The sequence below is a fragment of the Cygnus atratus genome, chromosome 5 (genome assembly GCF_013377495.2).
Source record: "Cygnus atratus isolate AKBS03 ecotype Queensland, Australia chromosome 5, CAtr_DNAZoo_HiC_assembly, whole genome shotgun sequence".
Taxonomy (NCBI): domain Eukaryota; kingdom Metazoa; phylum Chordata; class Aves; order Anseriformes; family Anatidae; genus Cygnus; species Cygnus atratus.
This window is the reverse complement of record NC_066366.1, coordinates 50,090,720-50,151,667: the sequence shown is the minus strand read 5'-3', so window position 1 is coordinate 50,151,667 and position 60,948 is coordinate 50,090,720. Positions and strand designations below refer to the sequence as shown.

Genomic DNA, 60,948 nt, shown 5'->3' with positions numbered 1-60,948 from the left:
GCTTGTGTAATGGTTCAATTCATGAAAAAATGGCTCTTGTTACCTGTTTGTGCATAGACCTGGAGTAGGACTTTTTTATAAGCCATGTGGTGTTGGCCTGCCTTCTTCCTACATAGTTGAAAGTAGCAATCAGAACAAAGCTTAATCTATGCTGTATCTATTCAAAATAAAATTGAGACCTGTTTACTTTCTGTGTTTGTTACTTGGTAGACTCTTGGTTTTGTCCCTGTATTTCCAGCTAAGCTGTTACGTATGAATAGAGAGACTGACAGGGAGTAATAAGCAAGGCAAATTGCCTCCGTGGTTTGCAAGACCACTTTCTGGGACCTTTCTTTGAACTTTAGCCAAAATCCATATTATGTGCTTAGGCAGCTGTGCTTCTGAGTCACACAATAATGTCATTACAGTTTACTTCAATCTACTTTGATCAGCCATACTTGATCAGCTGCATGGCTAAACGTAGGCACTTGATTTGGTATTGCTCAGAGGTACAGAGGAGGTATAGGAAGCAGTTCAGCTGAGATGGTCCCAGATAGTAGGGTCAGTAGAACAAATGGGAAGATGAAGAAGAACTTTTTAATGAAGGCTTTCAAAATTTTAAGTTGCTTAAGCCTTGAATTACTCATTGGGATGGTTCTTGTTAACTGTATTTTCATGTTGTATAGACACACATTTATTACAATTTTAAGTACTATATTACTGTTTGAAACCCATAATTAATTGATTAATTTCTTTCTTTCTTTAACGCAAGAACATTATTAAGAAAGAAGGATGGGCCAGTGGTTACAGCATTGGGCTGGGACTTTGAAATTTCTGCTTCCCTTCCCAGCTCTGCCACTGATTCAGTTCATATAAACTTAGCTTCCTGTCTGCATATAGCTATCAGCAGAGGGTGGCAGTCCTTTCATTCTTTGTTTAAACAGTCAGCAGAGGATTCCAATGCCTAAACACAGATAAATAATATGATTTTAAAAGCACAAAACCTACACGAGACTGGCAGTAGATGAAGAGGTTCACGTGAAATGATCCCAGCTGTCAAGGTCTTTGTGTCAAACTGGAAGGTGAAAAATAACTTTTTAGTGAACACAACAGTCATATCCATCTTTATTTTCTCATATAAGATACTTGTGCTTTATGAACTGGCAACATATATTTAACATTTTCTGGTCATGAAAGAAAAATATCTGGTAAAAGCATTGGCTCAGGCAGTGTTGTGTGATGCATACAAATTATTAATACGTGCAATTTATATGTGCTTATTCTCCTATTCTCATGCTATAATGTAGCTAGCACCTCTTGGATGCAGGTACTAAGCACATCAGAATATTCCCCTTTCTGTTCAGAGCAATATTTATGGAAATTTGCAACTCAAGAGCATTTCTAGCTTCACTTTGAGTCTATATAAATGAAGCTGTAGTCCTGCAGACCACAGATTTTCAAACTATGTATCATTGCTACCAAGGGAGGTGCCATGGTCTGAAACAGATTAAAAGATAAACCTGTCTTCATTAAACTCAGTAGTAAAGAACTAAAATGGTGCTCAAGTCCATTGAGGGTAACATTGTATTTTCACATTGTATTTCATCTTATATCAATGAGGAAACTAATGTGCTGTTTTTATTTTACAGATGAAAAAAACTGAAGTCCAACAGACAATGTTAGTGATGTTCCCAAGGTCCAAGCTGAGCTGCTCAACAGAGCTGGCAACATATCTCAAATTTTCAAACCAGTTCTTCATGCATCAGGCAGTCCATTCCATTCTGAAGTCATTCCAGTATTCTCAACAATATTTGGGCAAAGGAAACAGTTCCTGGAGCTCCTTATACTCAGTAAGATTTCAGCATATTTATGATTTCAGCATGTTTATTTTGTCAACTGTTTTTGTTGTTGTTGTTTTATTTTGTTTTTTGTTTCTCCCTGTCTTGGAAATCATTTGAATATGAAAATCTCAGAAGGCTATTTTGTTACTAATATTCGTTTGTTACTAAACTCTCGAGTCTGAAAAGAATCTCCACAGTGAAGCTGTTACATGCAGAAATAATGAAAAACTGGCCATCTTTTGAAATAACCTGGAGTCTAAATAAAGGTTTCTAATGTTAGAACATATTGCCTAGTCTTCTGCTCTTTTTTCAGGAGGGCTCCTGTTGTCTGTAATTCCTGTGTCATATCTGCCAACCTGCATAATTGAAGCAGCAGTAGGAGGTATAGTTGTTACTCGTATACCACACATGTAAAACACCTGTTATATTTAAGTAGGCAATTTGTAACTAGTATTGGTCTTGTAACTTAAAAATGAGGATTACTGTAAATATTGATCATCATTGGTATAGTATATGAATATATTAAATTCTAGTCCCTGCTGTCTACATAGTTCTTACAAATAATTAGTGATACCAATTCAAATGAAATGAAGCTCTCTGAGCAGAACTTTGCTTTTCCAGTGAACAGCCTTGTCACTGTATACAGACTGTATTTCGTCCCCATTTCCCATTGCCCCAGATGCCCATTTTGCCTTCCTGGCAGGACAGTGGAGGAAGTTCTCCAGGAAGTACTAAGGATATGCTATGGTCACTGAGTGAAGATTGAGTCTTTCTTCTTCATTACGTATGTTATCCAGGCTAGAAGAACCATAGTTTACCAAACATGCATACATCTTTGGTCTTAATTTTCCCACAACTTTGACTGCCTGATCCTTCCCAGAGACTAGTATAACTCAAAACTATCAGGGGAAAAGAAGGGGAAATGCATGTTCATTTCCCTTCCTAATTCTACTCTCAGTTTCCTTCACTTTGCTGCTATGTCAAAATATTTGTGGGCTATGCACTTTACATTTACGAAACCGTGTGTTACTTATGATGTAATAGACCCATAGTGAAAAAGACTTTTTGATAGTGGAAGTAACTTGTCTGTCTGCGAGTCATAATCCCAGAACAGTTATTATTGTTGCTAAATTAATGTCAGAACTGTAATTTTCTGACCTACCATGCAGAAACATAACAAAAACACTAGACAAAGTGCATGATTCTGTTGTTGTTGAACAAGCTTTTATACCAGCCTTTGTTTAAGATTTCTTTAAACTTGCTTTGGAATGATTTCTTCAAAAAAAATTTACTAGCAAGAAGCTGTCTGCAAAATGTTGGTAAATACATGAAATATTATGTGATTAAATTTCTTGTAAAGAAGTAAAGTGTGAGATGAACTATGGAATATACACTGATCTACATGAAGTACCCAGCAATAACATAGACTTGGGTTATGTAGAGTTCATGACTGGTAGATTATCATCTTAATCAACAGAAGTAATAAACCACATTTGATTGGTTGTTTCAGTATTCTGGGCTTTAATTCCTGTTAAAAATAATTATTAGAGAAGCAAGATCTAGTTCAGTAGATGAATGACCAGTATGAATGTGGTTAATATGGTTTCATGACATAATTTGAGAGCTGAAACTGTGATCAGAAGAAAGATGGGACTGTATTTGGCTCATGGCAGTGTGTGGCACATCTGTCACCCATGCATATGTTCATCATTTTAGTTTAAAGCTGGTATTGCACCTTATTTCTGCTGCCATAATGAAATGTTAGGGAAATGCCTTGTTGAAGTGTAGCCTAACATCATTATAAACAAAACAGTAATTACAAAGACTTACAAACAAATAGAAAACGAGAGGCATATAACCACTTTGTAACACAGTTTGTCCTTGACCACCATGACCTTTCATTTATCTAGGCTTTGATGAGTAAAATAATCTCTGTGCTTGTGACCTTTTACAGACAGAATTAGAAGGAACAAGTACATTAAAAAAAGGGGGGGGGGGGGGGGGGGAGGGGAGGAAAAAGAGAAACAAAGAAGGGACGTGTCAAGGCAAGGTTTATCTATGTCCTGTCTCTATGTTTATCTATGTTTATAATGACAAAATTACACGTCAGTAAACAAGTATAAGAGAAAAATACTCATCACAAATGGGGAAACATGTTTCATGTCACTGCTCAATCAAGGTCTTTCTTGTTAGCTGGAAAAATGTTGTCTGCTTAATCCACTAGCATTTTATTCTTATTGGAAAAAAAAATAAAAGTTAATAGTAACAAGCATGACTTTTTTCCATTCCAGTAATTTCAGTTTGTGCAAGAGGGGCAAGAAGTGGGTGTGCACATACTGCATGTGCAGGAGCAAAGGTAACAGTTTGCTACTTGTATTCCCACCATCTTCCTAGAGCAGTAACTCAGAAGTACACAGAACAGAGATATGCAGGGCCCACCTCAGCCAGAGAAAGAAATCCATCAAGGAAACTTATTTAACATACATCCTCTCAATAGCATACAGCTGGAGTCAGATTGAGAAGGTACAGCCAATTTGGAGTCTATGTTCAGGTTGAGGATCAGGAGGAAAATTTGGCTCTGGTCAGACTTTGGAAGAGTGCCAAGCTGCCATGATGTGTGGCTGACAGCTCTGTGTGTGCTCTGGCACAAGACAGGCTTTTGCTGCCTGTTGGCACCAAGTGTTAACATCCGTTTCCAGTGGTTCCAGGCTCAAACTCATGGTTTCCAGTAGGGTCCTAATTACACAATATTTGCACTAAGCTCCCCCACATGGTCAGAAGCAACAGACAGAAAGGCACAGCTACAATTCAGAAAGTCAAATTTTGTCAGCTCCATTGGCTGACATTATCTTCAGAAAACCTATTTAATCTATGTTTGCTCTACCCTCCCCTCCTGCCTCACCTCCCCCCCTTTATTTCCCCTGTATTTTTTTTCTTGGTTTGGCTCTATGCTTTATCAGGTCTGTTTAATATTTAACAGTGGAAATTAAGCAGAAGATGATTTAGCCTTATAAGTAACAGTGTGGAGAACAGCATCGTCAGTTGAACACTGAAGGGCTTCTGATTTTGTAAGTAATGCAGAGGCACTTTTCTTAGAGACTTGAAAGTGATGCTTTCTGTGCTCTGTGGAATTGTCGTGTTAAGTTTATTTCACTTGTGCACTTGTAAATTTGTTGTGTGGGGATGTTGATGTGAAATATTAATTAATATGCAAGGACCAGTGAGATATGCTGTTCTGGGGGAATATGGTTAGTCTCAAATTGGAATCAAACAACCATTGAAGTCATGGGGACTTTTAAAGATGTTTGTAAAGAAGAATACTGATGAAATCACCTTTCACGTTGAAAATAGCCTTCGATGTGACTCAAAATTAACATAATCCCAGTAGTGACTGAACAACCACATCCAATTTATAAACTCTTCTGGTGACTTAATGTATAAAACAACTATTGAATTGCTAAGGCCAAGCTCTCTAATTAGGCCTGGTGTGAGTGTAGGGGGTGGATGGATTTAAATTTAATTGCACCTATTATTCTCATAGACAATCTGATCTGTGGTTTGGCACAGAATTAATTTCTGAATTTCAAATTTGCCTATACATATACCTCAGATATAATAAAGCTTTTATGGTTACTTTGGCTTTGACATATTAACCAAAAAAATTTGGTGGCTGGAATTTTCTAATTTTAAAATATTAAAGTTAATGTGGTTAACATCTCTAAAGAGAAAAGTGTGCAGGGAAAACTTGATGACAATATTTCAGTGTTGTCCAATTTATCGTAGAAGTACTTCTCTTATATTTCTATAGAGAGCTGTAATGCTAAGAGAAGGTTTTGAACTGATCTGTTACTAGTAGAAGTTAAGAACAGAGCCATGCCTAACATAAGCTTATTTCAGGAAAACCATATTCTTTGCTTCAAAAACTCTTTAAAATTTAGGTAAAGTTCTGTTTGGACACAGGAACTGGTCATGGACAGAGAAAAATCATTCTGTTTTTCACTTAAGAGTGTAATATCTTAAATAGCTAAAGAAGAATAGTCTATGAGACGTTAAACAACAAATACTTTTGCAACACCCTCTGCACTACTTTGTTGTTTCATTTATCTGGAGTACATAAGGATTTATTATTATTGTTATTATTTTCTGGAAGGCAGAGGGAGAGTTCTGCTTAAAATAAATTCAAGTAGTTGATTCATATTTCCATCTAGGGCCGGACTCCATCTTTTATTTTAGGGACATTAAGATTTAGTATTTCCTCTTCTTACTAAGGTCACAACAGTTACTGTCTGCTCCCACACATACTCAGCATACTCAGATCATGTCAAACATGAGATCACAGGGCTAGTATATTCATAACAAACAAACAAACAAAATGAGAGACAACTATACAGATAAAGGAATAAATCAGCTGGTTTATGACCAAGAATCCTGGAATTTGGGCTAAAGCAGAAACTCTACTTAGATTTTATTTAGATAGTAGGTGCAATGACCTTTCATATCCGGGAATGAACAAGTGACAAAAAGAACTTCACCTTATCAAGACTTGTGAAAATACATTCCCAGAAGAGAAGAATGCAGACAGGCTGTGTTTGCTGGAAAAGGGAAGAATAACCATATACCAGTAGAAAAAAATCTAGAAAAGTTTTTACGTAGAAGCTCTGAGGGCAAAAATCTCATTTTCCTGGTATGTTCACTTGTGAAGCAGGTTTATGTGAGATGTCTCCACAGGGAACTAAATTCAACAGAGACTTGTTCCAGCTCCTATTGAGGGCAGGAGGCTTGTGTGAAGCATACACTATCAGTATTAGAAGAAGAAGCCCCCATAGGGGATTAATCTAGAGCATCCTTTGATTGCCAAATGGGATCTGTGCTCCTCTTTTCCTTTTGGACCCAGGTCCTTTCTCCTGCTCTAGAGGGAGCCACACATTCCATCCACCTGTGGCTGTATTAGCAGGTTAACCCATGGTGAAGGGCATTGCACCATGTAACACACTACAAGCATTTGGTGCAGCTCACAAAATGGGGGCTCTCTTTGTTCCAAACAAGCCCCTCATCATCTGGTGCAAACCTTCTGGTTCCCACACCTTTATGCCCACTTCTGAGTGCCACGCTGCCATGGCACAGGTTGCTTCCTGGTCTTTGCCTTGAATTTTGTCTTGAAGCTTATGTAAATGGCTTTCATCCATCACTTATCAGCTGTGGTTATCGGATGGCCACATGAGTAGTAAACCACGAAGTAAACAGAACTGTAAATGTCAGGTGCGCTGGTGTAGTGGGTTTACATGGCAAGGTTTTGGTAGTGGGGGGCTGCAGAGGTGGCTCCCTGTGGTGGAACTCACCTGCCCAGCTGAGTAAAACCACCACTACTGGATAGTCCATGACAGCTGTTTGTCTGTGTGTGCTACCACTATTGAAGTGAGTGAATTTATACCACTTTCAGTGAGAAGTGAGCTGCCTTGAGATTCCTCACATTTTCCAAACTTCACTTGGGCAGGTACCATGGAGTATTCAATATCTTTGACACCCCCACCCTTTCTTACCTTATGGTAAATTTTTGGTTTAGCTGTAGCCTATATGATCCAAGGAAGCAAATGTCATTATTAATAAAGATTATTATGGACTCTGACTTTATATTTTCTTTGTCAAAGAAGAAGAGAATTGCCTTTTCATGGAAGTTACAGTGGAATATTATAATTTGATTGTCTGATGTTTTAATTAATAATTTGGTTGAATTTATTGGAGACATGACATTGTTTGCATGGCTACTTTAAATGTTCTATGTATATTAGTTATTTACAGTTGCCATACATACTATTTATCATAACAAACTATTCATTATTTCTTACTGCCAAGCTCATCATTACCTTCTGTTCAACTAATGATTGTTTATTTTGTGACAGAATAATTTGAAAAGAGGATGAAGTGTCTCCTGTACCTGTGTTTACTCCTTGCTGATCTTTGTGCCATAACACAATGCCACCACAGAGATGTTTGCCATGAAGTCAAGAACACAAATCTACATGATGGAACAGAGAATTTATTAAAGTACAACTGTCAAGACCAAGGCTCCAGCTATGCAGATTTTGTATTTAAATTTTACAAGCAGGCTATATCAGAAGAAATTGATAAAAACATTTTCTTTTCTCCTATAAGTATCTCCACTGCCTTTGCCATGTTGGCTCTTGGTGCTAAGTCCAGCACCCTGACTCAGATTTTTGAAGGACTGGGCTTTGACAGTCTGACTGAGACACGCGTAAATGATATACATGAAAGTTTTCATAAAGTTTTAGCAGTACTGAACTGTACTGATGTTAACATCACTTTAAATATAGGAAATGCCCTTTTCACTGCTCTTGGGTATGAACCTCAGCAGACATTTTTACAAAATACCAAACAGTTTTATGATGCAGAATTTATTACTAGTAATTTCCATGAACCAACAGAAGCTAAGACACAAATCAATAATTATGTAAAGGAGAAAACCCAGGGGAAAATACCTGAATTAATTGGTCATCTTGATCCAAATACTATACTGGTTCTTGTAAACTACATTTATTTTAAAGGTAAGACACATAACATAATATCTCAGTGGATAATTTTGATGCAAAACAAAGAAATTGTAGCAAACTCGTGATGCTTTATTAGCACTGTGACAACTTAAGAAAGAGCTAATCTGTGGAGGACTTTCAAGATAAAGATTAGATGTGGCCAGAAGCAAAGTATCTGATTGTTAAGAATTACTGATTGCTTGATTGTGGCCTAATTTGCCCAAAAGTTACGGACAGAGAAGTCCCAGTCTGGTAGGTTGCCTAATAGACAGGAATGTTTCATAGCATGAAGACTCAGTAGTCTGGGACATAACGACTAAAGATGTTTCAGAAATCTCTATGCTATGCCAGTGAAACTTGTGGAGGAATTACATGCTTGCACTTCCAGGGTCCCCAGTATTAAGGTATATCTACTAGATATGCTGTGTAAAAACTTAAGACCTAGCATTTTGAGGGTCTGTGCATCTGGAGCCCTGCTTGGATGCTAGGATCTTTTATTCTGTTGAAGAATTCCTCATTGGACTGAGGGCAGTCAGTCTGCATCTGGTATGGGGCATCCCCTAACACGGGAAAATAGAAGGGCAGGAAAGGCATAGCAAGATCCTGTGGCAAAATCAAAGTAGATTAATTTAGATAACATAAAAGGCACAAGAGAGTGATGGGAACATATGGCTACAACAGAAGCATGACTCTCTCTCAGTTAGTCCTCATCAAACTTTGGTTGCTTTTCAGCAAGACATGACTTAGTCAAAATAACTTTGCTAAACTCACCACACAGCTAAAATGCTTCATTGTGTGTTATGCAGGAAGTGGAAGTGATCTAGTAATCCTTTCCCATAAACAGTGCTCCAGCATCCTAACATTTAAGTTGGTCTGATTTGTATCAGCCATTTTTATGATCTTCATATATTCAAATGAAACTTTGTCTCCTTCCCCTCACTAGCTGCCTGGGAAAAGTCTTTTGATCCTACACATACATATGAGGATGATTTTTTTGTGAACACAAATACACCCGTTAAAGTCAACATGATGCAGCGTGATAGCGACTATAACAGTTATTATGACCAGGATCTCTCTTGTGAGGTGGTAGAGCTGCCTTACCAGGGCACTGCACGAGCATTGCTCATTCTGCCTGATGATGGGAAGATGAAACAAGTGGAAAATGCTCTCTCCAAGGAAGTTGTTTGTAAATGGGATAGCAAACTTGAAACCAGGTAAATCTACATAGATGAATTACTATAATTTCAGAAACAAAATTATTTTTAAGAGAAAGCATTAATTTCAGATATCCTTCTCCTGGATTTCATGTACTGATTTCGTAAAGCAGGGTTTTAAATGATTCCCAAGATAAGCTAAAGAAAAACATTATTGATAAGCAACTACAGGCTCTCTGACCTGACAGAAGTAGACACGACATTGCAAGAACTACCTCAAGACTTGGTTGGCTACCTTTTGGGTACCATACCTCTTTTTTTCACGTTGCTAACCTAATTCATTTGCTTCACTGTATCGTAAATTTTATCTTCCTTTACCCTTCTTTTATGCTTTCCACAACTGGTCTGTTTATTCTCTGTAACCTTCTCGCTACAAAATCCTGCTGGGTATGCATGTCTTGACACTGGGATAAAAGAGTAGCAATGAAGATTTTTGTTTGTTTGTTTGTTTTTTCAAGGGTAAATAAATCTATTGAAAGAGTGTATGTACAAGAAGATGGATTTGGGCATCTCTCTGGATGGCCAAATACAAATGCTGCCAATAAGCAGATTAGCAATCAGAAGGATACAGACAAATATCCTTGAATTGCATACTATCCAGCCTGCTGGCTGAAACAAGACTGCCTTTTTTCACTGCTGTTTTGTTTTCTCTGTTCAACAGAAGAGCACATTTACACTTGCCAAAGATTTCTATTAGTGGGTCTTATGATGTGAAAAGTTTGTTCAAGGAAATGGGCATTACTGATGTATTCTCTAGTAATGCTGATCTGTCTGGAATTAGCGGCAGCCGGGATCTTCAAGTTTCACAAGTAAGTGGATGGACAGAGCTAGTGATGGGGTGGTTGTTAGTTTTTCTGATCAATTATATTTGGGATTTTTAATGACTTGGTTTCCCTCCTTGTCTTACTGAAGTTATAAACAAAACTTGTGACGGTGTCCACAGGCTTACTTAATAATTGTGTTTTTCTACAGAGAGGGTCTGATGTCCCACCTTTGAATTATTTTAATATCATGATTAATAGGCTGGATATTAAGTGCATGGAAAATTTGGACAAGATTTGAATGCTTTTTTGGCACTGTAATACAATAGTTTACATGCAGTTGTGTCATGAAAACTACAAATGAGATGTGTGTTATGATATTTGTGTTGATAAATACCTCATTTTTAAAAAATATTTTCAGTGTCCAGGAAACTTCTAATTTACAGTAGCAGAATTTCACCATGTCAGCTTAAGCTACTATCTAAAGTTGTAGAGAAGACAAAGACTGTTCCTAAATTAGCATTTAAATAGCAGGCTTCCATAAACTTTGGAACAACAGAGAAAGTGTTGTTGCTAGTAGAAGTCTAAACCATATAAGAAAATAAACCAGACAGTTGTTATCTCCCCTCTGCTCAGGACTGGTGAGGCTGAATCTGCTGTGTGTCTATTTTTATTTTTGTCCATTTAGTCCTGGAATAGAAAACACTCCTTGCAAGTTGTTGGAGATTTACCATACAAGAGTTTTGTCCGCTGGATTTTATCACTTCTTTCCTCTCCTAAATATTCCATAAGATGAGAGTTTATCTTCACCTCCTTCTTGCTGCCACATATAGCAACTACATTTGCTCCTTTTCCCCACAGGCAATTCACAAGGCTCTGTTGGAAGTGGATGAGACTGGAACTGAGGCTGCAGGAGCCACAGCCATAATCCTTACCAAAGTTTTCCATCCTTCAGTTACAATCAAATTCAACAGGCCTTTCATTGTGTTGATTTGTGACAAAGCAACCAACACCACACTTTTCATGGGGAAAATTGTTGATCCTACTAAGAAGTAATTGCTGAGTTATTGGGCTTGCTGGGCATGTATTTGGCATGGTTTATAATGGCAGCCGTGTTTGCACATGTGGGCTGGTCAGTGCTCTTATAACTGCTCTGTAATTAAGGGATATTCAGAGTTAAATGTAGAATTTCATTATCAAATTAGTAAGCAAAACAAAAAAAACACAACCAACAGTTTAAAAATGTAACATTATCACAGTTGGGTAATTCAAGTTATTAATAGATTTTCCAAATTTTCCTTGGAAGAGAGTTCTGTTGTTTTTGTAAGTGATTTCTCTCTGCTAAGCAGTTTTGCCCAGCCTGTTTTAAGTTCTGTGTTACTCAACAAAAGCTTTTTCCCAATGGGTAACAAGCCTCTTGTCATTCTGTTACCCCTATTCTGGGACTTGCTGATGGTCAGTGCTCACCTGGGCCAGTCCCTACAGAGTCCTTTCTCCCGTACATATCTCTTTGCTGCCTAGTCCATTGTCGTTAATCCTCAACCTACCTGTTCTCCTTTCTCACATGCCAAATCTTTGCCTAAAGTCTTTTTAAAAACTTTGACAAAAATAGAAAATTTCTGAGACAACAGATTCATTCTGCTTTAGCAGAATAGTGTCTTTCTGCAGCCCAAAAGGTCAGTAAAAAATAGTGAAAGACAATGACATTAAACATGAAGTGTTAAAGAATTATCCTGCTACAATATCCTTTATCAATTACTGCTATGGCTAATGAATAAGATTAACATTATCGTTTAAATCTATCACTTACAGACTGACTTTCAGTGTCTCTGGTATCTTGCTATAAATCTTTTAAAATCAACGAAAGCTTTCAGTCACTCTTATAAACATAGCAGGCTGTCTGTAAAATATGTTTTAAATGCTGTTAAGTGAATCCATATTTTCTCACATGGAGACAGCAATTCTTTGTACTCTCTCCTTATGTGCTTTCTTGAGTAAAACCTGTTTTCAAGAGACACATAAGCACCCTACTGCCATTGCAGGTCTGCAGCTCTCCCACTCTTACTGCAGAGGAACACTGGGGCCTGGTGCTCAGCCTTGCTGACCTGTATAGCAAACCCTTTATTGTGCAGTTGCAGTCTCAAGGAGAGGCTGACTCCTGCTTTGACAGCTGCTCTCCCACTGCACTACACCCTTTGATTCATGCCATTGCATAGTGACCCTGGATAAATGTTTTGCAAGCAGGGTTTAGTCCCTGTCCCTTGGAAGATGGTGTTCCGGAATGTACATTGCTCATTTCCACAGTGGTTCTGGCAATGTGTTGTAAGCACTGAGAAGGCAATGCAAGTCCCAAATCAACAAAGAACTCAGCACCCCTAACATCGCTCTGGCCCTCAGACTTATTCCCCCAAACTTGTTCCAACCTGCTTTATTGGGACCCATCTGTGGCTGTAGCATGGGTTTGGTGTGTGTGTGTTTGTGGGGTGGCTATGCTTCTGACTCAGAAGACTTGGAGACTGCTGTCTTGTTTGGGAAGAGGAGTCCCTTTGCTCCAAGCAGTGAGAATTCAGTGGAAGCCCTGAGCTATTGCTTCTGCCAAGGCAAGATACCATCACCCAGTGGATCGGGAGATACCAGCCTCTGTGTGAAGCAGCGGCTTTTACAGAGTTGAGATCAACGATAACTTGCTGTGGTGGAGGCAGCCTGCTCTGTGGTAGCTGTTTGAACTCAACAAGAGCTGGGAGCAGTTCCAGTGAGATCCCACCCTGATAAATCGGTGCACCAGTACTGATTACAAGGTAGGATGGTGAGATTTTTATCAGAACAGGGTGGCAGAAAAACAGGTTCCAGGCCAATTGCTAAAGGGAAAGAGGTTAGGAAAAATCTCACGGTTGCTAGGACAGAGCAGAGGCTTTAGGAAATAACACGTGGAGCAACTTCCTGCCCCATCTTCCTGCTCCATCTTCCTCCCAGGCCTTTGCTTTTTAGAATGGAAGCAAGGAGCTACAGGAGGAAAGCCACAATGGGAGTTTTCACATGGTAGCAAGAGGAATAGGGTGCTAGCCTGCCCCTGGCAAGAGTCTGTCTTCCCACAAGGAGGCTTTGAATGAAGGGTTTTGAAGGAATCTTACCAGCATGTGGGGTGTAACCACAGTTGTCTTCCAGTGGAGGTGTTTCACAACCAGAACAGCAGGAGTAACAGGGTCCTGGAGCAGGAAGAGGGATTTTCCCAAATCTCCCTGCCAGGGAAGGATATGAGGAGGATGGGTAACAAACTAGTAATGTGCCATCCATATGTGGAAGGAACAAAAATGCCTGTAGCTCACAGTGTAGAGATCCACAGAGACCGGGTACTTAACAAACCTGGCTGATGTTACACTCAGCATAGTCTTGATGACCTTCTTTAAGAACGGAAACAATTCTGTCAAGTTCTGGAGACGGGTCCTTTCATCCTAATTCCAGAAAAATCTGACCACATTGATCTTCCCCGCATCATTTGTCCTTACTGCTTTTGTCTGTCTTAATGGGTGATAGGGAACAATCTTCTTCATGCTATCTAATTATATTTATGGTAGAGAAGGAAATGGGATTCTTATAAACTAAAATTTTCATTTAGAGATCATGTCTTTATTTTGTCTGTGGTATTTTATGGAGTCTTTCATTCATGTGTAGGCAATTTTAATCTTCCACTACAAAAAAAAATTAAAAAAAATCTAATTAGAACAGATGAATCTCATATGTATATTCACTCAATCTATGCAACAGCTGGACCCAGACTAAGCCCTGAATGCTACCTAATGATACCTAGAACATCTTTATGTCCTACAAAGTGTCGTCCACTTGACTTCCTGCAATGACAGGCAGCAGAAGGGGAAGTACAGCTTATAGTGGAGTATGCGACCTCACTCCCTACAATAACCGTCCAAGGCAGGTGATCTGCTGTGAGTCCATTAGCCCTTTCCTGACATACTTACAGGAAGCTCAAAGAAAAAGGACTTAACTAAGGAGAGCTTATCTCAGCTGTAAGTCCCTGCAAAGGAAGATGGACCCACCGGGCTGGGTCTCTGAAAAGCAGCTTAGCTGTGTCCAAGCAGGCAAGCTTCTCCTGGCAGTCTCTGAGCCATGTCGGGGACAGCAAGTTTGTTCTGCCTGACCTTGTTTATGGTCCACTGGGACTGTTTGTTGATAGGATAGTTTCTGTCAGTAAAGCTCTGTTTGTATTTCGCCATGGCAGGATCTATGAAATATGTTGTCACAAACCATGAAGCAGTGCAATTTTAGGTCTAACTCAGTATGTGTCCAATGCATTTTTTACCTTTCATCAGTAAGAAAAGGAGCTGACTCAATGCCAAAAGGCACAAAGCAATGATCTAATCACAGAAACACCAGTTGATCCAATAAACCCTGCTAATCAGATGCTACAAGTACTTTGTACTTTCATTTCTTCACAGAATCATAGAATCATAGGATGCCTTGGGTTGGAACAGACCTTTAAAAACCATCCATTTCCAACCTCCCTGCCATGGGCAGGGACACCTTCCACTAGATCAGGTTGGTCAAGGTCCCATCCAGCCTGACCCAGCTAAGCAATTTGAGCCTTAACCTCGTTCTCCAGAGAGCTCTCCCTTGAACGAGCATACCAGCCCTCTTCCTCCAGCTGCATCATCAGTTCAGCCCTTGACTGCTGTTATTGGTTTGAGGAAATGAGAATTTGGCTAGACACAAGCCAACCCAATTCTAATTGTTTCAGTAGATTCAGTAAAACAAAACCAGCAGGCTTTTTTGTTTTGTTTTGTTTTTAACCAGCAAGCTGAGAATCATTAAGGTCTTAAAAATCAGTTGACTTTGATAGTTCCTGGGCAGGGTGGTTTTGGACTGTGGATTCTGAGAACCAGGCATACCTGTATGGCAGCTACAGGGCAGCCAGTGCCTCACAGCCCAACTCATCTTTGACATGAGTCTTGTAGCTTTTGGAGATATAAAGAAAGCTTATAGCAGTGTTACTCCCTAATCCAGCATTGAAGTCTTGTCTTCAAAGCACAGAAGCACCAAAGTTTCCCAAAAGAAAACAAAAATGCAAGAGAAATGTGAGCAAATATTTCACTGAAAACTCCAAATATTCACTGCAGTGAGAGTTTAATTGCATGCAAATTCTCAAGAGGGAAAATAGCATGAAGACCACCATGGGCTATGTAATTCCAGGTCCTGTGAGATGTCTCCAAATTTTACCCAACCACCTAGCAGTCCATTTTGTAGTGCACCTCTGCCCTTACTCACGGGGGGGCTGCTTTGGTGATATCACCCATTCCCCGTAAAGAGTTAGCCAGCAGTGACTGATCTGGAAATAACCTTTGTATTTTCCCAGTTCCAGGTTTTATAGAGAATCCATTTTTAAATAACATGGCATTTGTACTTTCCTTAGACTAACAATTTTAAAGAAAACAATGTAATTCATTCATTTCATGTAGATGTCCTTGACTGTGATTAATAGCCTAGTTGCACAAACTCAGCTCAGCACAGATGTCGATGCAAATGACTTTGCTGGATTCTTTCAAAAGAGAATTTCCGTGATGAAACTAGCTTTTCAGTTCAGTCCTACCCCTAGAGATGAATTTATCACAAGTGAATTAACCCGATTTATACAAATGAGTCTTATTTATTTCTCTTATATTCAATTGCTTTCAGTTTCTTTTCCATAAGCCATCTGGAAGTAAAATACTTATGATTTATTACTTTACTAAACAAGAACATATCCTTTGCGGCTGGAAAACTTCTGTTAACATCCGTATGATGCTCTCATGGAAGTTCTGATGAACACTGGACTTTGCCTGACTTGTGCAAAAATCTTATTAAGGAAAAGTTGTTACATTGTTTATCCTTTCTCATGTGGGAAATATGGACCAGGTGGAAGATGCTCCACTGAAGGAAAATGTGTGAAAGGGAAAAAGAGCACAGAAAAAGATAATTCACTAAGTGTTGCACTCGTCATAAGAACTTTGGTTGCAGCCAGGAAAGAATCTCAGAGCAAGAGAAAACATGCATGGTTATGATGAAAGATGTAACAAAATGTGGGTCTTAAAATGCATATGAATGCAAAAGAAAGCATATGCCTAGACCTCATTTAGATATGCTACTCACACAGATTTTCCTTTAGCCATTAAAAAAGCCATACCATACCTCACATGTTCAAGAAATAGATACAGTGCAATTTGATTTTTTTTTCTGTTCCTGTATCTTTTATTTTTCAGGTCTGAGCTCTGTCCTTCAGGCAAATCTTATGGAAGAAATTTTAAGACATCTTGGGACCCACCTGCCTCTGACAGAGATTACTACCTTGTGTCAATGCTGGACATTATGCTGTGTGTCATAGTCTTGACATACTCAGAGTTGTAGCAAGGGTGATTCAGAAGAGCCATCAAACAGAGGCAAATACACTCCAGTCCTAGGTGCATCTAGGTGGGCAGGGTGGAGAAGATGGTGCTGTGGTCATGACATGGCTGTACCACGTAGGTACAACCCCAGTACCAAAGTGTTTTATGGTGGCATGTTAATGTGAGTCCCTAATGGAAATGGGGTTTTGCTAACCTGACAGAACATGAATTGTAGAAGCTAAGGGCAAACACACCATCTTTTCTTTTTCATCTGTTGAAACAAGGAAGAGAACTGTCACATTAAACCATCTCAGGGATATGTCAGAACATCCCAAAAGTTTACAGTGTCAAAGAATTGTTTAAGAAAATGGAACAATGGAATCATATCATAAACTTCATTTAATTGAATATTTTTTTATTCAGAGCTAGCTGCTTTAACTTCTGATTCTTCATTATGGCTGACAGTATTAATCTATTAAATAATAACAAATGATTACATTTTGCAAAGCTTAGTCCTAATACTTTCTACCTGGCTCTGGAAGCAAAAATCTTCAAGTGTAATTCCAAGATATCTCCATAAAGGATTTGGTTACTTCTTGTTTGAAATCATGTCTGCACCAGAAATTTAAATAATGTGAGACATAAATTTAAATTTAAATTTAAATTTAAATTTAAATTTAAATAGTAATGCCAATAGGTTTCTCTGTGTAGACAACTTCGTTCCAAAATGAGAACTTTTATTCTCTGTTGAAATTGTCATTCTATAATTGCCTGCATGAGAAAGGTTCCTTTACACCAGGATAATAAAGTGTGTGGGGTAAACTCTGCTGATAAAAAGTTCTCATTTCAGTATGCCAGTTATGACTGGTAAGACCTCTGCAAGAAGCCAAGCTTGTAGTATGAATTTGCTAGCCTGTTTTGTGCAGGTACATCCACAGATACAGAGCCTCATGTTCTGGAGATTATGGGAAATGGAGCCCTGTGCCACCATCTTCTGGTAAAATCAAGGAATGAACATGACAAATTTTGTCATGTCTTAAAGCCTGAAAGAGGAATATCTTTCTGGCTTACTGTTGCTGTGTCAGTAGGGATTTTGATTTTCTTTTTAAGTTTTACATGCAGGATTGGTGAATACTATACTTGAACTGACTAGCTACTCAGGAATACATCCTCAGTGTTATGGTAAGTAGTTTATGTACTGTTCAGTTCTGTAGTGGGGTAGGAGGCAAATTAAAGATTAGAAATTATTAGAGAAAAAAAAAAAGAGCAAATCAGATAGGAATATTGTGCCACTGTTTAATTATATGGATCATCTACACATCTATTAGAGCAGGTAGTTCTGCTCCTGTAATAACAAAAAGAATGTATGAGAATTGAAACATCTTTAGAAAAGTGTACTAAGGTTAATCAAAGTTCTGAAATAGCTCCTGTTTGAGATGAGAGATCTTTAGCTAGGGAAAAAAAAATATCTTAGGGGGAATATAAAAGGCATCTACAAAATTATTTGTGCATTGCGGAGCAGATTACGTGGATGAAGACTGTAAGTTTACCATACATCTAATGCAGAAGCTAGGGACCTTCATACAGAACGTGGAGGAGACAGGTTCAAAGCCAACAAAAGGAGATGGTTCTGCACACAGCCAGTGGTGTATGTAGAGTGGACATTGCAGGATGATCCTGCAGTCCCAAAGGTCTACCAGTCCTGTACATGTTCCTCATGCACCTCCCCCAGTGCTCCACTGCACAACAGATCTAGACTAAGAGCACTTTTGGGGGAGAGTACTCAGACCCAGGACAATGAGACTGAATGGAAGTTCTTAAGCTCTCAACCATCTTTTGCACTGCAAACCTCAAACTTTTCTTGTTGAGAGAGGATATGAACAAACAGAATAGGAAAAGGTCAGAAAAGACCCATATTTACCCAGGTGCATTGTACAAACTCTCTACTACAGGCTGAAGTAACCAGCATGCTGTCCTTCTCCCATTACATAGCACTGGCGCTAGATAAATCTAACTTGTAAGCAGGTGCCTTCTAGCTTAAAAATATATTTGTCTGGAGAAAGTGAATGTTTAGTGCTGCATATCCATGACTCTAGTTTTTATACTGAGAGTAATTCAGTGGAAACTTAGGTCAACTGCATTTCTTTGGTAAGCAAATAACTTTCAGTCCAAAGCATACAATGAACAACAGTTCAAAGATGCATCATTTCATCATTTTCCAGTTCTGTAATTCACTGTCCGCACTTGGAAAAGCTTTTCCAAAGTGCTTCCGCAGGAGTCTAGTTTAAAGCTGAAAGTCTCTTAGAAACAATTTAAATTTGAAGGGTTTCTGGGCTGATTTGCTCCAGGTTGGTTATATATGGAGTTATAGTCTGTTTGCTTTTCCAAGGTGGATTCTTCATAATGATGCTTTTCAGTCACTATTCATCTAAGCAACTGTGTTTTATGTGCCATGTTTTTACCAAGAATTTTTGCATTTGCTAACTGAATATTCACTCAAACCAATTTTATTACAGTTCTTCAATAAGTTTTATGAGGTAGCTAGAGTAAATCTGAGATTCAGGAGTGTTAGGCATTTAGGAATTGATTTTTAAAATTCCCTGCTTCCAAAGTATCTATCAACAAATGCCACAGAAACTGAATTAAAATATAAGCTTCTTGGAGAACACATATAAGTAAAGCTAGTGATAAAAATGGAGTGACATCATTATTGAAAGGTAATATATATAATATCTTGGGTTTTTTTTCATAAGTAAATATAAGGATGATGAAAATATTCATGACAGATAATGAGAAATTGAGTCACATGAACTGTGTAAGCTGAGAAAGTGTGACTCAACCTCAAATGCAAAGAAAACAAAACAAACAGCTTGGTTTCCAAAGGAAACAGCCTCAGATTTTCATGTTTGTAGCCACTGGCCTTCTCTTAGCTACCCTCCATAACACTGCAGTTCATTGCCAAATATCAGTCAGGCTTACTAGAGAACTAGGAAATTGAAAAACCATTATACTACCATGTGAAAATCAGTGAAATCCAAGTTTGTACCTGCTGTGGGGATGGCAGGCAGGTCTCAGCTGCTGTAAATTTTGCTGGCAGCAGCCAGCCATGAGCACATGGCACAGATCCCCAGCCTAGGAGTGCAGTTTGTGGGGAGAAAAACGTACATGAACGTTTGTACTATGAAAATTTAATGTGATGTGAATCAGTACCATGCACTGACGTTGTGCTCTTAATCTTCATTAGAACAGAACAGAGGGATAAACTCAGAATTTTAATCTCATTAATGTCTTTGGGCTAGTTTATTGGCTGGACGCTACTGAAGTTGATGACAAAGGGATGGTTTGCCTAAAATGAGGAGCTGGATACTAAACTAACATAAAACTATGAGATCAGGTAAAGACAGGTGCTTCTACCTCACCACAGCTTGCTGGAAGGAGTCTACATTTAACTAAAATATAAAATAGCCATATCTAATAGTTTATTTCATTCTGATGATGATGACTTCTCTGAAAGAGTTAAGGTCTCTCAGCCTGGGTATTTACAGCATAATCAACTTATCTCCTTGCCTCATTTTTAATATATTCTGTTTTTTATTCCTTTCATTTACAATTGATGTGATTTTCAAGTCTTTCAACAAAATCCTAATGATTAAGCTTAAAATATTTTTACATCACTTCATAAAATGGTAGGAAAAATATTTTTACAATTAGCAAAAATTGGTTTAAAGAATGGGAATTTCATCATATAAAATCCACAAAGTGTGCAATTTTTCAAGTACTTGAAGAAAAGGTCTTTTCTAGATATAGTTCTGTTAATAAAACCTCACAAATAGAGACAAAATTTCTTCAGTTTTTGTCCAATTTGAGTCACAATGCATTAATTTTTGCCACAGGTTCTGATTTAGCAACAATAATGATTATCTTTAGCAGAACTCCTCATACAATACTCATATGGTTAGAATTAGTAACGCACATCTTGTGTGATCAGGTATTACATTCAAAAACAATTCCTAGGGGCATTGTTTCTTCTTATGTGCATTCAGCAACATCCTTTGATAGTTCTTGGATAGAAATCTAAGTTTTCTGTCTCCCAGGCTTGTGCCTGCATTATTAGGTTAACATGTCATGCTAGTCGATCTTTCCCCAGTCTTATGAATATCTATAGATCTATCTGTATTTCTGTACATACATATTGTGTGCCTTTCATAAGCAGAAAAATCCAAACAATTATCTGCACAACTCATTTAAGTATTTTTTAAATTTCATTTTAGTTTTAGGAAGAACATCCTCAGAATGAAGGCTGGGAATTGTTTTCCTTTCACTTTCTTGTCAGTCTCTTGCAGCCTGAGGATTAGCTATTCCCCTGCAGAATGGGTGGTTTGGGTCTGATTTTCTCAATTTGAACTGTTCATAAGATTTGAGGGTCTTGTATCCAGATCAAATGATTAAGTGCTCCAGTCACTTGGTCAGCAAACATAAGATTGGTGTTGCTGATGTCAATAAGAAAATGTTGTGCCCTGCCCTCTTTGGCTGTTTGATTAGAAAAGAAAAGTCTTGCCTGTCTTTGGTGGTAAGGAAGGAATTATGTGCATTATCTTTTATAGATTTAGTTTTTTGGCATAGTGAAACCTAGAAAATGAAGTCTTCTCTCTGAATGGCTTAGATACTTGCTAGGCAACATGACATCACTGAATTACTATTCCTTGATCCCATAATGGCTATAAACCACAGTATATGTGTTTTTGTTTGTTTGATTTTGTTTTGTTTTGTTTTTCTATTGAAAGCAACATAAACATTCTTTCCTGCTTTGTGTTCTTAGATAGCATCAGAAGGTACCTTTCCTCCTCATTGTCTTCCCCAGGCATTTAGCAGGAAGTACCAAGTAGGTATTCCCACCACAGCCCTGTCACTCATTAAAACATAAGGAACTTGAGTGTATTTTGGGAGGTGTCAATGCAATCAGGTATGCATAGTCTGTACATTTTTGTCTGGCACATACTTAACTGCTCTCTTAAACATGTCTGTGTTCCCAGGATGGAATTGTTAGCTTATCCATTGTTGCTCCAAAGAAATTAGCATCGATTTGCTGTGCAGCTGGCCAGGCACCCATGTCTCCCCTGGAGCTAGAGCTCCAGCTGTCCCAGGCCTTTCACAAAACAGAGCTGATAAAAGAGAGTTTTCTACCAAGTCCCTTTTCCTTCCACATTTTTTTTCTGTCTGTGCTCTTGCTGTCCTGTTGTTTTGGTTTGATTTTGTTTTGTTTATGGTGTTCTTATTGGTTTTGTTTCTAAAAGGCTGGAGAGAACTTCACCAACCACACCAATACTCAGTCACAGGTGATGTCCAGCTGTAATGGGGCAGCAGCTACACTGACTGGTGATGTCTCCCAAGGGTGGTAAAGCCACATTGCCAGCTGCTGTTATTCGCTAAAGAAACCTAGAGACTATCACCAGTTACATACAATCTGCTTCCCTGAAGAGAAGCCCCCAGACCAGTAAATGTGGAGTCAAAAAGGGAGTATGGTAAGGCAGAAGGGCTTTATAAATTTTTTTTTTTTTTTAAACCCTGTTTTGAAATCCTGACAAGAGGAGTGTTACGTGTCTGGCAGCACCCCTGTCCTGTTTGCTGTCCCCCTGAGACCAGGCTGGGAAAGGCGGTCGGGCAGGCAGGCTGCGCTTCTTGGGGAGCTGCGCTGGGACCTTTGTCCCCAGGAGCCAGACCCAGGCTGTGTGTGGCCTTCACGTGAATTCACCATGTTCGGCTCCAGACACAAAGGGCACAGCTCTCCCACCAGACCCACACAGAAGGCTTTTCATGGGAATCCACAAGCATGGGAACAGCAGGAGATGTGTTCCCTCTCTTCCAGAACCCCACCATCCAGCAATATTGGCTTGGACAATTAGTCTCAACAAACTGTCCATAATACTTATGTCATTACTACTTGCTGTGCATCCTCACTGGTAATTTTTATTTGAAGTAATTAATGATTAACGGGGGCACTCTGCTTAAGCCTGTTTAATGGTACTGAAGGGAGCAAGGAGCAGACAAGATCAGAGGAACACATCAGGGTCCTCTTTGTAGCTCTGTAAGTACCCTTTTGGCTTTCTCTTGGATCACTTGGACATATCAGTTTGGGGGATTATGTTGTTGCCCAGGAAGGGAAACTTTTCACATGTAAACAGACTGGTGTATCTGTTAGGCAAAAATTCAAAACGTTAAAAAACAGCAAGAACTTCCTGCTAACAAAGAAGACACTTTAACTAATCAAAAAAAAAAAAAAAGTTCTGGAAACAACAGATATCTATAAAGATATTTTGCTGCCACAGTGACCCAACTTTATCTTTGAGAAACTTGTGTAAGCATTTTGTAATTTTTCTCCTAGAAAGTATGATCTGTGTTTACATCAGATTTTCGTTTAACATATATTTAATTATCTATTTATTTGATGAAGAGAGAAAGACTAGTAGTGCTGCAATAGCCATCCTGCAGTATCAAGAATAAAACCAGCTTCCACCGTTTTCTCTGGGGAAAAGGTCAAAAACTAACAGTTATTTGCAATTTAAAACTAACAAAGCAGCAAACCAAAAAACAGTTTTATATATTTTTTTTTAACTTGTTATTATGAACTACATTATGTCTTTTGAGAGAGTACTCAGTTATGCACATAGTTACCACACATTCTTTCTGGGGATCACTGGCATCAGGAAAGTGAAACAAAAGTGAGAGATTTTTGAGAACAGGTGTGTTCTGAGAGTCTCATTTTACATGGCTGGAGCACACAAGGATGAAGAAATTAGTTTCCCTGCCATATTTGGTGTGTCCATCTCTTTTCCAGGAGGGGTTAAAAGGAAAATGAAGCCCACCTTCTCCTTGTGCTTATTGCTGGCTGGTTTGTGTGCTGCTGCCCAGTGTCATCAGCGCCCTCGCTACCGCAGTAAGCAGGATGATCCTAAAGGAGCATATTACCCAGGTCACAGTTCTCATGGGGAACGAGCTTTTCCAGATAAAAACAGAACTTTTGTCAAACTAGCTCCCAGCAATGCTGATTTTGCATTTTCATTTTACAAGCTGGTTGCATCCGAGGCAACTGATCAAAATATTTTCTTTTCACCCATAAGCATCTCTGCTTCCTTTGCAATGCTGGCTCTGGGTGCCAAGTCAGCAACGCTGACGCAGATTCTGGAAGGGCTTGCCTTTAACCTGAAAAAGACTCAGGAGCAGGAAATACATGAAGGTTTTTGCCAGCTTCTCCACATGCTGAACCGTTCAGATGGTGATCTCCAGCTGAGCCTGGGCAATGCCCTTTTTATAGAAGAGATGTTAAAACCACTACAGAAGTTCTTGGATGATGTCAAAAGCTTTTATGAGTCTGAAGTCTTTTCTACTGACTTTAACAACTCCTCTAGTGCTGAGAATCAGATCAACAGTTATATTGAGGAAAAGACAAATGGGAAAATTATTAAATTAGTGGAAAATCTTGATCCTCTCACTGCAATGGTTCTTGTTAACTATGTCTTCTTTAAAGGTAAGAAATATCAAAGGGTGCTAAGGTTGTAACTTAGATGCTTACTGCTTATTACAGGGAATGAAAATCAAAGAGAAAGAAACTGTAGTTTCTAGTAAAAGGGTGGTTTTTTTTTTTTTTTTTTTTGGTTTTTGTTTGTTTTTTGTTTGTTTTGTTTTGTTTTTTAGTTGAAGGAACCCATGTTCACTATCTGGAAATTATTCCTATAAAATCATGTACATGTGTAGTCAGCATGAACGTCTGTGTCCTCACCTGGTTGAGTAAAAGACTGGATTTTTTTAACAAATGTATTTGTTGTGCTTGGTAAATTCTTTAATGTTATGATAGACTCATGCTCTAATGAAATATGGTGTTTTCAGTATTATCCATAATTATCCATAGTTATCCATAATAACACCTAGGAAATAAAAGCTGTGATACTGGAACACCTAAGGGGTGCAGTAACATGAAAAAAAAAAAAAAGTTTGCTCTAACCAAAGGAAGACTGTGAGACTAGATACTGTCTTATTCATAGTGACCATTCCTCTTTGTATTTCACTGAATTATTTTTCTTTTTGTCAAAGCCCATTGGGAGAAACCCTTCAGTGCTTTATATACACAACAAGAGGATTTTTTTGTGGATGAGAAAACAACTGTAAAAGTTGACATGATGTATCGGAAGGGTTACTACAGAAATTACTTTGATGAAGAGCTGTCCTGTTGGCTGGTTCAGATACCTTACAATGGAAATGTTGCAGCATTATTTGTTTTGCCTGATGAAGGGAAGATGAAACAGGTGGAAGATGCTCTCTTGAAAAGGACCATGTCCAAATGGGTAAAGTTCCTCCAAGATAGGTAAGAGATTTTGCTAGGGTGAGATGTGACCATGTTATAAATTAGCAATGTTTGTCTCACCAAGTCAAAACATTAAAGGGCAGGTTATTTTCCTGAACTCTGTTCACTTATTGGTCCCTCTCTGCATGACTTCCCTTTTCTTAGTTGAAAAATGAAAAACAGTTCTGGGTAGTGAAAAACAAGTTGCTTAGCACCAAGTTGACTAAGTTAATAGGCACTTCTCCCATATGGGCAATGTGAAACTAAAATGGAATTTTAGTTTTTTTATTTCTGAAGTGGGCATTAGGGTGTTGAGAGCCAGATGGTATCTGCAGTATTGAGTGTAAAAAGAAATTTTAATCATTCACCATTACTGAAGCTGTTTCTGTGGTGGCCTAGGCCCTGTTCTGTATTCAAACAGCCTTAGGACAACTAACTATAATCTTTTGAGGAACATCTGCTTCCTAGTGAGGCTCTGTTTGCAGCAGAATTGATGGGACTGTATCCCACTGGGCAACTCTTTGAAACCCACTGTGAAGGTAGAGGTTAATATGGGCTCATACTGTTCCAACACTCTACATTACATGGATATACTGTCCAGAAGTGTTATTTGAACCCTGAAACTGCTTTCAGTTTAACTTATAACATTTAGAAAAATAAATGAGAATTGTCACTAAAGTGAAGCCATTGAAGAGCATTACCTAATTGAAAATTTGTCCCTATTTATGTTATTTGTTACAGAAAAATACATCTGCACATACCAAAATTTTCTATTTCTGGTACCTATGATGTGAAAAAGATAGCCAAACAAATGGGTATGATTGATCTATTCACTGAACACGCTGATCTGTCAGGAATTACTGAGGAGCCTGGACTGATGCTTTCAAAAGTAAGTTAGCACATGAAACATAGGGACCACATGATTTGTCTGTTCCTGGGAATCTGTCATTAATATTATATGAAAAGCTTATCCCAGTTTCTCTGAAGCAAAATTCAGTCATCAACAGCTACCAGTCTGGAGACAAGGGAAGACATACCATTCCTAAAACTGAAGCCACACTTGCACAGAAGGGGTTACACACACATGGCTCAAGGATGAGGAAGAAGACATACATATCATTAGATGTTCTTTTGGCTACCGAACCAAATTATCTAAAGGTAGCACATTAACTTTGGTAAAATATCCTGTAACTCCCCTTAGAGAGGGTAAAAAGCTATTATTCCTGCCCTTCTTGTGCTCCCAAAAAGTTATTTTTTTCAACTAGATGACAGGGTAGATTCCTGATAACACATGAAGCTGCCAAACGCAAAACAAAGTCTAGGCTAAATTACCAGGTTTCTTTACTACCCAAACTTCTTGTCATCAGTCATCTTGAGTGCTCTTTGGCTGTCCGCTGCTCGAGGGTTGCTCTCTGCACACACAGCTAACGGAGGCTACCACGAGTGGTATTGCGGTTGATGGCGCTGTGGTGGGAAGGGGAGGGCTGGTGACGGGCTTCCCCAGGCTGGTGCTGCTGCGTTTCAACCCAGGCAGGGTCCTCTGGCAAGACCAAAGAGGGTGGCGGCCTGGCTTCCCTCCTGCTGCCATTCCCACCCCTAACCCCCACTCTGGCCCTGGTGGGGCTTCCCTTCCTCCATCCCACGGTGTCCAGGGTGGGTCTCAGCTGCCATGTGCATGTCTGGAGAGCTGGCCCAGGTCATCAGAGGAGTTCCTCTCCTCTTGCCAGCTTGTCAGCTGGAGCTTGTTTTGCTCTGTGTCCTTGCAGGTGATCCACAGAGCTGTGGTAAATGTTCATGAGAATGGCACTGAAGCAGCGGGAGCCACAGTGAAGGAGATCACCTGGAGATCTGGCGATTTTCCCCGTCCACCTCGAATCAAATTCAATAGGCCCTTTCTCCTGACAATTGTGGATAAGTATACCCGCACCGTCCTCTTCATAGGGAAAATTGTAAACCCTCTGAAAAATAACTGATTGGACATGCACCACTGCACATTGCTGGCTAATTCCTGTGATGCAGTAAAACATTTCTGTACACCACTGTGTACTAGTGCTTGTTTTACAATTATCATTATGTACATTTCTAATCCCTTAAAAGACAAAAGCTATTTTTTCCTTGTCCAAAAGACATTGGTATTTCTCCCGTCTACCACTGCATATAGCTTGTAGTATTGATGAAGTACAACTCACCTTTCCACCTTTTTTGTAAGAAGCCCTTCCTGACATGCTGCAGTGGGGTATGTGAGGTGGGCTGAAGTCCCTTGGATGATGTAGCTATTGCTGTACACTCAGATTGTGTGTGTGGGAGGGCAGGAGAAGGGAAATGGGGAAAAGGAAATGGGAGGTGTAAGTCCTGTCAGCTTAATCCACCAACCTTTGATAACTGATTTAAATGCAGATTTCCTCAATATTGGTGTGAATTTCCTTTTTTTTTTTTTTTTTTTTTTTTTTTTGATGGAATGAGGTTGGAAGATTACTGACTGGGACATTGGAATACACTAGGATGAGAAGGGTTGATCACCGTGGTTGTTTTAGCTTGCTTCCCTGTCTCCTTTGTGGAAGCCTTCCTCATGCAGACAAGAAAGTTGCTTTGCTTTACTGGGGTATTGCCAGTGCCCTGAGATAAAATAAATGGTGGGGCAGTCCATGTCATAGCACTAGTTTACTTTTTATGGATTTATTGTTACTGTCATTTCCCATTTCTCCTACTGATGCCACTGTCACTGCCACGCTTTCCAGCTAGACATGGCAGACTATGGTAGAGAAGAGGAGGAATGAAAAATTATAACTACAGAAAAATTCTATTTTCTCACTGGGAAGAGCAAAGCTTTCCTAGGTTCTGTTAACCTACATTAAGCTCAGAAAGCTATCATAGACACACATGCAAAATGCAGGTAATATTTGATAAGTCACTTTCTAAGTATTAACAGTGGATTACTGTTATAGAAAAAAGACATACAGTTACTTGAAATTTGTCATTTTTCATTCAAAGATGCATCAGCCTAATTTATTGTTATTGTATTGTGTTACTTTATAGTGATTCTTGGTCAATAGAATTTTAACATACCAGATATGCCAGGTAGTTGTGGTATTATGAAATGAAGGAAACACAAATCAGTAAATATTTAAATTATTTTATTCTTTACTTTTTAAAATTAGCATCCTTAACACAACCTATTAAAATATAGAAAGCCAACAGAAGCACTTAAATTACAGATTGATTAGATCTTTTGCTATAGAGTAACTCAAACTGGTAAAGATAATAATAAATTAAAAACAAAAAAAAAGTAAAATACAAATGGCATCTTTTTAGACTTTAGTCTCTTAAAATGTCTGTAACAAAAATAAAAATGATAATATTTCTAAAATACAGTTATCCTGGTTGAAGATCTTTATTTTCTCTGACATTAATTTAATGCTATCAATGTTAGTAATTTGTAGGTGTAGGTATACTGATAAGGAATAGAAGAGTCTTTTCCATGTCAGCCAAGCAACACTTGATGTTCACACTCAAAATTCTTTTCAAAATCATGTAAACAATGATAAAGCTTTCTTTCTGATAGCTGTATTTGGTCTATTCAATACTTAGTAAAAACTGTTGGCTTCAGACTACTAGACATACATAAGTACTTAATCTTGGTATAACACACATAAACAGATTCTAGAGAAGACCACTTAAAAGTTCTTGGCAAATCTTAGGGCTAATTCAGGACAGCATGCTGAAGTCCAGCTTTGCAATGACAAATAACTCCATAGGCAAATACCAAGAGACACTATGTTTGTTGTTCCTTGTGGACCCCAGATCAATAGTATCTATTTGCTAGCATGGAAAAAAAATATTTCAAAATGATATTTTGCCAATCAGATTTTCTTTGAGAAGCAGTCTTGATTCTTAACCTATTTAAAAGTGAATGGGGAAAACTCAAGCTGCATTTGGCAGAATGAGCTAAATTTTTCTTTGCCATTTAGGTATTAAAAGACACTACAAGATATATTGTGAAACTCTAATAGAGTGGGACCTTTCCCTACATTATTTTCCCAAAGGAAGCATACAGAATAAGTAGGATGCTTAATTTGAATTTGCATAGAACTATGCTTATATAACATAAATTGTATATTTTATTGAATTCAGAAAACTGTTAAATTCCCCTCCTCCAGTAAAAGTGCAATCTTGAAATATGCGTAACCTATTTTTCAAAAACAAACAACAACAACAAAAAAAACAGTTCTTAAACAACTGTATGCCATTCACTATGTCATATCTTTCACTAACTGATTAAATTTTGCTTTAAAATATAGGGGTTGGAGCTAAGGGTATTTGTGTTTTCATCCCTGCTATTCTCATTGTTATAAACCTTCCTTTAATTTCTAACTATAGTTTGCTTCTGGACAATTTAAACCCTTCTGTTTCTTATTCCACTCTTGTTTGTCAGCCGAAATACCTCTTCTTTTGCAGATGTTACCTTCTCTGTATGTACAGATTTCATTTTTATCCTCCCTCAGCCTATGCTTTTTACCAGTCCTGGCTCTTTTTCATCTTCTCATTGCCTGCATGTTCCTAATATCATCTTTTTACACCTGTTCCAGCTATAATGTACCTTCCTTGAATGTAAAAGACCAGAATGTTCTGACAATTTCATATGATGTCTTTAATACTTACAGCTCTCCAGTATGTCCAAGCAGTGTGTTTTCCACTTCAAAACTATTTAATATTTATGAGCTACTTATCTTTTTCTTAGAATCCTTAAGGCAATTTAAAACACCTTCTGTCCACATGCACTGGATTATCTTATTTATACTCTGAGTTTAGTCCCTGGCTTTCTAGAAGTATTAGGTCAAGTATTAGGTTAGTATTATTTCAAGATCAGATAAAATGTAGCCAGGATCCAAGTTCTGAACAAAAGCATGCCTTGATCATGCTTTATACTTGGGAAAACCTGTCTAAAAAATTAAATGAGACCATGTGAATTTTAGACCGTCTATCATTAGAACTCTCTGCAATACTAAATTATCACTGATTTAATTGGATAACCAAAAAATATCATTAAATTGCTGTTGGTAGCAAATCATCTTCAGGTAGGAGTAGGAGCTGTATACAGGTGTATTCCTTGGTTCCCTGTTTGTTTTGTCAAAGATGAGGAAATTACTTTTACTGGAAATATGCAGCAGATGGCATATTTGAGTGTTAAATAATGAGTATAGAAGAATTGAATGAAAGCCCCCAAAGCTGTCAGCCTTGAGGTTGTTACAAATTTAATGTAGGCATGTTTTGTTCAGGAAAGTGATTCTTCTTTCAATCAGCTATTTCTTTTTTTCTTCTTTTATGGATTTTGTTGTTGTTGTTGTTGATTTGTCTGCTGACTGGATATCATGATCAAGAAGTCTCAGTGCAAGAGGGGAAGGACTTTTCTTTGAGCTACATAAGAATTTCTGCTGTTCTGTGCTAGTGCTGTTTCATATCACTTAAATGCCATGACATTCCTAGAGGATGGAACTGGCCTGATGGACCACCTGAGGGACAAAGTGCAAGGGACATCCTCTAACCCAGCTTGCTCTGAAGCCTGCGCACAAATCTGACGTGGGAGCACACACAACCATGTGTGTGCCAGAGCCTCAGCCTCAGTGATGTGTATGTGGACTCTCAGAGAAAACTGTGATTGTATGACTTTGTAGTCTCCTCTAAAGGCTATTTTGGGTTAACAGTCATAGAAGAATGCCAGTCCAGCAGAAGCCTTGGTGCAGCACACACTGAATGGCTCTCTGAAATAAGAAGAGGAAAGAAAGCACTGTGGGAATAGCAATAAAGAGTGTATTTGTTGTTTTGTCATAACTAGTAAAGAGTTATCTACAAAAGTGAAGCAAAATACAAAAAGATAAATAAGGAGCTTGAAAAACAGAACTAATCCATCGTGGAGATGTATTTAACCCTTACACACAAAATACATTAAAATTAAAAGGCATTTGGAAGAAAACCAACAGAAATTGTGAGTAGTGCTAAAGGTCATAAAAGAAGAAAAAAGCAACTAGAAGCAAAATGTGGGGGCAGAGAGGGTAATAATATACTTGAAGTAAATCGAGGAAAATAACATATTTCAAACAGCCAGTGGTTAGTGCCAATGTGCAGGTCTCTCTTTGTTCCCAGTGCTGTGTGGCATCAGCTAGGAAGAAACTAAAGGCATGTAACATAGCCAACAGCCTTAAAGGTCAGGGCCTGAAAAGCAAATTGCATATTCTACTGGAACGACTGACTAATGCTCTGGTAAATGTAAGCACAAATAGGAACCCATATTTTGATAAGGATAGAAGGCAGAGACTGCTTAAAGAAATTCCTGTCAAAGCTGAGGTGCATTGTTCTGATGTCAGTGTATCCTCATCAGACAGGAGATATCGCAGAATCATACCACAGTTAAGGTCCTTTACAAGTTAATCACCTTTGTAGTTGTAACAGTCACATCTTGTTAGTGTTGTTTTGATCCTGAATATTATATTCCTGTACAGCATGGTACTGTTCTTTCTGCATTTTCTAGGATTTCTAATTCTGTGTCATTTTTATACGACAATTTTATTTGCATTGTCTTTTATTTACGTACTGTATGGCATATTTAAGGTTTTGGTTTTAAGAGGTTTTAATCTAGCTTTTGTATATCCTTGAGTCTTTGCGGCAAGCTTCCTGAACTTCTTTCTCCAAGGCAAGCTCATGCATAGGAACTGGCAGCTGATGTGTCATAATTGCTTCTTGCTCCTTCTTCCTTATTTTGGAATTAAGGGGAGGAGTGCACTGTGTGGGGTGAGGGTGTGGGGTGTGTCTCCTGCACCAAGTTGTGCTGCGGTTATAGAGCACTGCAGCAAATGAAGTTTCTCTTCTGAGACATACTTATAGCTGTTCTATCCACCAGCAATTGCCACCTCAGCATCTGCCAAAGGTCTGCTCTCTGCCAGGCTTGAGGAGGTGGTGGTTGCCTCTCTTTGACTTAGTAGATCTGGTACAGTGGAGTTAGACACAGTGTTTAATTTAGACCCATTTGCATCCAGCTCATTCAGTGAAGTCCTAAGAATTATAAATGAAACTCAGAGCTATTCCAATCTTAGATGACTCACATTTTGGCCAGTTTTTGGGTAGTATAACATGTGGAGGCTGCTTACAGCAATAATTCACTTTCTGCACTAAAAAGAAATGAAGAAAAATAGGAGGACAAAAACACAATTGGGTAAACACACAAAGTTTTAATAGTTGCTTCTCTTCTAAAAACATTCCTTTCTATAGTTGTTCTGTACAAACTAAAGCATCACAGATAAAAATCTTCATTTAATTCAGCACAGCAAAATGCAAATTAGTTCAGAGGCAGTAGGAAGGATCTGATGCGTCCCATCTTTCCATTTTTTAACTATAAGACTATGTTTGTTTAGTTTCTTTTTTACTGACATTTATTCCAAAAATGGTTCTTCCCATGATCCCCCAAGAATTCCAGCTCTGTTTTCTTTCCAAAGCACTACACTTGGATTTGACATGTATGCTTTGGATGGAGGTGGACTTTGGGTGGAGAAAGATGATGAAAGGTCAAGAGAAGTTTAAGGGGAAAACAGCCTTGCTAAACACTTCAGTATTCATGGAGTTTGGCAACATTGAACTAACCACTGAGACCTAAGTCTTGTATCTCATTTCTGTGGGCAAAAATGAGGAATTATTTTTGGCACTCTGTGGATTTAATGGGTGTTCCAGTCTTTCTTTAGAAAATACTTCAAAGACATTAATTAAAACCTTTTTCTCTTATTGTTTGCATGCTGATCTTTGAGCTCAGTCATACATCTGAACCACCATAAAATTAACCTCCATAACAAAATATTGATGACATTCTATGAAGTGATGTGTAATTCTCATGGTGTTTTCTTACCAAGCTGTCGGTTCCATTCCTCATTACCTTTTAAATGGCAACCAGTAAACAACAGGTCCTCTATGTGATTAGGCTTCACTCCCACATACTCACTGATAACACCAGGGATTAGCACAGCTTGAAAGCTGTAAGTTACTTCGGCATCTCCCTGGAAAGCAGCAATGTAGTTGAAGCCTGGCTCATCTCAAGGTAGCCACCAGCAGTACTGACTTTGCATTAGGTTTTACAAGGAGGTCATTAGGTTTTACAACAGAGGCAGGTGGCAAGAACAACTTATTCTCTCTTTTGAGCTTCTCCACTGCCTTTGCAATGTTCTTCTGAGGCCAAAGCATCCATGTGCACTTTGCTGCACAAAGGTCTCACTAAAACCTGACAGAGACAGAGGAGCAGGAGAGCCATGGAGGTTTTCCTTTAATTCCTGCTAAGCAAGGTCCAGATGAATAAAGGCAACGTACTGGCTATAAATGACAATCCAGAAGTTTCAGGACAATGCCAAAGAGAAGCATGATGCTGAAGTGGGCAGAAACTGAAGAGAAAATCAATGATCAGTTTGAATATGGAAAATTCTAATTAGGAACTTTTTTTTTTTTTAAACCATGAGTTAGATGCCAGAAGAGGATGCCCAAAATGGTTGTAAAATCTCCATCCTTGGAGGCAAGTCCTCAAGGAACCTTATTTAATTAGGTATGTTTTGAGAAGAGGGTTATATTAAGTGCCCTGTGGATGTTCCTTCCAAACTAGACTTTGATTCTAAGATTCTATTTCATAGAGGTAAAAATGTGGGAAAAAAACACTTACACACTTGTTGACTATGTTTAAAAGTAAAATATTTGTTCAGAGAGACATAATTCCAGAAATATCACATCTTAATATCTGATTAAGATCCTCAGGTTTTAATATTTCTTTGCCATTTTGATTGGATTAAAGGTTGCTGGAAGAAACTATTTGCCAACACAGCTGGACAAATCTTGATCTTTTATTACTGAGTGGGTGCATGTGTGTTGTTAGAAGAGCACAACACTCATATCTCTTTCTTTTCTACTTCAGTATTTTTCTGGCAGTTCTGTCTCTCTGCTCTACTCTAGGTCTTTTTCCAGCCCCATGGCTGAGTTTCCCCCCATGCAATTGCTCCATGGAATCACTCCATCAGGGATCTCACTTCACACCTCTGACTTCTGACTCCTGTTTCTATGAAATTTGCCCGCTTTTTTGCCTGATGTTCACAAAGCTCATCTGAATTTTGCTGGGAAGCACAGACAGGCTGCACTAGCCAGGATTATTGAATATAGGTTTAGTTTTTATCTTTTCTCTGTTCAAATGTCTTCACTAACTGTAATTGTGGGTTAAACTAACCGTATCCAAAAATAGATAAACCTTGGCTTAGAAATATGGGTTTGAAAATTTCATGTAAGGCAATTTCCTAATCTTGTTGATAAACATCAACATGTGAACAACAACAACAACAAAAGTATAATTTCTGAGTTACAAGTGAAGAAACTGTAAACTTATACCTGTGACTATCTCTGTGCAGGCCTAACATTGTCTTGAGAAGCCTAACTCTGTGCTGTGCTCTGGGTTTTTTTTTACTCTGACACAATGATATGTGTTGGAGTTATTATAGTCTTGACCATACAGATTGTGGTTACTTGGATGATCTAAACTTTTCACATACCTAGGCAACTAGAATATTGATTTGGTATAGGCATTGCCAATGTTTGGTTTTAAAACAGCCTTTATCAAAGTACAAAATGAAGCACATCTTAATCTTATTAACTAAGACCTGTTTTTAAATTGGACAGTCAAGGGAGGCAAAGTCTGTATGGGAAAACAGTTTGAAATTGTAATATTCAATCAATGTAATACCTGAAAATCAAAGAAAACTTAGAAGGAGTGATCTTTATTTCATACACATACATGCATCACTAACCAGCTGTACTAACAGATAGTGTGCCAGCAGCAAACTGTCAAATTAGATGGGGCTAATTAAACCTTATTACTTTGTTAGGCATGGCTCATTGAATGGCCAGTGTGACTGTTTGCAGAAATTTGCCAGTTTTTACAGCCCTAATGAAACAAAAACATGAGACTAGAGTTTTCTCTAATATCAATTACAAAACTCAACATGGTTGTCTCCCAAAGAAGTATAAACATGATACATCAGATAAGAGCAACATGCAAGCTGTGTTTATATTAGAGCTAAGAGACAAATAGTGTTTCTTCAGAAAATGTGCTAAAGAGAAAAACGGAGCAAGCAAGCCAATGAGACATTTTAATGCATGCAGAAATTGAGCCAGTGTTTGCATGCCTGATGTAAGAATTTAGGCTGCTGTTGTAAAAAAATCTTTTTTAAGTCAATCATTACTACCCTAATAAAAGGTGAAATTACATATACCTAGGACCAATAAGACCTTTCTGTAGTTGAACTTTCCACTATTGTAACTGTAGTTTTCAAAGTTGGATTTTTAGAATTATACACTTTAAGCCACAGCAGGGTTTGTGGTTAAAAACATGACTTGGCCCGCAGATATCAAGCACCTTAGCACTTCTTTCAGGCATCTGCCAAGTCTAAGCATGAAGTACAGATGAAGATATTTTTGTTTTGGCTTATAAACATAGATATAGAAACTCTGTTTCCAGCCATTCCAGTATAAGAATTTTGCCTTCTACATGACAGAGACAACCAGAAAATATATAAATTCTGCAGTTTTTCTTTGAATCCATAAATACTATACATGGTTTAATGAATGAAATAAAATGAAATTATATACCTTCCTTACTGGGATTTTAGAGACAAAGTATTATCTCTGAAGCTTTGCAATGTCAAAATTGTAATAAAACATTTTGGCTCATCTCTTTATAATAGAGTTGTTTCTCAGTGTGCTTCCCTGTTTGAGAGTTTTTTTGGATAGGTGTCTATTAAGAGAAAACTAGAGTAAATCTTGAATGCATCTTAGAACTATGAAATATGAAATTCAGTATCCTGCAGACATGATTTTAAGGGCAGTCAGGAACTGAACTCCTGCTGTATTATGCTTGATTGGCATACAAATCCCAGTTCTATCTGGACACAGTAAGAATCATAGATATAAGTTCCTTCTGGATAATTTGACAATCACATTCATAATCTGTAATTCCCATAGTCAGTTTTTGAAATTCAAGTTATGCAAGTTATTATGTTAAAGACTCATTCAATTAGCAATCTCCTGACTTAGAGGTCTCATTAATCTCCATCTACGGTGTAAATGAGCATGCAGGCTCTATCAAACAGGGTAACACGGATAAGACAAATATTTTTAGGAAAAGAAAAGCAGGGAAGATTTTTTACATGAATCATCACCAGGCTGAGTGTGGTATATATTCCATTGTCCTTCCCTTCTGAGGGACTGTGGACTTGAAGTACAGGGGCAGGCACACCTTTTAGTTCTGTTCTAAGAATCAAAATTCATGGAAAAATCTGACTGCAACCATGTATGTCCTCAAGACATACTCCAGGTAGGTTCTTCAATGTAACACTGACTCCTGCTCCAGGGTCCCCCTCAGAAACCCCACATTGGCTGAATCCTTTCAGCAAAGCTCCAGTTTGGTGTTTGTAACAATGTAAGGTAAGTGATGGTGAACTATGGCAATGTGTACACTGTCTTTGTGGACAGGACATGAAGACAGCCTTGACCCCTTTAGCCAGCTGATGGAAAGTGGCTCATATCCATACCAGATATGTGATATGAATGTTATAGATCTTCTGGAGTGGGGTGGCTGTATCTGCTCTACAGGCCCTCACTCCTAGTCTTCCTTGGCAAAGGATGACATTCTGCTGCCTTGAGACGTCATTTTTTTGTTTGTTTTTTTTTCTTTTCTTTCAGTGTCCAAAGTAACAGGAGAGTTGTGTAACAGCCTGAGAAAATGTTTATATAGAGTGGTTCTGGGGGTGGACGTTGAATTCAGCAGGGCGTAGCTTGGGCTGCCAGAGGTTGCAAGGCTTGCTGGTCTTTTGCTGATGAAGGAAACTAGGTAGCTAGTATTAGAGCTGCTTGGAGCGTGAATGGCATGAATGTGAATAGAGTCATATGGTCAGGAATGAACTAAGACATAAATCTAAGTGTCTTTGTAGGCACATTTTGCACATTCACTCTCACCACACATAGGCCCCTGTAGTGGAGCAGCTGCTGGCTTGCAAAACTCTTGCTGACCTCCATGTACAAGAGACTTCAAGCCAGCATCTCATGAAAACAGTGGTAACTGAAGCAGAGAAGCAGATTTTGAAAGTTTCAAAATCAATCCATGTTGATTTTCAACAAGAGAATAATACAGATGAATGCCTGAACAGGCAAAATGTTTGCATTTGTGTCTCTGCCAGTTTACTCACAGTACTGATGCTTGCTTGGGTTCACCTTGGTCATACAAGGAACCCAGAATTACTCCCAGCCCTTGTATACAACTCTTCTTTACAGCACTGAGTCTCTTTCCTGTTATCTTCTTCTTCTGTTGGCTGTGCTGCTGCACAGGTTTCCTGCTTGGGAAACTCTAAGTTTAACACAAAGAGGTTTGAAGATCTGTATCACAACCCATTTCATTCTGGACACTGCACATCTAAGAGCATTGATGTCTTCCATACACTACTGTAAAGCACATTTGCACTGGGTGAGACTCCTCAGTCTTAGAACCTTTGTAAAGGTGGTGCAAACTGTGCATGTCCCTCCCAGTTCAGCCTCACTGTAAAAGTAACTCACCTGTTCCCTCACCAGACTTCTTTTTTTTTTTTAAAGCTGCAATAGAGCTACCCTCCAAACAGCAAAGAAATTAAGTAAATTCCTTCGCACAAATAAATTAAGTAAATTCCTGTGCACAAGGATCTTTATTCACTGACTTCTAGCAAGTTCTCCAGGATGTTGCCACAGTATAATGACTCATCTTCATTTCCTGATAGACTCAACAGGAGGACGCATCTACATCTTCCAAGAACGTCCTTCGCTGGCACCTACATCCTAGAGACATTCCTCCAGGGGCTGGGTGTCACTGAGCTATTCTCCAACCATGCTGATCCACCAGAAATCACAAAGAAGCACAAACTGAAGGTTTCAAAAGTAAGTTTGTTAAAAAAGGAATGGGATAGTATGGACTATAAAAACCTTGACCAGGAAAAGGTTTAAGAAGGCTCCCCATAGTCAGCAAAGTTGCTTTTAAACTACCTTTAATCACTTTTGCTACTCAAAAGATTGGGTTGAAGAATAAAGAGGTAAATCAGACGTTTATACTGGAGACACTTCTCTCATTAAGCTGATGTGTCTCATTAGACTTCCAGCATCCAGGGACACTAACCTTTGGTCTTACCTATAGGACTTCCAAGTACTAAAGCTGTGTTAAACAGCTTTAGAAGCTGCTGGGAAAGCTATATAGCCCCCTAGCCCCGTATCCTTTCCCCATGGAGAAGAAACCACCATTAGGACTACATTGTTCCAATATTCCATAGTGTACTTACTCTTCAAGGTGTAGTTGTACCACAGACCAATTTCAGCTTGAGTAGTAGTGAAAAATAGTGGATTTCAGATTTCTTCTGTGTGGAATTAGTGACCTGTCTGTTTAATTCATGCAACTCAGTCATCTGTCTGTGCAATATTTTCAGCCACAGGCAATGATCCTAACAAACTCAAAGGGATGTATTATTTTATCAATGGCTTTTCATTAATCTTTTCTCTGGGGGGTAGTTCAGGTGGTTTTTTTTATTTATTTTATTTTTTGTTTTGTTTTGTTTTGAGAGAGAGAGCCAGGGTTTCTAAATATTTATTTGCATCATTGACTTTCATCTCCTGCTGAAATGGAAATGGTTACTTTTCATCCCATAGAGCCTGCTACAGAAGTTACTTTTGTGAAAGAGGATCTCACTTCTGCTCCTTCTGTCATTAAATTCATCAGTTCTTTCCTCTCATTGATTGTTGATCAGCATACCCACAGCATCCTCTTCATGCAAAAAACTAAAAATCCCGTTGATGACTAAACAGTCAGAGGTTGTTTCTGCTCTAAATACTAGTCCTAATAATAGGTAGATTTCCATGTGCTGATATCTTCATCAAAAATGTAATGTACAAGTCCAGGAAAATAGTTAATTTGGACTGTTATAACTCCTGGTCTGCAAACTATCACTTATTTCTCCACTTGCCAGAGAAAAGAATAAACAGAAGATATTGTTACAGGCTCTTTTAGGGGGCAGTTTGGAGACATTTTTAGCTGGGTATTTTTAGCTGGTATCCTGCAAGCAGGATACGCACAACTTAAAAGTATGATGCAACAATTTATTAGCTATAACAGACAAAATATATTTAAGATTTAGCAAGCTCTCAGACCAAACACCAGTATTCTACTCCCAGATTCTTTGCTGACCAAAATTCAGGCAGGAGAGGATCAGCTTCTGCAGCTCCCAGGTGTGGCAAAACATCATCTGCCAGCTCCATCAACACAGATGACAGTGTCAGTTCACCTGATGACCCAGCAATTCCTGGGTGACTAGCCCTTGACTAACCTGACTAACCTTACTATTTTGTTTTCTTTTGTTTTTTCCCTTTAAGAGATTAAACCTTTCCATACTGATGTTTTCTTCTTGAATCCCTGCACTACTGCCAATCCCTGTTTGTCAATAGTTTTTATCTGTATCTATAATTAAAGTGCAGTCATTCTTTCTAGTAACAGGCAAATAGAAAGCTGTGTTTGGCAGTATTGTCACTGTTTTTGTCATTCCTGTAATGATTATTCTTGTTCAGAAGAGGCCCATCCTTTAGAAAACAAAAACAATCCCTCACACCCCCCCCAAAACACACACACACACACAAAAAAAATCATTTCAGCCTCTGAGAATTACATAGAAGAATATATCCTGTACAAGATAGCTTATATCCATCAGACAATATTGGTTAACGATACTATGGATGCTGAATCTATATGAATTAAAAGTAAAATGCCCATTTTTAAGAGAGCAGAGCAACTGACTAGAAAAATTAGTCACACACATTTGCTTCATTAACTAGCTTCACAGAAGTTATTGAGCTTTCTGTAACAGTTGCTGCCTAAAAGCAGGCCTACAGCACGTGTGACACCAAGATGAGTCCGTGTGAGCCAGCTCCATCTCTGAAAGGATCATGAGGGCATCACTGGGAACTCTGAGAGGAAGCTGAGGGTGGTTGTGTCTGCCAGGAAAGCACAGTTACAAGAGGTGTTGGTTTCTCACAGGCTCTCACAACTTCTGAAGAGCACCATCAGCTACTTCTCATCCAGGGGTGCTCTGAGCTTTGGATACCAGCTGGCTACTGATCAGGGAGGATCAGCAGCTCCTGTAGCAGGTGGTAGGGTGGAGCCCATATAAGTGCTGAGATGCCACTGATGCAAGACTGTAAGCTCCCAGCTATACTGCTGGAGGGGCAGGTGGAGTCTGGGAAGTGGGGACTCCTAAGGGTGGTGGAGGCTTGTGATTTCTTATGATTTCTGACGCCAGGAAGATAGCTCCTACAGAAAAGGTCAGTGTCCTGGTAGCAGCTTTGGGGCAGGGAAATGTATCCAGTAAAGCAACCAAGCTGGTTGCTTTTAAAACAGTACTGTTATTCCTTGTATTTTTTTCCCGCTTAATTTTGTGTGGGCCAGAAGGACTTCTTTCTCTCCTTCAGATCCAACAAGCGTTCTGTGTCCTTTGCTCTATGTAGTGCCTCTACTGTGTGCAAGTCAGCATCTCACTCTGCTATCTCTTAAAGAGATGAAATTCCTCTCTATTACCCCCACCTCTTGGTGCCTTAAGCTTCCCTCTGTCTCACTTCTCAGTATTGTCTCTGTCTGCTCTTGACCTAGCCTGACTCAGAGGACTGCCAGATATTCTGGTTTTCCATTGTTGAAGAGTAAATGATGTTAGGTACAAGTAGTACTTCATTGTCACCTAAATTTTGCACGCAATAAAGAGCTAATCTAGTCAGGAATTCACAAAGTAAACTAACATATCTGTTCATACACAGATTATGTGAAAATTCTGTATAGCTTTTTATTGTCATACACTTCAAGAGCACTGAGATTTAGGATTTATTCTGTTGTTTTGTGTCTGTATCTGAAGAAACACCCTTGAAGAAAAGGATACAGTTTAGCATGGCCCTTCCCTCAAATCTTGAGGGGGAGAGGGGAACATGGGTGTGCACTTCCTTTCCCTTCCTTTCTGAGTGTTTAGTGAACAATCACTAGGAAGAGGTTTCACATTCCTTCACTTTGACGCAGGATTCTGAAGCCCTACACACAAGACCTTTGCCAGCATGTATTCTCTCAATATATCAGTGCATATGTGTATAGAAAACATGGCTGAGCTTGCTCTGTAACTGGAGGCTGAGCTAGCATGCAAGCAGATCCAGTGTTTCAAGCATGCTAGATGCCTCTCTTCAAAAGTGGTTTACAGCTGCTGTCCAAAGAATAACTACACAAGGTTAAACAGAGTATACTAGGATACTTTTGTTTTTCCCACAGACTTGTTGGTTAAAGACAATCTGAAAAAAAAAAAAAAAGTAACTTAGTGGGTTTCTATTCTGTGACTTTATGCAGTTGCTAATAGAAGCTGTGTCAACCCTTTAGTATTTGCAATGCCTTCTGGCAAAGAGCTCCACTGTTCAACATCTGGATGAAGATCTGGTTATTTTGAACATGGTATGTTTGTTTCATTAGATGCTTTTCAGATTTGTGCTCAAAGATAGTGCTTTGTCATCCGCTATTCATTTTTGCTCATCGATTGTTTTTTAGTAATTTCAAATCCTTGGTCTTCCTTGCCATCCTTCTATGTAAATCTTCCAATTCTATGAAATTCTTCCTGAAATTTTGAGTAAGAACTGCACGCAATCTTCAGGATGTAAACATATCCTGCAGCTGTACAGAGGCATACTGATACATGTTTTGTTCCGTATTTCTCTATTTGTAAGTAATTCTTAGTATTGAATTTGCTTTTTTAACCACAGTTGAACAGCAATCTGACCTTTTCAACCTTTTCAAAGTATAAATAAGATACTTTTCTAGAGTTTTCTAGAGCAATGTAATGACAATATAATTGTTTGCGTCTCCCAACACTGGTGTTTTTCATATTCTGCTGATATGCTGCTCAAGATATAGGCATGTTAATTCCAGTACTCTCTGGGTTAGTAATCATTCTTTTTGTGCTTAACAAAAATGTTATCCTTGCGAAACAAGGGAAGTATCTATGTGACGGAACCATGTATAGATATTGCTTGCACAAATGTTGAATAAGCTATGACTGTGTCAAACTTGTCTTTTGAGCGTAAGTAGAAACCAATGTATAGTACATGACTAGGTGGAAGATCATGATTTAACAAGATGAAATGCTGGGAAGACTTGTTTCATGAAGATAATGAATATGATCTAGAAGAAGGTGCCAGCTTTATCTCTGGCTGTATAACCAAGGTTAAACATAGTATTACAATATCACCTCTATCTTTACATTGTCTTTCGGTTTCTGTAATGGAAAAATGATAGTGAAACCAGCATGCCTAAGAAAAATGAACAAACGTATTTGTTGGGAAGGGGTAGCACAACTCATGGAGACAAGGGGAGAGTGAAGGAGCATAGTCTGTTTGAGGTAAAAGTTCTTTCCTTTAGCAGAAAGAACTTCAGAGACTTTTAATGTGTTCAGAAGAGATAAAGCAGTGTACTACCTGAAAGTTTTTCAACCTATAGTGCAGAATGTTAAGTTCTTAACACACTGCCATAGCTGCAATTAGAATCTAGAGATGTTCAAATATGGACTACAGATTGATCTTTAGTGAAGATTTATTAAACACAGGAAGGAATACCACAAGACATTTGCTCATCTGTTATATTATTTCAAGATTGACTGTCTTTCTGTGTTAGTTTAATTTCAGAATATGTGAGGTTCTATTATAGGGACTACTGAATGAAATTCTAAAGGTATTTTTCTTTAAGAGCTCTGGTGAGCTTGCTGTAAATATGGTCCAGCATATAAGGGTGATAAGGAATACTAAACTATACAGTCCTCACTATCATTATAACTGGTCTTTATTCTATCTCATCAGAAATGTGTTGTTGGGCACTGGTGCTCTTTAAAGTCAGTGCTCTGAATATTGGATTGTTTATATATTTAGTCTACTTCTATTAGTGCTTGCACGCAGAGGGCAATGGGTTTGCGCTTGTATAATGTATTATGTTTGGTCACAGTAGGTGCACTTAGAAAATATTGGGATTGGTAAGATCTACAGAAACATTTAAAATTGTTCTGCTGAGAGAAAGAAATGCTGAAAAACAAGTTTAGCTTCGGAAATTATTAGAACCTGTTACCTGAAAAACTTGGCCTGTAAAGAGCTACGTAATTTCTGTATTTTTCTTAAGAAATAAGAGTTTCTGATGAGACTAGGCATTTAACAGAGAGGAGATTTATAACAGTAGTAGGCTCTTTACTCCAGTAAAAGAGAGACCTAGTGGATGTAAATTGAGTCTAGGCAGCACTTGGTAGGAAACACAAGATGATTATGTCACTATGAAAGTAGCTTGCCTTACATATATTGCCTCAAATAATGTATGACTACAACATTCTAATACAATGACAACAACAAAGATAATCTAGTAAGGAAATAACATAAAGGAAAATATTCTAATTCTAATAGAGTTTTTCTTGTAACTTAACCAGCCGACATCAAGGGTTGGATGTGTAACAGGGTGGGAAAACAAGGACAATGCTCTTCAAGAGAGAGTCCCATGACAACTGTCAGTGGTTCCAGGAGTCATTTGCAGGATGTTTATATGGTCAGATACTCAAAGAAGTTACCTTAAGCGGAGTCCAGTAGGCTGGGTAGCATGGCTGATAACAAGAGGTGTTCCCCAAAGCTCCCTTGCTCTGCCCCTGGCTGTCAGAGCTTAGTGCTGGGCAGAATTGACATCTCCAGAGGAAGGGTAATCTCTGTCTCAGGTACTACATAGAAAAAAGTGGCTGTCTTTGGCACCAAATCTCATTTTAATTAATATTTGTTTAGGTGTTGCATACTGTTTGGGACATAACATTCCACTTTACTGACTGGCTTGGTCTGATGGTCTTCACTCTGTTTAGAGTAGAGATGTGGACACATGAATATGATAGCCAAGAAAATTAGCTTCATCAGCATTCAGCTTTGTCCTTCTAGATAATCTATATTTGAGGTCATGTAATGTTTAACAGAGGAAAACAGCAGTATGAGTAAAGCAGCCAGGAACAGCACAACCCATATGAGTGCAGGACCATTCTGAATGCAAGGTAAGTACCCAGATACCTTTACCTTAAATATTTTGATGCAGCTATATGGCATTTAGCTAGTGAGTCATGAAGCACATCTGCTCTCAAGGGTGAGACCTGGTTTCTAAGCACTCAAATAACAGTAGAATTTAATTTCAAGAAATATTGAATAGCAACTTTTGGGGATATATTATAGCAGTTCCACAAGTATAACTCTTTTCTGAATATTTATCCAAAATAGTTCTTTCACATCTAGAATAAATCTGCTTCATTAACAAGAGGGAAAATATTCTTCCCAACTGTCAGTCTAGTTTGTTATCTTTAGTGAGGCTCCTTAAAGCTTACAATGAACCAAAACTCTGGTGTGCATGAGGTGTCTTATTTACACCAGTGTGGTCCAGGCAGGATTCATACAGCTAATTTTGCTATGCCAAGCTCCCCATAAGTCCTGATTTACTCAGATCTCACAGTAAATCTGCAGAAGGACAAGCTGTGTCCTTTTCACCCAAATCTGAGTGGACAGAATGCTGATGCAGGTTAGTTGAAATCCCAAGGAAAATCCCTCCTGCTTTTACTGAGACTGTGTCTCTGGATGCCTCAGCCACCAGTTGTAAGGTGATCAGGTAACTCATGCAATCTTCTTCCCAAAAGCTATTCTTCTTTAAGTAAGATACTGGGTGAAGTCTGTTTGGAGTTGCTTTTCTAGTCTTTAGTACAAATTTTAACTGGAGTAGCTCTCGCCTGTTATTTAATAAGTTCAACATTCTAGACACTACAAAGCCCACCTACAGGTTCTTAGTCTAATAGGTAAGAATAGAAGCCATCAGCAAACAAAAAATGGAAACAATTGTCAGAAATGACAAAGATACCACAACCCAGACTCTTTACCGAGTGACTCTAGCTGAGGTACTATGTGCCTCATGGAAAGAGGCTTCCCTGCTATACAAAGTTTGGAGAGACAGGAGGGGCCAATCCCAGTGCAGTGGCCTCACCCTCTGGCTGTGCTGGGGCTGTACAAACAGAGGAAGCCATCTGAAAGGCATGTGTCGGTGGAGCGGTGGTTTAAAATACTACTAAAATAAAGCAGCATGTTCTGATCTAACCAGGTATTGAAGCAGAAAAACGTTACTTGCTCCCTTGTAATTGTTCGCTTTATATGTTAAAATGAGACAGGATTGGGGGGTGGGGGAAAGATGACACATGACTTCTGGCTGTGGCAATCTTGTATTTTTTTCCTTTGACATAGCTTGGTGATTGCCATAAATATCATTCAGGCACTAATATGATAATCATCAATTCTTTGAGGTAAACATAAAAGAAGTAGGAGTTGCTCCCAATGTGTTACCTCACCATAAAATGGAGATGAAAAAACAACCAACCTTTTAATTTCTCTTCCTCTGATTTTTTTCTTTAATACTCACATGCTTTTCTCTCCACAAGATTCCAGTAACAAAGGACTCCTGCAGCTGGAGGAAAGCAGAACTGAAGTGGGTAGTACTGGATAGGAATTACATCTACAGTCAGAAGCAGCAGCATTTCAAAACACTGCCATAGAAAAGGCGAAGATCAGGAGATTAACAACGATTAACAAATAGCTGTTGAAGGTAGTAGCAGAGAGAAATAAAAGATGAGATGTTGACTGACTGTTCTACAGGGCCTGAAACCACTTCTTTCTTTGTCTCTGCAGTAACTGCAAAGGATGATGAAGGCCACCCTCACCACCTTGGTGGTTGCTGTGTTTTACCCTGCTGTTCACAACGTGGTCCAGCCTGACCGCTGTGATGATGAGCCCCAGACAACTCACCTCCAGGAGCAGCATTCCCATGAGGGAGATCCTCTTGGGTTCTGCCAACGGATAGTCCCCAGCAACACGGACTTTGCCTTCAGGTTTTACAGGCAAGCGTCTGCCCAGGCACCTGGCAAGAACATTTTCTTCTCCCCAGTCAGTGTGTCTGCTGCCTTTGCCCTGCTGGCCCTGGGCTCCAGAGCTGCAAGCCGGGTTCAGGTGCTGGAGGGGCTGGCCTTTAATCTCACCAGCACACGGGAGGAGGAGATACATGATGGCTTTCGTCATCTCCTCTTCTTACTGAACCGTCCTGGCAGCCAGGTGCAGCTGAGCATGGGGAACACCCTGTTCATGGATGAACACTTGAAGCCACTAAAAACATTTCTGAAGGACATCCAAAAAACGTACAAGGGAAAAATTATTTCTAGTAACTTCCAGAATTCAACTGAAGCTAAAAAAGTGATTAATGATCACATAAAGAACCAAACCCATGGAAAGATAAATCAAATACTTACAGACCTTGATCCAAACTCTCTAATGGTACTTGTTAACTATATTTATTTCAAAGGTAAGTTATACAGATGTTACTGCAATATCTCAGTTTGGCCTGGACTGAAACAAATATCCCAGATTAATTCTGAATTATTTTTTAAAAGAAAGGACAGTGTTAAGATTAAACTATTATAAGAAACATTGAAAGTTATTCTTTGAAACTCTTTCTAAACCTAATTTTTTTAAGCTTGCAGACACAAGTTCACTCTGCAATTTTCAAGTTTTATGGAATTTCCAGACTACAACAGATTTATGCAATTGTAAATTTTTCTGTCAGACTTCCTACTTATTTCAAGAATTATTCTGCAATATTTTTACATGCTGTATGAAGTAGCAAAATAAAATCTGAGGAGATTATCAAAAATTGCTAAACACTTTAATTTACAGTCCATATCTGTTTGATGGGTACATACCTATGGAGTTGGGATCTAAATGTTTTACAGCTTGTCATCCCATTTTATTTATAGATACACATACACACCAAGAGATACTTGAGAATGTACTGATTTGTCAATGATTAAATTACTCTTAAACATTATATCAATTTGTAGCAGCATGCAGGACATAAATTGAATTTGTCTTCTGGGTGGTAATGTTAGGAAATAAAAGAACATTCAGTAAAATGGATTTTACTTCAAGTACTCTGTTAAATCTAGGTACCCTAGTCTCAAGTGCACTAGTCTGAGGTTTTTCTTTATGATGGGACAGACAAGAGATCAAACTTAGAAAGTAACCAGAGTATAGCAGTATTTACATTCTATTACTTATTTTTCAATTTTAGTTCTATTCAGTACTTTAAAAAACAAACAAACAAAAACTACAGAATGGCAAATTGTGATAAATTCTGATCCCTACATTGAAGGTTCAAGTCCTGGAAACTCACTTTGTTTACTGTAGTGGAGTTATGATCAGGCCCAAAAGTTCAGGTTGTTCTTACATCTTGCATGTAAGCTTTTCCTTTGTGCTACAAGATGAAGAACAGATGAAAAAGCATGGAAGGAGATTAATGTACTACCTTTTTTAAAAGGAAAAAGGTAGTCATCTGCTGTGGAACTTGCTTTACAAGCAAAATTATTGTAAAGAAACTCATTAGTTTCTAGTCAACCATCACCTTTCTCAAATGAAAGGTAAGATAATATGATGAAGTTACTGCATGTAATTTATTTGACTTAGATATTGTATGAGTCCATATGAACTTTAACTTGGGATATTTGACTGTTATTTGAACATATTACAGCAAAAATCTTGAATGAATTTTGAATACCTCTTGAGTATGAGTGTAAATCTTCATATATGGATTTATCTGTTGTAAGTTAGTCTGGACTATACTAATATATCCTACTTAAAATAAGCATGTAATTGTATTCTTTCTCTCTTGGTTTTAAGCCTATTGGGAAAATCCTTTCAATGTGAAGGGGACTCGTAAGGATTATTTCTATGTGAATGCAAAAACCTCAGTTGAAGTGAAGATGATGACTCGAGATAGCTTTTATAAAACATACTCTGACAAGACACTGTCTTGCAAGGTGGTGCAGATTCCTTACAAGGGAGATGTTGCAGCGTTGTTTGTCCTGCCCAATGAAGGAAAAATGAAATTGTTGGAGAATGCCTTGACAAAAGAAACTGTGTCTAAATGGGAAAAACTACTTGAAAGACGGTAAGATCTAATTTGATGCCTCACAGTAGTCAGAATCCAAAGTCTAAATACTATAATCAAGCTTTACAGTTATTAATTTTGGTGCACACTGAAGACTTATGTAATGGGACAGATATAAAGGAACAGGTCAAATGACTTGATGATTTGATACTCTCAGCAACAATTGGAATCAGCATAGCCTTTTGATGAAGGAAGAGCTCTGTGACCTGGGAAATTCACCTTCTCATGCATTTTTAATTGATCTTAAGTTTCTCCACTTCCTTTCTCTCAAATCCAATGTGTTAATAGCAGTAATGCTATAACACAGCAACAAGATCCCTCAGGGAAATGGGGTGTGATTTCCAAAAGAAAAACCTTCAGGGCTAGAAAATGAATGCAAATGTATCCACAAATATGCTGGCACCACTGCTGCTTGTTGTCCATTCAAGTGGTGGCTGTGGGATTAAAAAAAAATCCTATGTTTCTCCTACCACATTTTCCTATCCTCCAGACCATTGTCTTCGTGTCTTTTGGTTGCTATCTTGTATAAATCTGAAGACTGGCTTTTTAGCACAAAAGAATAACCAGCAAGTCAAGAAGAGTTCAAGATATACTTTGGTTGCAATAACTACCATAATTTTCTTTTGAATTAACAGGAGGATAGAAGTGTATATTCCAAAGCTATCTATTTCTGGCACCTATGACTTAAAGAAAATGTTCATGAATCTGGGTGTAACAGATGTGTTTTCTGACTGGGCTGATCTGTCTGGAATCACAGGAAAGCCTGATCTGAAGGTTTCAAGAGTAAGTCTATCAACAGAAATGATGGTCTTGATAACCATTTATCCTTAAGGCATGTTGTGAAATATTTCTTATCACTGGGAATGGTTGGCACTTTGTGAACTAGAACACTTTAGCTAGTACAATAACTTTAAATTCTCTCAGACTTGTACAAGATCTGGAGATAAGGCTACTGTCTTCCTTCTGACAGGCTGAGACTTGTGGCAAATCTTGGGAGGGGTATGTCTCTTGTCCCAGGAACAAAATACAGCCTAGCTTCTGCATGTGAAGGGAGCCTCCATGGATACCTGTTGGGGGTATTTTGCATGAACATATTTAGCAGGAAAAATAGCCCTTATTTATAATGTGTGCATTCTGTAATTTAAAGGATTTTAAAACCTTTTCCAGAGAAGACAATGACAAGTCTTAATCACATAAGATGGACCAGATTTGAGGAAAGCATCCCATTTCCTGGGGGGAAAAAAGATAATGTGAAGAGATGTTAACATTATAACGGCCATTATGAAAGCAGTAATTACAACATAGTATTTTGGGGTTAGAGAAACAAAGCTTAGTACCAACAGTTTGATATGAAGATTGATTTTTCTACTGTGGTAGAAACTGTGGTGAGGAATACTGAATGGGGGAGAATACTTGCTCATTAAGACAACATTGCTAAACATCTTCCATGGGCTACAGTTGTGTTGTTCATGACCTACCAGCAATTCTGTGAAAGGCAGTAGCTCAATTAACTTAGTGCTTATTTTACTCATTCCACACCCATCCTGTATGTATGCTAATTCTTGCTGTGTTCTATTGTAGGCTACACACAAGTCCCTGCTGACTATTCATGAAAATGGCACAGAGGCTGCAGCAGTCACTGGCACAGACTTGGCTCCTCATTCTGTTCCTCCTGTTGTAAAATTTAATCGTCCATTTTTGTTGTTGATTGTTGATCAATATACTCAAAGCATCCTCTTCATAGGAAAAATTGTAAACCCGAATGAAAAATGACTGGTCCATGGCATGACTCATTGATTTCAATTGCATTCTTGATGCATTTGTAGTCTGTAATTAAAACCATATCAAAGCCCTTACTAATATTTTCTTTTTCCAAAAAATGATTGAGGCAAGAATGTGGTCAGTCTTAAAATTGCAGTTCTTACTCCCTTTTCCAGTAGAAAGTAACTACCAAGATATACTTATTAGTGAATTATGAAGTGTATATACTAGCCTTCTAATGGCCAATATATGCTATCTTTGAAAAACAACGTAAGTATCCATCTGAGAGAAATAGTTTAAATCCTGTTCCGTAAATAATGAATGAACAACCAGGCTCCTCCTGAGTAGTGAGTAGGAAGCAAGGAAAATATTAATGTTTTCTCCAGCTGCCTCCAGCTCTTATGTGGTCCTGGAGAGATGATGTGAAAAATTAACATTTAAATGCAGTCGACCTAGGGATATCTTAGGCTTTCTCTTCCACCTGGATGTCTTTGATGGAAAACCATAGAACAGAAGCATAGAATATCATGAGTTGGAAGAGACCTATAAGAATCATTGGGTCAAACTACTGCCTTCTCATTGGACTATCCAAAAATTAAACCATATCTCTGAGTGCACTGTCCAACCACTTCTTGAACTCTGGCAGGCTTGGTGCTGTGACCACTTCCCTGGGAAGCCTGTTCCACCACCAACCTCTGAGTGAAGAACCTTTCCCTAACACCCAGCCTGACCCTCACCTGTCCCAGCTCCATGCCCTTCCCTCAGGTCCTGTTGCTGTCCCCAGAGAGCAGAGCTCAGCGCCTGCCCCTCCGCTCCCCTCGTGAGGGAGCTGCAGGCCACCATGAGGCCTCCCCTCAGCATGCTCTGCTCTGGGCTGAGCAAACCAAGGGGCCTCAGCTGTTTCTCATATATGCTTCTCATACATTTTTCTCTCTAGACCCTTCACCATCTTTGTATCCATCCTTCAGATGCTCTTTAATACTTTTATGCCCTTATATTGTGGCATCCAAAAATGCACACCGTACTTGAGCTGAGGCTGCACCACTACAGAGTAGAGTGGGGACAATCACTTCCCTCTACAGGCTAGTAATGAAAAAAATAATTTCATTGTATGAGAAAATGATTGTTCAGCATTCTGAGGATGTCTGTGCCAGTTTGACATCTCTTAATGTGGCCTTATTGATCCAAGGTAGTGTTAGAATCCAGAGTCAAGATTTGGCACTGGTGAGGGTCTACAGCACCAAGAAAAGAGAGATCTGCTAACAAACACAGCTGGTCTTGTGTGGTATCAACCTTACTGTTCCATCCCTTGGGTTCAACAGTAACTATTTAAGAAGGATAAATGCATTTAACACTGGTCAGGTGCAGAACGGCATAGACCCTTTTCAGTGTGTTGTATCTCATTCATTTCCTTTAAATATACTGGGCTGGACAATTAAGAATTTTTAGTCAATAGGTCATAGGATCAATTTGATAATTATAATTAGTATCTGAGAACAAGTTTTTTTGTAGAGCCCAACCTTCCTAAAACAACAGTATGTGGTGGGGGGGAGGGGTGGATACACTCCAGTGACAAGTCTTTGCAGTTAGAGCATTTGCCTTAGATACTGGGTGTTCAAGAATGGTCATGTTCACACCCCTCCCTTTCCTGAAGGCAGACAATCATGTACCTCCAACATCCTGGTCAGGCTGAACCTGCAAGAGGAGAGTTAGCATTAGACCTGGAGTGCTGGTAAAGATATTTTCCTGGTAGATTGAAATTTGTGTTTACTCCTCCCTGGGTGGAGGATGGTTTGAAGTTGGATTTGGCAAATAAATCCTAATGAACTCTCTGCAAACCACACCAGTGAGTAGTGAGTGAGTGACGGATGAAGCAATGATATTTTGTGACATTGGAAGGGCTCCTAGGGTAAGGGAGACATAAATTAAAATCATGGAGGGGGTTAATCACTTTCAGACCTTGGAAGGAGGAGTCCTTTCCCATGCCTTCCTTCTTTTACAGCATTCATAGCTGATGGCATGAATGTCCACTGCTGTCTACTTTGTGTTGTCTTCTTCAAGTTCCCCTTTAAGGTAAAAAACCTTTCACAAGCATCTTAATGTGGAAGCAGTGGCTAAAACAGACCTAGGGGATATTTCAGTTGTCCAGACACCCAAAAGGTGCTTGCGTTGCAAGATTAAATATAGACTAAATCTTGTGCTTCATCAAGAAATAATGGTTCAGAAAGATATGATTACCTGGAAGTAGTAAAACAAGTATTGAGATTAATTATATTTCCAGAGTTTACATCTGTGCTTGTTCACAAAGTGCTCCAAGGTCTATTCTCTGGTTCTGAGCTCAGCTGTCTCATCACAGCCCATTTTGATGTTGCTTAACTCTGACCCTGCAAGACAGTAGGGCTGCCTATTGGAAATAACTCCTGGCTTGGGTTAACCCTGAAAACATGCATAAGACTTGTCTGGAAGGATGGCGTGAACAATACCTGTATCAGGAGCTGTACTAAAAATACAAGAATGAGTAATTGCAGGCTTAAGGTCTGTGCTCTGGTGCTGTCTAGTATAAAAATACAAATGGAGACAGAATAATCAACAGGAGTGGGAAACTCCCTCTGTCATTCAGCCCTATAAGCTCTAGCACAGCTTTTCTGAATGCTGCTTAGTCATGCTGGAAGGCCTTCACCAGCTACTTCCCAAAATACAAGGGAACTAGAGATCCTTCCCCCTCTGTGGACCAAACTAAGCAGTTCAGGAAACACTTCAAAACCAAAGCAAGCCACAAACTGAGACTCCCATGCATTTGCTAAGGATGTGTTTTGAGAGGTTCTTCTGACTGGTGTTTTGTGTCTGCTGTCACAATAAGTGCATGGATATTTTCAAAAGGCTGCTCCTCATCAAGGATTTGTCCTGGTCCTCAGATAACACAGCAATACTTTGATGTCGCAAATACCTGAAATACCTCTCATCTGAGCACACGAAAACGTTCATGAAGTGGAAAATATATAAATTGAATTCCATTATGTAGATGAATGTAGATGAACTTAGATACAGTGTAAAATATGCATAGCCACTGTCTGCTCTCCCCCCCAAAAAAAATAAATTAAAAAAAAAATCTTAAAGAGCTTTTTTATGAACCAGAAGGACTGTCTTTCAATCTTTCTGAAAAAGGTTCAGAGACCTGACAGTTTTTGACTCCTGTGCAAGCCCTTTTCTGGTTGCTGCCCTGACTCTGCAAACTGGATTAAGCTGTCAGAAAAAGGCCATTGGAGAGTCTCCCTTGGCAGATGGATCACTCTGTTGAGAAAGGCTCAACATCCAAGGCCAATGGCATTTAGCTCTCCTTCCAACAGCCAGGCAGAGGTGAAGCATGCAGAGGTGAAGGGGACGAGGTACACAGCTCCCCATTCCTCAAATCTCACAGGGATGTTAAATAAAGCAGACCATGACTGCAGTAATACAACTGCCAAACTAGTGCTGAATCAGAGACACGTGTTCAGATCCCCCGTGGTCACTTTATTCTCATAGTGTTAGGCTAAAAGGGAAACTCATAGATTTTGATTGCTAATTGTTTTTAGAAATGGTTTCACTGGCAGATGACAAAGGCAAATGTTGCTATAATCTGATCAGGTAATAACCAGAGAAGTTCTCAAAAGGCCAAATGAATGAGTTGTTTCTGGCATGGCAGACAGACACAAAATCTGTTTACATCAAGAAACCTTGAATTTGTTTTTATTTCTTCCTGACCCATGACTGCAAGCAATGTTCCTTTGTTGTTCTTGAGACTGTTATCCCTGGCTCTCATCAGTCCAGTGCCACAAGCAGAACAAGAAAACTACACACCTCAGGAGTAGCATCCACATAAGGGACATCCTTTGGAGTCCTGCCAACAGGACCCCGCTGTTGTTTCCAGCAACATGAACTTTGCCTTCAGATTTTGCAGGTAAGTGGCCACCCAGGCATCTAGCAAGAATATTTTCTTCTCCTCAGTCAACATCTCCACTGTCTTTGGCCTGCTGATCCTGGGCTCCAGGTCTGCCAGTTGTGCTCAAGTTCTTGCCTTTAACATCATCAACACTCGGGAAGGTCTAACACCTTCCTTTACTATCATTTATTCCAGCTGCTAGATCTTTTTAAAAATTCTGAGCGTTACATGTCATCTCTAAGTTCTTGTATACTTAATTAAATTTTTGGTTCAACAGTCATAGCTACTTGAGTTTGATGTATATTTTGAAAAAAAAAAAGAAATTCAAGGCGTAATTCAATTTGAAACCCATATTTTGGTTCTGTAGAGTTTATCCACCATTGCTTCCTTTTTCTCCCTTTTTATTTTAGTGATTTTTTAAAATATATACTCAGACTAGTTTTGAAAAGCCTTTACAGTGTCAAGTGGATCTACAGTCCCTGTATCTTCATGTGGGAACTTTGTGGAAAATATTTCAGTAAAACTTGAGATGAGTTCTCAGTGAGGGATACTCATGTTGAACATTAAAATGCTGTTGGATTGACACCAATGGAATTCACATCAGGCCTTAGATAGATGTATGTTCTTGGAAACGCAGTTTAAGTGCTGGAAGATTAGGCACAGACAAAGCAGAAAACTTACAATATAGTTTTCTGCAAACTGATGAAAGTGATCATCTGAAGTTAAATGCCTATTTTGAGAATCACATCCTGGTAATACAAGAACTTCATTTCCTTCTGAGATAAAACACAGAAGAAAATAATAGTATTATTTTATTCTGTTTATATTACTTTCATCTAGCAAGCTATGAGTTCTTGTGAAATTTTAGTTCAGAGATTCCTATTGCATTAGCTAAAGAGGCAGAAAACAAAGTGGTCTAGTTTCTATTCTCACTTCTGTCACAGACTTTCTCCTTAGCCTTCAGTTTTTGTTTTTTTTTCCTTCTATCAGTCATGTTGTTTTGGAATTGAAGCCAGCAGCACTGTCCCTATCCAACAAAAAAGTCTGAATATTTGTAAGGTACATGGAGATTAGAGTTGTGATGCCCTTCAGAGAGAAGTAGATAAAATTACTGGGAGGAATTGATTTTTATTCCAGTTAGAGCAGTTTTGCAATGATGCTAGTCTCCTCATATTAATAGCTATTTATGTCAAGAGGTTTATTTAGTTAAACTTTTGCAGACAGACCTTCAGTTCTACATCTTTATAAGGCAACAAGTTCACATTTCCCTTGCTCTGTCATTACCATCTTGCTGATGTTTTTCTTCCAAAAAAACTTTGCCTTGGAAAACCCAGAAATATAACTTGCAAAGCTGGTATATCATAATTTAATGATCAGGCACGGACTGGAGTAGCTTATTGATATGGGATAAAACTGCTCCTGTAAGGAGGAACCAAAACGCAATGTATAACTCAGCAGAGTCACTGGCTCCTCACTTGACAGTAGGAAAAGAAATAATTAAATTATTCCCTTAATTACTTCCACGTTATCAGGCCAATTGGAAAAGCACTTCTTTCAGTCATTTGCAAGAATTCCCTGGCTCCTGGAGCAGGAGTTCTTCCATCTCAGCCACTGCTTTCCTCAAAGAACCCAGGGATTCTGTACACTGCTCTGCAAATTTACACTGCACGGTTCTCCTTCCTGCAAAACCCTGCACAGACTTTCCAGCTTAGCCTCATATTTCATAGTGACATCCATTCTGGGTGCAGGATTTTCAGTGCAGACATTTGCACCAATGCATAGAAAAATGAAAACAAAACAAAAAAAAAAAACACACAGCTTTATGGTCTCTGGGATACCACAGACTCTGCAATCTGGCAGGTATGCTGGTGATACCCATGTGGGGTGATTCACCCTCATTCTCCATTGCATTCAACAGGAGAGACTTGTGTTTTCCAAAAGCATCTATTTTTTTTCAGGCACCTAGTACCTAGGGGAGCTTTGCACAGGACTAGGTGTGGCTGGTGCATTCACTAAACGTGCTGATCTGAAAACATGGAGAACCTGATTGCTTCAAAGTTTGCAGACAAAAATGGTCACCTATGGCCCTAATGAGACTGATGTTCTTAACCTTGCCTAGGATGAGACTTGGGCCAGAGTCAGAGAAGGTCTGGGAGTGGTGAGCAGGGACAGGAGCAATTTCCCTCTCTCTTTCCTGACACCTGAGTGCTACTGCATGTCCTGGGAGAAAACAGAGGAATTGCTGCAGAAGCTCTGCTCTTCTCAGCAGTTCCTCCCTGAAAACAGTAGCATCCTTCAAATAGTTAGCCAAGTATTAGGGATGGGCTGAAAGATTCATACTATCTATGCTAACAAGCCTATACTTGAGAAAAATAACTTGTCTTTGCTAGAGTTAAGCAACAGCATACTTGATCCTGCTGAACTTCGATCACTTTAAGTAACACTGTGATAAACTTTCTGGGTACCTGTATACGGTGTGAAAAAAGCTCTCAAAATTCAAAATTCTGACCAACTCTTGCTTGTAAGAGATAGCAATGACATAACAGTAACTACATTGGGTAGATTCTTATGTGTAAGGTGAATTGTAGATTTACTTAGAGTGAAATTATGTACATTGAATGGAAATAATTAGTCGTTGCTTATTAGGATGAGTGTCATTCATCTCATCCTTAAATAACCTTCTAAATAGTTAAGTAGTGCCTATTTATCTCGGCTTACTCTGAGAAGGATCCCAATGTAAGTAGCATGTAATATGTATATAAATCTTGCCTATCTTATGCATATGTAGCAAGGGGGTAAGAAGATATCTCTTTCCCTCAGCTAATATTTTGCCATGATAAAGTCTGCCCTTTTGTTCTATCATATTTTGGCTGCTTTTCAAGCCATGCTGATACTTTGCTTTTCATCTACTGTTTCTGTAGTTTCCAAAATACCCATCAAAGGCCTCTCCAAAATCTACCTAATACTACGCCTGACTATCATTTTTGTAATAACTTAGTGAGGTCTTCAAAGAACATGAGTTAGTGTATATCTGCAATATGAACGGCAAGGCAACATGGAGAAACTGAGCTGTTCCTGACAAAACTTACTGCTGCTTCAGGAACACAGTTAGATGGCATCCTGGCATAGGATGTCCCATGCAAAGAGTTCAGTAGGACACACCACCCTTTTTAAAACCAGACATTATTCAGGCCCTATCTTAGATTACCAGTTCTTCTAGTATTCTGTTTTCTAAAGCTCATTTACGACTGCTCTGCCACACTGCCTTGCAAAGCTCTTTTGTCCACAGTTCAGTTCAAACATAAGAATAGCAAGGCCATTGCTCTTGCTCTATTCTCAGAGACATAGATGCTGGGATTATTTTGTTTATATGACAGGAAAATAGACTTGCAATGTTTGATGTCCAAAAAAATAAATAGCTTACTCAGTCTTTACCTTGCAAATAAATCTTATTTGCTCTGTTTAATATTTACCAGTGGGCATTGACTTAATACTAGCCAGCAAAACGAAGAATAGGGAAGGAGCACTGTGAAAGAGAGGTCCAGCAGACTCTTTAAACTGCACTGTAAGTAGCATACTGTACTTTCTAAGAAGACTTTGAATCCTTGTTGTTTGTAATTTCTGCCATTTATTACACAATATTAATTATTGAACGATTTCATGACTGAAGTACTGCAAAGGATAGCTGCAAACTCTTCAGAAGGGATAGGCTAGGAAGGAGAGACGGGGGTTGGGGAGCCTTGTAAGTTAGGGAGATTTTTGATTGTCTAGAGCTGGACGATGGTGATGACAGGGTTGAGTGTTTATGGGTAAGAATTGGGAGAAGGCCAGTGAGGCAGATGTCATGGTGGGAGTCTGTTATAGACTGCCCACCCAGGCTGAAGAGGCAGATAAAATATTCTATTAGCATCTGGGAGAAGTCTCACAATCGCTAGCCCTGGTTCTTGTAGGGGACTTCAACTTATTAGATGTCCTCTGGAAATACAACATAGCAGAGAGGAAACAGTCTAGGAGATGTGGAAGATAAATTCCTGACACAGCTGGTGAGTGAGCCAACTAGGGATGGTGCCCCACCAGACCTTTTGCAGATGCTGGAGGCTGTCTTGGACACAGCAGTCATGAATTAATAGTTTTCGAACCTTGGAAAACTAAGACTGGACTTCGGAAGGGCAGACTTTGGCCAGTGTAGGAGACAGGTTGGCGGAGTCCCTTGGGAGGCAGTCCTGAAGGGCAAAGGAGTCCAGAAAGGCTGGGCACTCTTCAAGAAGGAAATTTTAAAGGCTCAGGAGCAGTCTGTCCCCACGTACAAAGAGATGAGCTGGTGCAGAATAAGAACTGCCTGGCTGAACAGAGAGCTGTGGCTGAAGCTCAGAAAGAAAAAGAGGGTTTATGACTTTTGGAAGAAGGGGCAGGCCACTCAGGAGGACTATAAATGAGGCTGTACAGAGAGGAAATTAGAAGGGCCAAAGCCCAGCTGGAGCTCAATCTATCTACTGGTGTTAAAGACAATACAAAATGGGTTTTTTTAATACATAAACAAGAGAACGAGGACTAAGGAGAATCTCCATCCTTTATTGGATGTGGGTAGAAACATAGTGACAAGAGATGAGGAAAAGGCTGAGGTAGTTGACCAATTGTTCTGTGGGTACTCAGTCTCCTGAGCTGGTAGATAGGGACAGGGTGCAGAAAGAAGCCCTCATAATCCATGAGGAAATGGTTAGCAACCTGCTAAACCACTTAGATGTACACAAGTCTATGGGGCCAGAAGGGATCCACCGAAGGGTACTGAGAGAGTTGGCTCGCCAAGCCACTTTCCATCATTTATCAGGGCAGGTCCCAGTCAACAGGTAACTAGCAAATGCAATGCCTGTCTACAAGAGGAGATGGAAGGAGGACCTGGAAAACTACAGAGATGTCGCCCTGACATCAGTGCTGGGGAAGCTCATGGAGAAGATTATCCTGAGTGCCATCATGCAGCACCTACAGGCCAACCAGGCAATCAGACCCAGTCAGCACAGGTTTATGAAAGGCAGGTTCTGCCAGATGAACCTGATCTCCTTTTCTGACAAGGTGGTGTGTTCAGTGGATGAGGGAAAGGCTGTGGATGTGGTCTACCTAGACTTCAGTAAGGCTTTTGACACTGTTTCCCACATTGTTCTCCTGAAGAGGCTGGCTGCTCATGGCTTGGATGGGTGTACACTTTGTTGGTTTAAAAACCAGCTGGGCGGCCAGGCCCAAAGAGTCACAGTGAATGGAGTTAAATCCAGCTGGAGGCCAGCAAGTGGTGTCCCCCTGGACTCAGTACTAGGGCCAGTTTTCTTCAATATTTTTATCAATTATCTGAAAAATGGCAACAAGTGCACCCTCAGTAAGTTCCCAGATGACACCAAGCTGAGCAGCAGTGTTCATCTGCTCACGGGTGGGAGACTCTACAGAGGGATCTGGATAGGCTGGACCAATGGGCTGAGACACACTGTATGAGGTTCAGCAAGGCCAAGGACCAGGTCCTGCACTTGGGGCACAACAACCCCATGCAATGCTACAGGCTGGGGGAAGAGTGGCTGGAAAGCTGCCCGGTGGAAAAGGACCTGGGTGTCTTGGTTGATAGCCAGCTGATTATGAGCCAGAAGTGTGCTCAGGTGGCCAAGAAGGCCAACAGCATCTTGCTTGTATCAGGAATAGCATGGCCAGCTGGACTAGGGAAGTGATTGTCCCTCTGTAGTTGGTTCTGGTGAGGCCACACCTCAACTATTGTGTTCAGTTTTGGGCCCCTCACTACAAGAAGGACATCGAGGTGCTGGAACGTGTCCAAAGAAGGACAACAGAGCTGGCGAAGGGTCTAAAGAATAAATCTTATGAGGAGCATCTGAGAAAAGGAGGCTCAGGGGAGACCTTATCACTCTCTACAATTGACTTAAAGGAGACTCTAGCGAGTTGGGGGTCGATCTCTTCTCCCAAGCACCAGGTGGTAAGACAAGAGGAAATGGCCCTAAGTTGCGCCAGGGGAGGTTAAGGTTGGATATTAGGAAAAAATTCTTCACTGAAATGGTTGTGAACTATTGGAACAGGCTGCCCAGGGAAGTAATTGAGTCACCATCCCTGACGGTCTTCAAAAGATGTGAAGATGTAGAGCTTGGCAACATGATTTAATGGTGGACTTGGTGGACTTGGCAGTGCTAGGTTAAATGTTGGGCTAGGTGATCTTGGAGGTCTTTTCCAACCTAGAAGATTCTGTGATTCTGTGTGATTCTGTGATTCTGTAATTGGAAATTTGGCTTCTTGGAGCATGTTATATGTCAGGAGCAGGATTCAGTCACTGATACAACTCCTAGGTACAGTGGCAGGATGATTGGGAGATACAGTCCCAAGTGAATATTCATCTTCAATTGATTCCAAAACACCAAACTCCTCCCAGAGGAGAAAATTCAGGTGCAGCTAAAGTCATAATGAGATCACGGGCACTTCAGAAACACTTCAGCAAAAAATAGTTCTTCTGCTAAAGTGCTTATTGAATGCATGGGAGCAACAGGTGAACTCAGCCATGCACTTAGAAATAACCTTAGAAATGCAATGAGGCCATGCCAAAGGCAAGGACTGTTTCAAATGTGATACCTCACAAAAACCTACACAATATCAATTCTTCTCTGGTGGTTTCACATTAGTATCTTTCTTTGCTTGTTGATTAGAAGCTGACAGAACAGATTAGAAAAGGACTAGCCAGGAGGCCAAGTGAAAAACTACTTCTATTCAGAGCAGTAACCGTAAACACCGATATCTGAAAATCAGTATCTTGAATAATATAACTGCTTTTATGCAGGAAGTGTAACATTCTCTAGATCTAAAAGTTTTTTTTTTTTTTTTTTTTTTTTCTTAACAGGACCATTCAGAATGAAAATGAAGTCTGCACTGTATTTGTCTTTGGTGCTTGTTGGGCTTCAAGTCCAGGCTCTTCATATACCCAACCACAGTGATGAACAGGAGGACCAAGACTCACCTCATTCCCCTGCTGAAGGTGAAAACTTGTCTCACCTCAAGATAGCCCCCAGCAATGCTGACTTTGCATTTAGATTTTACAAGCAGGTCAC

The 60,948-nt window shown here is 39.2% G+C and overlaps 4 protein-coding genes across 5 annotated transcripts in view; all 4 read left to right on the top strand.

The window, feature by feature from the left end:
- The first annotated feature begins 1,713 nt into the window (after positions 1-1,713).
- LOC118244586 (serine protease inhibitor 2.1-like) lies at positions 1,714-11,513 on the top strand. The gene is made up of 8 exons (XM_035539663.2): positions 1,714-1,829; positions 2,134-2,202; positions 4,112-4,176; positions 4,801-4,888; positions 7,721-8,383; positions 9,312-9,582; positions 10,244-10,391; positions 11,205-11,513. The coding sequence occupies exons 5-8, from the start codon at positions 7,738-7,740 to the stop codon at positions 11,397-11,399; spliced, it is 1,260 nt and encodes a 419-aa protein (XP_035395556.1). The 5' UTR covers positions 1,714-1,829; positions 2,134-2,202; positions 4,112-4,176; positions 4,801-4,888; positions 7,721-7,737; the 3' UTR covers positions 11,400-11,513.
- Positions 11,514-23,498: 11,985 nt separating this feature from the next.
- On the top strand, positions 23,499-27,025 carry LOC118244364 (alpha-1-antitrypsin-like). The gene is given in 5 exon segments (XM_035539278.2): positions 23,499-23,528; positions 23,531-24,239; positions 24,803-25,073; positions 25,794-25,941; positions 26,819-27,025. Coding segments are annotated over 5 exon segments (1,365 nt in total).
- Positions 27,026-44,172: 17,147 nt separating this feature from the next.
- On the top strand, positions 44,173-50,035 carry LOC118244549 (alpha-1-antitrypsin-like). The gene is made up of 6 exons (XM_050710976.1): positions 44,173-44,209; positions 45,629-45,792; positions 45,876-46,542; positions 47,913-48,183; positions 48,819-48,966; positions 49,765-50,035. Exons 3-6 carry the CDS (start codon positions 45,888-45,890, stop codon positions 49,954-49,956), a joined length of 1,266 nt encoding a protein of 421 aa, XP_050566933.1. The 5' UTR covers positions 44,173-44,209; positions 45,629-45,792; positions 45,876-45,887; the 3' UTR covers positions 49,957-50,035.
- Positions 50,036-60,751: 10,716 nt separating this feature from the next.
- Positions 60,752-60,948, top strand: part of LOC118244516 (alpha-1-antitrypsin-like) — an 11,022-nt gene continuing 10,825 nt past the window's right edge. For both annotated transcript variants that reach the window (XM_035539556.2, XM_035539555.1), the window contains exon 1: positions 60,752-60,948. This exon is cut by the window's right edge and continues 449 nt beyond it. In XM_035539556.2, coding sequence (XP_035395449.2) covers positions 60,752-60,948 — 197 coding nt within the window.

Coding starts and splice junctions, on each gene's coding strand:
- LOC118244586 (XM_035539663.2), top strand. CDS start 7,738: ATGAAGTGTCTCCTGTACCTGTGTTTACTCCTTGCTGATCTTTGTGCC. Junction 8,384..9,311: donor AAACTACATTTATTTTAAAG/GTAAGACACATA, acceptor TCCCCTCACTAG/CTGCCTGGGAAAAGTCTTTT. Junction 10,392..11,204: donor GGGATCTTCAAGTTTCACAA/GTAAGTGGATGG, acceptor TTTTCCCCACAG/GCAATTCACAAGGCTCTGTT.
- LOC118244549 (XM_050710976.1), top strand. CDS start 45,888: ATGATGAAGGCCACCCTCACCACCTTGGTGGTTGCTGTGTTTTACCCT. Junction 46,543..47,912: donor TAACTATATTTATTTCAAAG/GTAAGTTATACA, acceptor CTTGGTTTTAAG/CCTATTGGGAAAATCCTTTC. Junction 48,967..49,764: donor CTGATCTGAAGGTTTCAAGA/GTAAGTCTATCA, acceptor GTTCTATTGTAG/GCTACACACAAGTCCCTGCT.